At 42.1% G+C, this 72,089-nt stretch overlaps 1 long non-coding RNA gene across 1 annotated transcript; it reads left to right on the forward strand.

Moving 5' to 3' along the window:
* Window positions 1–5,609: 5,609 nt before the first annotated feature.
* On the forward strand, window positions 5,610–41,803 carry LOC142945859 (uncharacterized). The gene is made up of 7 exons (XR_012952948.1): window positions 5,610–5,766; window positions 40,672–40,973; window positions 41,044–41,110; window positions 41,224–41,265; window positions 41,351–41,425; window positions 41,535–41,654; window positions 41,761–41,803. It is a non-coding gene; the product is annotated as an uncharacterized LOC142945859 (long non-coding RNA).
* The last annotated feature ends 30,286 nt before the right edge of the window (window positions 41,804–72,089 follow it).

Below are 72,089 nucleotides of genomic sequence, written 5' to 3' on the forward strand. Positions count from 1 at the left end.
GACTGAAGTATGCACTCACCCAGCTCAACATCCATTTCCACCAGTCCGACAGAAAAGCAAACTCTTCAAACTGCTCACGGCCACTTGGCACTACACCTCCCTCAACCCCGCCCAGACAAGCCCGGTCACTCACACCAGCCCCTCTAGAGGGCCAGTTCGTATCGTGCCCCCTCCTTAGTCTCTCGGCACCAGGGATATCTCACCCTGCAGCCTCTTCCCCAATCTGCACTTCCAACCCACGCACACGCATCCTCTCATCCCAGCATCTTTTTCACTTCTCTCGCTCCTGCCTTTCCATTCAACACAACACAGGCTATCGATCCCGATAACTTCATGAACCTCGCCCAATTATCGAGCCATCCACACGCAATCCCCACATCTCCTGGGAATTGCTAAACAAGCTTGGTCGCTGCACTCAAACAGCCACTCCCCACCTGAGCAGACATCACCAGGCTCCACCTAATTCCCAGCCCGGACTACTCCACGAAGTACATAATAATCGATCACGCCACGTTCCCCATTCGCCTCGCAGGCGAAGAAGCCGGACACCAAAGGCAGACATCACCAGCACCTCCAAGTCCTTACCACCGATCCCAACTACCGGTACCTTTTCGTTTCCTTCGGAAGGACGTGTATTACTCCGCCATGCGTCTGTCCAAGAGCAGCCGGAAAATTTCTTACCTGAATCCGGACAAACGTCTTGTCACCGCAACCTCTCGGTGCATCTCTTAATTCTACTGTCTTAATCACCACGGCCATTATCGTGCTACCTACTGCCACCAACTGGCACGGAGAGTATTTAATTACGTAGCCAGCCACTATGTCGCAGGCCCAGACGCTCAACCGTGGCCTTCTTCAAACCCAGCACACGGTCTAAACACTTGGCTTTTCTCCACCAGATAAATAGAATCAATAGATTAAACAAAATCCTCCTTGCCACGCATCCCGTTAGTCCCCGCCGCCATTACAAACCTCCATGACCACGTCACACTTGACGAAGCACGTAAACCGAGCTAAACTGACACCAGTTCCTCTCGGCATCTCCAACTTCCACGACGAACACATCACTAAGCCGGAAGACATCCAGGTTTTCACAGACGCAGCAACCTCGATCAGCTTCGACGGCTTCTACAGTGACAATCGGTCCTCGGCCGCTTGAATTCTCATCCCCCACACCTTCCTCCACGATCTACGAAATGCTTTCCATAGTCATAGTAGCCATTATTTTGGGGCATGAACGGTCCATCAAGACCATTGCCATCCATTCGGAATATAGCGCCTAAACGGCTGCCCCTCACTTCGGACCTCATCACCTGTGGCATCCTCACCCCCAGCTCAGGTCGTCCATTTCCCTTCACGGACAAAGCATAAAAGTCCACGTTCTTGCCAGCTTCTTTCACTGCTCCAAGTTCACCGCCTTGGACTCCATCCATCCCGACATGCCACCTCGTTCGACATCACATCCATCCTCCCGACACGGTCGTCTATCACCTCAAATGCCGCAAGACCAACCAATACGGTCCACTTGAACCATCTACCGTTTCCGACCAGACTCGTACTCGAGTCCGTACGAACCCATCTGTGACTACTTAAGCCCAGATTTCAGCCAGCCGAATTCCCCGCAAGATCTCTGTTGCGGTCTCGGGCTCGCCACCACTTCCGTCATATCTTGGCCCGATCCAGAATACCCCCCTGAGTTTACTCGGCGCCACCTCCACCTTTTCAAGCCAAGGAATTTCCAACCACACCCTCAAGATACGCGATCGTCGGTCTTTTCCCGCGTACCTCAGGTAAGTTCGTACCAACCCGAACGACTCCAGAAACTGCCATCGGCATCAGTCTTTATGGAGCTATCTTTTGGGGACTCTGCTCTGCCAGAGCTTCCGAAGAGATGGCCCCCACCCTACAGTCTCCAGTCCCCCTGTTCCCGCCAGTTGCCAGACATCAACGGTCCCCCATCGATCGCCTAACCTCCTTTCTACAAACCCTCCTCGTTTCTTCTTCCTGACATCCCTTCATCCCTCGACCCCTTCATCCCTCGACCCCTACATCCCTTCATCCCTCGACCCCTTCATCCCTTCATCCCTCATCCCTTCATCCCTCTACCTCGACCCCTACCCCACATCCCTTCCTCCCTACCCCCACATCCTATCATCCCTCTACCCTACTCCCCTTCATCCCTCTACCCCTACCCTATATCTATTTCATCCCTCGATCCCTTCCGCTTCTTGAATCTAACAGTCTTTCCACTATGCAATAAACCTCTCGAAACTCATACTGTTATTGGCGTGTTCCTTGTTAGTGAAATGTAGTTTTATAAATGTAGTTCAGGAACGGGGCCACGCCCACAACACCGCTCATTTCCTCTGCACAGAGTATTTAAGCACAACGAACTCGTTCACTCCCTCTTCGACTCTCGTCTTCACATGACGTACGACAGATGCTCTAACTCAGCATAGTTCACAGTTCACTGATCAATGTGGCCAACACACAGTATCACTGTCAGCTCTCTGTGTATTTCAGTGAGTGACACTATTCACCCCATGTCTTCCACTGTGAGGAGTGAAAAGCTCAGCAGTGCTCATTGTCAGGATTTTTCAAAGAAGTCTCTTGTTCCAGCTGACCAGCAGGTCAATGATTTTTGAACACCTCGTCACCTTTGTGTGGAGGGACCACAGTTCCAGAAAGTAGGTCATTATTTCCTCGACGCTCCGTTCTGCACGCCGCTCCATCTCTTAAACATCATCATCCCACCAAAGCCGCAGCCGTCCCTGTGTACAATATGACTAAAGCATCTCAGATCAAGTGAAGGATGACAAAAGGCAGGAAAACAAGGAGGATGTTTCACACATACCAAGGGAGCTGCTTTGTTTATCTGTGTGGGCGTATTACTCCATGGTAGCTGAGGCATAGAAACAACACCAGGCCCAGTAAAGCACACAAGTTGTGCTTTATTCTTGACGAGCATCCTCCTCCTCGCTGTTTTTTTGAAATGTGTAATTAATGCGTGCAGAATTTGTTTACACATACGTTTATTTATCTGCTCTTCTGCCTCGTGTATTCGTTTTCATTCCCTCTGAATTGTCTGGAGGTTTGAATAATTGAAGTGATTTGTATTCTCTTAAAGGCGATAAAGGAAGGGCCCGGGGGAACGGCTGAGATTGAAAATACACAAGGCCCTAAAGTTTATCTCCAGCCGCCTCCTTAAACACCTCTTTTACTGTTTAAATATGTCTTATGAGTTTTTAATATGGAGGGGAACAAAGGGGAGAGAGTAAAGGATTGTAACTGACGTGTTTTTCAAGAGCCCAGATGATAAAAAGGAATAATAAACATTTGTTTTAAAAATAAATACAGTTTATCCTTGAACCCTAAATATAGACACTGCTATTTTTTTGATGTAGTAAGCTGTATATAGTTGACTGCCTGCAAGCCTCTCCCTAAATGTTGGCGGAGAAAGTATTATTCAAATGTTGCCCGGAGCCTCGGCAGCGTTTTGAAAGGTTAAACAGCACTTTAAACGTAGGCTGTCCAAATGTTAAAAGCACAAAATGATTGCTGGTGCAGCGTGCTTATGTAAGGCACAAAAAACAGACGAGTGCCCACACAAACAGGCGAGAGCTGGGAGTGTAGACAGTGATGTGTTCCAGGCTCTGACAAAGGTAATCACATTACACCTCCTGTGTAATCCTTGAGTAGAGACGTGTCTGAAGTATGGAGACTCATTTATACAGCAATAAACAACAGCTGCTTAACCAGTTTAAGATTTACTTTTCTCTTTTTATCGAGCAGTAGCTAGATATTTGTTAACCAACGCAACAGTTAGCTTGTCGTAGCAGCCCTGAAGGACCCGTACTGGGACTCAATCTCAGGTTAGTGGAGTGTTGTGGTGTTTTCTTGGAGGCCATTGCTTAATTTTTAGTTTAACAGAAGAAATTAGAGATAAGTAGCCAACTAGTGTAGAAATAATACTCATTTTATTCATACAGCACTTTCCAAGCTTTCCAAGCAGACAACCTACGGATTCTGCACATATAAGTCATATTCCGCTACAACAAAGCATCACCGAGATATGAGCCAACAAACACCAGCAACACAAATCGCTTTATCGATTATGATCAGAAAATGCACCTTACTTTTGGCATTTTGCAGGAGAAAAAGCAATAATCCCCCGCATTGTCACCGTTATATATGTTCAACGGATATCCTGTGTGTCACTCAAATCATTCCGTCAATTTCCGTGGCTTCAGGGGGACCAGGGGTGGGATTTCACTTTCAGCATATCAGATCGTATGCTTCACAGTTTACGGCACGTTGTTGATTGTGACTGGCTAACAGTGCTGTCAATCTTTTCCACGTTGGTATAGCTCAATTCTATTGGCTCTGACGCGTAGGAAGGAGGAGTCAATCACTGAAATCGACCAATGGGTGGCTAAGATACAGCCCTGAATACACACAAGGCGCTAAAAAAAAAACCTACACTCAGACAGGGCTCAGAGAGGTTTCTGGCTTTCAAAATAAAGCCAAACTGCTGTATTTGCATGTATTGAACATCATTAGTGATATACAAGTGAACTATATAGTTTTGTACATGAGAAAATTCAAATGGCACACATGGTGCCAAAATGAGCATTTTGGAGACCTCGCCTGAACTCTCTGTACTAAAACCGCTCTAATTTTGTTCTGCTTCACTTTATCAAAGTCAAACTTTGCAGAGAGACTGTTCACATATTGTGCTATGATTTGGGAGAGGTTTTGAACTGCAGCTGCATCATTTGTTTTAGGCGAATCTGAAAATGTTTAATTTTGCCTACTAGGCCTATTTTTAGCCCCCTGCTCGAAAATTGCAAACTCCTACTCTCTTGAGTAAACTACCCAAACTACAAGGTCTATTTTAATAATTTTGATGGTCTATACAGGTAACACTTGTGAGATGTGTAAATATTGTGTAAATATTGTGTATATGTTACTGGTTAAAAACTGCTATACTAATGGCACAGCTCAAGTTGAAAAAGTTTCAGATTCGCCTGAAAAAAAAGCACTTTCATTGATATTTCTTTGGAATTATTGCAGAATGAATCCTACAAACACTCCTGTGTCATAGCAAACAGGGTTGTGGTCTCTCTAAGCTCATTTGACTTAGATTGAGTGAAGCAGGCCAGCATAATAGGAGGTCAGAGAAATGAGCATTCGGCTTGAAATTCTGTACTCGCTCATGCTCTATTCTAATTTTATATACTATATAACTATATATTTCACTTTTTTTATCACTCATATTATTCAATACATCCAAATACAGATTCCTGACATCATCAGAGCTCTCAGCCATAGGATTTTCTCAGTCCCTGTGTGTGTGTGTCGCTTTATCTCAGCCTATCATCGGTCGATTTCAGTGAATAAGCCCTCCTTCGACGCGTCAGCGTCTCAGGAAGGCCTCTGTCGAATTTGGTATTGATTGACATAAGTTTCAGCCAATACAGTTGCAAAGAGTGCGGCGTCTCCCCGTGCGTAAAATTCCATTGGCCGAAAGTCTGACCGCTGGCCCGAGCTGGGTTGACCCCCCTTCCACAGGAACCGGCTCGGCATAAACAGGATGCGCTTCGCGGCCATGACGGTAGCTCTCAACCGGAGCATTTTCGATGTTTTTGTACTAATATTTCATAAAACCTGACCAAAAACCATGGATTTTTTCCGGTGAAGACCAGTGGCATTGGACCGTTGTACGGTCACAGCGTTGCGGTGCGTCTACGGAGAGAAGAGCCGATGGTATGTACGCTTTCTCTGCGTGATGCTAATGCTAAACGATGTACGGATTAGCCGGCTAGCTGCTAGCTTCGTGGTGAAAATATTGATTTGAGGCAGACATAACGCCGATTTCTGCCCAGGATTTCATGCTTTTATGCCACGTTTTTTAGATGCTTATATTAGTAGTCTATAGTTGTGTTTGGAGTGTGTAAAAAGTGACTTATATGATAGTGTTGCCCATACGTTGCTGTTTAATCCGGAAAAAAAACTGGACAGATCCACAATATTGACGAACAATATTTGCAGATGTCCTGAGCTCGTAGCCAGAAGGTAATTTGTGCTGTGTGCCATCTTTATTTACTCTTAACCAGTAACGTATACTGATATTTACACATCTGAACAAATCTCACAAGTCTTCCCTTTATTATAACACCAAACTTATTCAAATAGACCTTGTCGTTGTAGAGATACAGTCTTTTTAGTATGTGCATGCAATATTCGAGTAGAGGCCTAAAAAATAGGTCCGTTTTTAAAAGTGCTTTCCGTATTCAAAGATTTTACAGAATTTAAATTTAAGAATAAGAACAAGAGCACATGTCTCCAGCAGAACTGAACCCTCACATCAAATGGTGCAAAATAACTAAATCAATAATTTGAGTCACCAGTCGCTATGATCTGTAATATTCTTCTCACCTGAACATTACACTCATGAGTGTAGTGTCGAATCAGAGTCTCTGAACACCAACACAGGTCACTTATTATAGCTGATTAGGGATCTGCTCGGGTTGAAGATGGGCCGGAGCTTTGACGGGACTCTATTAGGTCACAAATCTTATTCTACCAATTAGAATGATGAAGGTGTAATTCTGTCTCGTCCTACAGGTTCAACAAAGCTCAGTTGAAACTCAGGAAGTTGTGACTCACTTAGTGTGTAGCGACCACACAGTCCTGAGAAGAGGTCTATTCCGCCTGATACACTGAGAACACCTGTGTGAGGGTTTGATAACACACTGAACAGGTGTGTCCACTTAATGTAACAAGTCTCTCCACGCCAACCACATCTCCAGGTGGGAGTAAACCTTTATAAAATAAAAGATTACTGTAGCAGTATGAACGAATCCGGCAACCGCTTTGTGCGCTCTGCCATCTAGTGGCTCCACCATTGCTGCGGCAGCAGGCTGTAGTGACTCAGTCTGTTAACGGTGTCAACTGGTGACTTTAATCCGAATGCGTCCGTGGTTGGTAACACAGATGTATTTACAATTGAATGAAGTAAAATGTAATTTGAAGGCTTTACGAGGTTTTTAATAGTTGTGAGCAACCATGACGCATTCTGCTGAGTCAGGACGTTTTTGATGTATATAGGTTCCTTATTTAAGTTGTAGAAACACAATCTAAGTGGTATAAAAAATGCTCTTCTTGTTCAAAGAAAATGAAAATTAAAAGAATTGAAAGTGATTTATTACCTCAGTAAACATTGTAAACATGAGTTTATGGTCTCAATCTCTAGTTTCAAGTCTTCTTCAATACAGCATGATGTTCATTTAGTAAATTATGGTCCATTTAGAGTCAAACAGACCATAAAGCAGGGTATGCTTCAGGGCGGGGCTACAGTGATTGGCACTTCTGGTGCAAAATCCAAGATGGCGACGATCAAATTGCTGAACTCGAGGCTTCAAAACTGTATTCCACAAACCAATGTGTGACTTCGTGACTATGACCACTTCTAATATACAGTCTATGGTAGGACCTTATAAGTGTTTACTTCTGCTTTTCGAACATATTATTTTTATTTATTTGTTCAATTTATTTTCATTGGTTATTCTTGTTTTGTTTCCTTCTAATTTTTTACATGTGTGGTGAAGCCTGACCGGAGTGGCTTCTGAAGTGGTAGGAGGCAGACACGAGACTTTGTTCCGATATCAAAAAGGTGTTTTATTTATAAAAGTGCCCTGCTACACGTGTAACCAAACATATATACAAACACACAAACATTTAACTGAATAAAACTCATCGTAAAGTAACATAATCACATGCACACAGCTACACACTGATCTTCATTCTCCCTGTTAAGTCAAAGTCATCTCCTTATATAGAGCCTCCTATCAGCAGGATCTAGCTCATACCATGAGTGCAGGTGACACCAATTACTGACACCACTAGTTAACAGACAAAAGCTATACCTTACAGCACCCCTTTAGATAGCCAACAATTGTATATGGTTTACAATTTGCTATACACTCACCACAATGTAAAACAGATCACAACTAACCTACAAATCTACATGTACATACTCTAATCCCCCCAATACTTGGTCTGACCCAATGACATCACGGATGACATCATCCAGTGTATAAATAGAGGAAATGGTTGGGTGCCTCCCCCTTTAGCCTCTGGAACACATGGTGGGTATGGTAAACAAACAATTGACAAGCATGGTCAGATTTATAGATGAATGTAATAGGGACAAATGGTGTGTTCTCACCCACTTTGTCACAACATGTTCAAAATGAAAATCCAATCTCTTTTGCTGACATGCCTGCTGCCACAACCGTCACAGTCATGCCATCACTTGCTGCTGCTGCCATTCAACATTTTAGAAGCCCCACCCCAGCAGCCACCTGTAGGCCCTGAGTCTACGTACTCCTCTCAGTTCTCATCATCATGATCACTCCCTGCTGTGCTGATCTTTGTGCTTCATGAGTGGAGTGACGAGGTCAGAGCAGAGATGCCAAATGTCAACACTGTACATAATCTACATCCCAATAGGAATATTTTCCACATGATTTCGCTCTCTAATTTGGAACTAAGTGGCCGAGCCTAAACCCCTAAAAACATCCCCAGAGGGTGGGCCTACGTACTTTACAAAACATATAGTGGAAGTGTAAACTGATGTTGAATCGTTTGTACAAGGAACCATAATCAAATACCAACGACACTGTAATGGCACATTTTACAACTTGATAATGATGAACATGAGTGTAATGGGAAAATATGTCATAGTCTAATGTGAAGGTTTAAGGAATGTAAGTCCTAAAAGAGCAGACACCAAACTGTAGTTTCAGCAGATGACTTTAATTAGTTTAGTATCCAGGTGTCTTGTTATCTGTTATCATTGGGCACTGTTTGTTTACTCTTCGTAAGACAGAGACACAGAGAGGCTTTGACTAACAGAGATCCTCTGTTTTAAATACTTTTGAAGTCATTTGTGACGCGTTATCTGAAGTTGTAAGGGCGTAAACCTTTGCATGCAGATAAGATGGGTGAGGGTAAAGAATGTCTGTTCTGTCTCTGCAAATGGTCATTTTTACGATGTCACAGTGACTTCAAAGGAAGCATCTGTTGTGAGTTTAAACTGATTAGTGTAAGGCAAACTGTGAACAAAAGGCTTTTATCTCCTGTAAACAGGAGATAAAACATCTTCCTGACTGTCTTAAATTATATACTAAGGCTCGAAGGATGACCTGCCTTTTGTTGTGTTCTTTGTGTATTCTTGTTAGCTAAGCAGATAACAGGAAGCTGTCTGAGTATAAATGTCCATGCATTCTGAGTGTAGGTAGAGCACTCTCCTAGATGACTGCGATGTGTCTGTGAGACTGTTCTCTTTGCTTGCAAGCAAATAAATTGACTTTACAAACCTTGATCGTTCATCAAAACTCTGTTTTACTTTATATTGATAGAAAACCTCAACTTTCTTCTCCCGACTAGTCATAAGAAATATTCCACAACATGAGTTACATGTTGGCTGTAAAATGTACAGTAATGTAAAATTCATTGAACATTGAATTCAAAGAGAATGTGGGAAAACTGCTAGTGCTTTGAGAACACAACAAAAACGCTGATGCAAGGCTGTATGCAAGGCATACATAAGGAGGATGCCAGAGCATTGTGACAATGAAGCATCTTCCATTGATTTTAGAGGCAACATTCCCTTTGGATGGCCGCCGTGCAGCCTGGCTGTAACCCTGCGGATACATCAGAGCCGGCTGTCTTCTTCTGCTCTCCTCTGTGAAGCTGATAAAGCACATTTGGTCCGAATAAAAGACAGAACTGGGACCATTGGGATGAGTAAGGTCGTTCCCTGTGTGCTCCCCCCTGGATAATCCTACCCACAATTCATAGCCTAATGGGACACGTAAAATATTATAGCACCATGATTTCTACAGTTTCTGGCAGCCACTGCTTCCCTCTTGTTTGGATCCTGTCTCTCCCTTGTCAATCGCCAATCAGGAACATAAAAAAGTTATATTTAGAATATTAAGAATATTTAGCCAATAAGCTGTCAGCGAATCGAATGCACAACAATTCTCGATGTCTCTCAACGCATGTTCTCAACTTTCTAAATCACTGCACTTGGCTACTTTTTCAAGAATGAATACGCAGTCAGATAAATCCGAACTATGGACGTCACGATTTGAAATTGTGATATCATGATTATTTTAAGAAACAATAACATGGTTTTGCTGTTTTCACGATTATTAGAAAGACTATTTCTAACATAATTTTCATCACTATTAGGTCATAATTTCCTCTCTAATATGTATTTTTGTGCTGTGAAAACATCTCTTTCAAACAACTGTATTTATTCACGTTTATCGCCGAAAACTTAATTCTACAAGATTACATTTGAACACATCATGTTTACGATATATCTTCATCCAATAGTCACGTTGCTGAAAGGGAAGAACGGCTGCTCTCATTGAACATCAACCACACCATCTTACCATCATTGGTCAGCATGCTGCTCACCAGCTTGTGTCATTGAACACCTCCGGGCAGATTTTTACTTAGAGACAGCATAGGGCTGAATCTGATTGGATAAAAGCTCTACTTAAAGCAAGCTGCGCTGGAAGCAGCGCTGCAGGCTGGAAGCAGAGCAACAGAGGAAGACAGTAGCTGTGCAATGAGAAAATAAGATAATGGGAAACATATTTAGAATACATGTAGTGTATTTATGAGAAATAATGAAATTATAAAATAGTTAAAACTTTTCTGTTGAGGCCAGCCCTGACGGCCCACCACTGGCATCTCTGTCGGCATCTCTGATCATTTCTGTTTCTTTTTTATCATCAGTGGTTTTATACATCAGGATATACCTGAACAAATTGTCAGGAAGCCTTACTACTCAAGTGGCAACACATATTGTTTTATCTCTTACTCGATACTCCAGACATTTAACCCTCCTCTTGTGATTTGATTGTAAAGTTTGTAAGTGACCTCAGGTCCAATATGGATATGAAACATTTGATGTTAGTACTACTTGACTCAACGGCAGCCTCTCATACAGTAGATCTCTATTCTTTTAGGGAGACTTCACAATCTGATGGGTTTCTTTGGTACAGTTTTTGATTGGTTCAAATCTCATCTTAAAGATAGAGAATGTTTTGTAAGTATGAAGGAATGTTCCTTTAAAAGTTATACAATGACTTTTGGTGTTGTTCAAGGTTCACTTCAAGGTCCTTCACTTCAAACTTTACATGCTGCCACTTGAAAACGTCACCAGGAGCCATGACACAGATTTCTATAGCTATGCTGATGACACAAAGATTTATATTATATATCTATATGTCAGAACTAAAACCCATGGTGAGGTATCCTTCTCTTACTGTGGTCCACGTCTCTGGATCAGCCTTCCTAAGGACCTGAGGGCAGCAGAGAATGTTGGCATTATATACTGGCTTTTCATTGAGCATTATTAATTATTAATTATCATTTTATTGACTTTAACTATTTAGTCTTTTTTCTAATTATGTATTGTACTACCACTCTTTAGTCGGGCTTTCTGAGTTTAATTTATTTCAAATCCTAATCCTAGGTGTTTCACCCTAAATTGATATTTATCTTCTGTTTTATTTTTTTTTTCTGTTAGTATTGAGTGTTATGAATTACACTGTCACTAATTGTTTTGGGTGTGGAGGGGGGGGTACTGTGGGAAGTGTGTTACATTTCATATGTATGAAAATGACTATACAAATCAAGTCTGACTGATGGATAGCCACTGCCGGGTTGCTATTTTGGCATCCGGTCAATTTCTTCACTTGCTGTGAGCAAATCTGGCAAGAATACACACTGATAATCTACAATAAACAATATAAATGATATATTATATGAAATAAAAGATCTCATTCTGTTGAAATATGCATCCCACGCTTTTGACTTCTCTCATCTCTCTCCCTGCTGTTCTCCTGGAGTTTCAATTCCCCCGGTTCCCCTCCGACATCATCAAATTTCAAAATCCATCCACCAAATTTATTAGAATTAGCCCTGTGTCACTGCTGTTTGTGATTGTGGTTTTTAAATGATGTACTTTTTCCACGTATTTCTCAGTTGTGTCCAGATAGACACACACACATACAAACACAAGCAGACAGAGATAAGTTCCATAGAAAACATTAGAGGAGCAGAATTGTTTGTTGATCGTCGCTGAGGTGGTGTGAAGATAACTGCTCAAGCAACAGTCCAGTGTGAACCTGGCGTTACTTGGTTTAAGTCACTGCATCTGCCAACAGGGTTAGAAACACCACAGCTGTATTTCAGACTACATGAAGGTTCTTTTAGCACATTAGTAATCGGAGCAGCTAATATTTATTGGTAGCGAGAGCGACAAGCCAGTAGACTGCTGGGTGCCGTCTCTCAGCTGCGTGCACACAGAGTTTCTGCTCGCTCCACCCTCAGTGAAACACAGAGATCAGAGCAGAGAAACTAGTGCAACAGTTAATTATAGTCACTAAACGTGAAGACTCACACTGGGCTGAAACCAAACCAAACTCCTGATTATGTTCGGTCACTGCAGCGGTGCTGAGTCGATCACAACGCATCTCAGAATGGAGACATTCCCACACCTCTATCTTCTACCACAGTGGTTTCATCAGCCTCAGTTTAATGTTGGAAACACACACACACACACACACACACACACACACACACACACTTGCAGACAAATGGAACGACACACACGCACGCGCTTGAACGATAGCTTACCTGCAGTGCAGCTTTTTATTGAGCAACACGGTTTCAGTCATCCTGGTTTCTAATGATGAGCACTCTATCTAAGAGAGGAATAAACAGACACCACAGATGGTGTTGACTAACTCTGCTGATGATGGTGTGTATTTCTGTGTGTATGTGCCCACACTCATAAGCCCTGATCTACAGTGATACAGTGTTTTTTTGCTGCTTTCATCTCAGATCCATCACAGTAAACAGGACAAATTAGACCCTCACATTTCACAGACTTTCACATTTCAGCTGTGTTTGTTTGATTTGCTTCACAGTGTTTTTCACTGGCACCGCTCCCAGCAGGCAGCCGGGGAGCAACAGGCACCTGGCACCACTTATGGAGTCTCTAAATGTATTTACAGCTAGCCCGCCAGTTGTTACAGTAATGTGGTTCTATTGTGTCGGACCCCGGGAGGTTCAGCGGCACATGTATCTCTTCTGATGCCTTTCTGTTACCGTAAAATGGAAAGGTGTGGAAATTAATAAAGTTACATTTTTACTGGAACTGCATCGATCAGTAAGGACTGTGTGTAGTCATGTGCCCTTTAACAAAACACTCATTGATGTCCATCCAATGTGGAGGTGCCCTTTAGTGAGACACTGAACCCCTAGTTGATCCCTGGGCGCTCTACAGCAGCCCACTGCTTCTGACGATTAGGATGTGTGAAATGCAAATGTTATATTTCATGTATGCAGATGACAATTGAAATAAAGTTTCTTACCATACGATTCAAATGGGTCTTGTTTTGTATTCATAGACGTTTGTTTTCCAGGCAGGATTTAGAAAATTGCCCAACCTGGCAACATTTCTTGGGCATTACATTTTCCGCCCCAGAATGCCGTGGTGTGTCAACCAATCAGGGACTACCGGGCAAATCCAAACATATTCCAAAGACACACACACACCATCGGGCTGGGAAAAATACGGCTCCGACAAACAGACAACAATTCACAAAAAAAAGTGAAATAGCAGGTTAGTATATGCAACATAATATATCAAGTAGACTTCACTTATTCATAGAGAATGGTGAATGTACTAGTTTCTTTCGCGCTGATTTCAATCTCTTCAATTGAAAATTGAAATTATTGTAATTGCGTTTGATCACCTCCAAAAAAGGAATATATTCAATAGTTATGTAAGAATTCTGAAAAGGGTGTATGCGAGGTCAAAGCACTAGCTCTAATTTACCCTATTCCCTTTGTGCCATGTTTGGTTTACTTCAGTTAACAATTCAAAATATCTTGTATGTTCAATTTTAAATAAACTTGCTGTTTTTAATCCTTTCAGAAGATATGTTTGATGTTAAGTTGTAGGCCTAGATATTACAATGTGTTAGTATAGCCTGTTGGCTAAAGTACTTCACTATCCACAGATATTTGATCTGATCGGCACCGTACATGTACTACATGAAAGAGAGGCTCTGTCGGAGGCCTTGAGAGAGATGGAGTGAGAAATGAGGAATTAATTTCCAAGGCACCAAATCATTAGCAGCAGGCTGTTCTTCATGAATTAATAAACACAACAACGTGTTGCAGTTTGAATTCAATTACAAACTAGGTCAATAGTGCATCCCAAATAATTAGACCTGCACAATAATAGATTATCAAATATTTCAGTGTAATTTAATCAAGAGCTCTTTGGCATGTCAGACGGAGGTTGATAAATGTCTCCACCTTTCTTTACACTTGCAATGTTGACAAAGGGGGTCAGGTGGGAGCTCATGATAATGTATCAAATGTCAGATAGGATTTAAACGGATCACATCGTAATTTGGGGCAGTTGAGTTTGTTTTTGTGGCTGATTTGTATCAGGTAATATATAGCCACAGAAAGACTAACAATTTGTTAGTTTGCTCACAAAACTTGCTGACCTCTCTATCCTGTCTGTGGCTCTCAGCCTTAAGCCTATTGGATCCTACTGAAGACATGGATCTTTACAAACACCTCACCAATGCATGGTTTATATTTAAGAAAAGGCTCAGTAGAACCACAGGACATTGTAGTTTTCATCACACGTCACTCAAACTGGAGGAAACCGTGCTTTTGTTGGGGACTATTTTCTACATGTGGTGCTCTAGTGACTATATTGTGGCAGCAGGACGGTGTTTCTGGAATCGAGACCAAATAAACTACAGTTTGTGTGTGAACAGGTCACACAGTGCAGCAGTGGGGCTCATGGAAGTGATTTAATGGAGCTCTATAGCACAGTGGATTGATGTATGTTAGGCTTCGATACACACATAATACTTGCTAGTAGGATTCATTTGATTTGGGTTTATGCTTCATGAAAGGAAATAAGATTTCACTTGATTTATCAAGGATTCAAGGATCATTTATTGTCATTATCCAACACAGGGACGCACAACTAAATGCAGTTGTGTTCCATTTGCAACACAAGAAAAACGTGACAAACATAAACAGTAGTTCATTCCTGTAGTGCATTGTTTTAATTTACATCAAGGAATGTAAAGAGCAGCAACAAAAACAATTCTCTGGGCAGATAATATGGCCGACATCTTTACATTAAAAACGTAACATGAGGAAAACATTGTCCATCAACTTCCACTATGTTTGAGCAGCAAGCACCATGATGTGAACACAGAGTCCACCTCCTCTGGTCCACCAGAGTCCTGCTCTCTCTCCTGCTGTCTGCCCATAAAGTGCAGCTTGATCCAGGATGCCACGATGGAGTCAGGTCTCTATGAAGATGTAGGCTTTTATTCCTGTGACCGCTCATCAGACAGCCAGCAGCATGCTGGGTAGTGGTAGTAGCCTCAGGTCCTAGCTGGGTTAGCTTAGCTTCCGGGCTCTCCTCCCTGTCTCCTCTGGGCCAGTTTGGTGGCGTTTGGTTCGGCAGGTCCGGCTGGTTGGTCGGCCGTGGAAGGTGATCGTCTCAAGGACCGCTGCACCTTTTCAGATGTTGAGTGTATTCAGTCATATGCCATAAGTGCTCCAGTAATAAACACAAAAAAACATAAAATGAAGACAAAAAATGTTACGAAATGCATGGGAGCTGCCAACCGCAGCATGTACATGCGCCTTGTTGCCATAGCTAAGAAAGTCCTTTAAGAAAGTGCTACCCGACTGTCGTCACTCCAAGAAAATGGTCCACAGTTCTGCAGCTCCTTCGTATGAGTCGACTGTTGAATGTGGTTGAACTTAATGATATTATCTGGATTCAGTGGCTGTAAAGGTGGGAGGACACATCCCCCTTGTCCTTAGTATAAAGCTCACCCGACTGTAGGTCCGGCTCAACAGTCTCAGTCAAAAGAGAAACTGAATTGGTGACAGATTGAAGGAGAAAACAGTGAGAGTGACATTGAGAGTGAGACAAAGGAAACACAATCGGCCTGTTTTTGAACCACAAGAAGGTAATAATGTAATCAGCCACACTCACATCGTGCTGGTTATTGTGAATTAGTGTGTGACAGTGTATGTGTGTGCGCATTTGCACGTTTCACTGTGTGTTTATGGGGGTTTGGTTAGCTCAGTAAGAATGGCAACTAAATAAGGCTCAATAAAACTGCTTGGCAAGTGCACATTTACCTGCTCTGCTTTGATAAATGCCACGGCTAGCTGCGGAAAATTGGCTGCAAACGACAGGGTGACTAATTCCCTTGCAAAATGTTGTAAGGGATTTTGTGTGCCTGTGCATGTGTGTTTATGTTTGTGTGTGGGTGTGTGTGTGCGTGAAGGACTTACAGGTTGTTTGAATGAAAATGAGAACTGTTCAATAATACATAAGGCTGTCTGCAGAACACGATTACCAAAGAATATGTTTTATGAAAGCCCCCATAAATGGTGGCGCTGGATATTTGCACGCCACCATATATTTTACAGATTTGACAAATTGCAGACAGGAGTCGATATTGCATTTGGGTTTCACGCTTGGCTGCTTAATGTATTCCCTCAATTCAGAAAACATTGAAAAGCGGCTTGGAGAAAATATTAGGCACATTTTTTTCATTACATTACATTATTCTGCTGGTTTGTAATCTATGACATCACTAAACATTATGAGTTCCCTTACAGCAGGATATGGATATGAAACTGCTGGTTAGCCTTCTTGCCTGGCATGTAAACCTGATACCCTCCTGTCCTGTTAATCCACACACCACTCTCATGTGCTCAGTTAAAACACCTTGCGTCTTTTTGTCTTTGAACCTGTAGTCACTGTACAGAACCGTATGTGTTGTGTGAATGTGCTAAGACAAGCATACCCAACAATGTGTGCAGGAAGAAGAGAACATGTCGTCAATACGAGTTAAAGTGAGGTCTTTGTTTGACAAACTAAGTTAGCAGACACTGAGTGCTGACAATATTCACAACTTGGATACATTATTTTGAAAAAATAAGTTGTTTATTTTGATCGGTGGACTAAAGGATTATAAATAATTGCGGACTGGACGCATATTCAGACTTAATGACCTCTTCAAAGGTAGTCACCACTTTTGAATGTATCTCTCTTGTTTACAATGCCGGTAAATCTTAATAAATAAAACTTTGGTGCTCATGGTTTCTGATAAATTGAATTGTGGAGCATGTCCTTATTGACAGATGTTACAGGGAGTCTAACTGAGACCTAAACATGTAGCAACCCCCAGCAAGTAAAAGGGATCGGCTTTCATTTGACGTTTTGTTCTCAGCCTTTGACAAAGATTGCTTTTAGTTGCATTTGACTCATTATAGGTTACGGATTTGTAGTTTTTTAAGAGAAATTTGAACCTCGTTCTTTTTAATTGTCTGATGATCTCTCTGAGGCTACAGTCACCTGTCACCATTTTTTGATGAATATAATTACAGTTCCATGCAGGGTTGTAGTCAAGACCAATGTAATCAAGTCCAAGACCAGGTCCAGTCGAGTCCAAGTCAAGAACGGTTGAGACCAAGTCAATACCGAGTCCAAGGCAGAGTCCTGTTGAAGACCATAATAGGCAATAGTGTCTAATGCTAATATATTGATTAAGGAGTTAGATGGACAGAACTATTATATCAATAAATAATATTGATCTATCTTCTAATATCATACCAATCTATTTATAGTTTGAGGACCATACTTGTTTTTTTCATGGTTCATGTTTGTAGAATCAGGCAACGTTCAGTACAACTGTTCCCAAATCAGCAGCCAGGAACAACTTGTTCTCATTAGCCAAGACAAGTGCCAGATTTCATAAAAGTCGTCTCGAGACCTCGAGACGTGTGATGAGTCTGACTGTAAAAAGAGTGGATTTACCTTGAACTGGCCTCAGTATTTGTCCCTAAATGCTTGTGTCAAAGCTTGTCAAAGCACAACAAGTTGCATGCTATAGACTCATTTAAAATGGTCAATACACTGAAGTTAATAAACAGGTTCTGGGTTTCATTAAAACACTTTGAATGAACTTTTAATGAAGAGTATGCTTGAAAGTGATTGTTATGATGTTGAAGCACTCTATACAGCCCAGAGGATAATCCTGCAAAAGTATTTGTATTTATTCATTAATTTTATTTTATGTAGAATAGTTAAAAGTGTAAAGAGTAAATAAACCTAAAGGATTCTACATGAGATAGCTTAGTGATGTCATTGTCATGACAACAGAGCCAGCAATGAAGTCAGAATTCAGGGTAAATCAACTCTTTCAGATCGTATATAGAGTCAGACTAATCACATCTCAACACTACAGTAACATTCACCCAAATAGCTTGAGAAGCCTTTATTTAAATAAATAATATCATGAATAGATGATGTAAGGAATCATTACATACAAATAATTCAGTGTTTGTGCCCATTGGCAGTTTATTCACGTTCAATTGTGGAAAATTGGCAGAAATGTGACTTTATCACAGTTATATATTATGTTCATTATTTATAATAATTGTTTGTTTCTTTAATTTAGCTCTCCTTAAATGAATCACTGGAGCAACTTCTACTTTGAAGGCGAGCGGTCTTTGTTTACAGCTCTTAACTTCCTTTACTCAATTTTTTCATTATTAAAGTTGGACAATGGAACCAGCTGATGTTTTGGTGCGTGGAATTGCATTGCACGTTCGTTCAATGATACAATAACACATGGAAAGAGTTAACCGTGTTTAGGCAGCATTGGCTATCGAACATCGAACTCACACTATCAGAATACATCTACATGAACACAAGCAGACCAATGACATGAGGTAATACTCCTAAACTACTATTGTTCATTATACAACGTGAACAATGGCAAATAATTATACTTTGTGCACGGACCCTTCTCAAAGGGAACTGCATTATCTCTGGGTTATATTTAAGTATTAATGTGTGGTTTTTGACTTCTATACCTAGAGTTCAAATGAAAAGTCCATCTACCTGTGACTGTTAATGCTTTCAGGGGCCTGCTACAGAGTGGCTGACTGTAAACTGCTTTAAAGAAAAGTAATGAAATTGAAGGCGTGCTTCTGTTTGTAGTGACTTAGCCTTGGGTATTAAATAGCTTTGGCTGAAGGAAGTTGCACGGACTCAAGGCTGCAGGTACCAGTGAGTTTATCCTTGAGCAATAGTCTGATCTGAGAGAACATTTATCAATGTACTGTTTCTCCCATGTCTCCTCTTTGGGCTCAAGGGAAGTATGTACTGCTGTCTGTGCTTTGGTTCATTTGTTTGTAGATTGATCCATAGTGTTTACATTTTCAGGTTTGGGGCAGAGATTTTAAAGGGTCAATCCAAAGGGTAAAAAAATATATATATACGTACAGTATATGTATATCTACATCTTTCCTATAGTGGTATCTAAACATGCAGATCGTCTTACATGTATGTGTCTGGGTTTTCAGATACCTGTGTCTGAGATTCTACTTCCGCTCGAATGCGATAAAGGTAAATGGAATATCTGCAGGAATTACAGCAAAGAAAAACGAAAGAAAAAAGTATAACTGCAATATCTTCATCGAGGATAATCAACACTGTAATCAGTTTCTTAGAACTACTTTCTTCAGAAGAAATAGACACTATGAAATATGTCAATATGATATGGTAATTTTGGTGAAGCCATCTGAGAGAATAATATGAGGATTGAACCTTAATTATAAAAACTCAGCTGATTATAGGTACGATTGAACTGATAAATGTTCTACGAAATCGTAAATAGGGATTATACGTTTGTTTATATATATGTTTATACAGGGATCAGCTGTATAAACATACATTCCTTTACTTTATATTGATATTAAGAGATGTGAACAGTTTGATTAAAACTGATTCATTTTGATTTAGGCAGAAGCAGTTTGTAACAAAACAGCCTTGGTTTAATAAAACTTTGTATGATTTATCACTGCTCGGTTTGCCATTTATTACTGAAGTTCCCTGACGCTCCCACTGAGTCATGTCAGCACTGTCAAAACTTTGGAAGCCAAAGTCGAGCCTCAAGAGGAGCACGGATTGCTCAGTGGTTTCTGAATGGCTTAGGGTTTACACACTAGTGAACATGTAAACTAATAACTGCACATCAGTGCAAACTGCTGCACATTAACAGTCAAATATCTAAACAGCTATTATATATAGTGATGGAATTTGCAACCCATATAGTTTCAATGCTGATAAATCTGACATTTCCTCAAATGCCATCTTCACAATTTCACTTTGTCCAATACCCATCAGCCTCAGCTGTAATTTGTGTTTAGTGCAAAATAGCTAATTTTAGTATTTTTGTCTACAATTTAAATCAACAGTGAACATGATTTAGCAGCTTAACACATGCTAGCATTGACACTGTCAGCATGTTAGCTCAGGCGACCGAAGTCCTCAACTCTGTTGCTGACATTTTAGGTGCTCTCACCTTCATTGTTACCACCAAATGAGGTGGTTTAGATAATCTGGATAAATTGTTGCCCTATGCCCCCTGTCTGCTCATCTTGATCTTCTTGTGTTTGTTGCTCTATGCTGGGATGTGTACAATGTGATCAGAAATAATAGAAACAAGAGAGGTGCACCTGCCTTACCTAGGCGTGGAAATCTGAAGGAACCATGGTAGAAACAAGAATCCAAACGGAATAATGTGTTGATCACTTGCGGCCTAAGAGGAGTGAGGAGTCAGAAGTCAATGATAATATAAAATAGTCAATAAAATAGGTCTAATAAATTATGAAGCACTGCAACCACGAGAGGCCCCTGAGTTTACAGTCAGAAATGAGCACCAACAGTATTATGGTGATGGGTCCAGTAGTATGAGAGATTAACTGCGGCTAGACAGCTAGCCCTACATGAACGCACGCAACTGAACGCATGATCTCCCCGCACGCTTACGGCTAGCAGAGATAATAAAGGCAGAGCCTACACAAATAATATTAATAACTTTATTTCTATAGCACAATTCAAAGCCCAAAGTGCTTAACAAAACAGCAGAACAACAATATCTCCGTAAAATCTAATTGCAAAAAAACACTGATACAATTTAAAGTTAACAGGAATTAAAAGCGAAATTAAATATTTTTTATTTTTTATTCATTAACAGAAAGTAGCCTCATCATATTTATTGTGGGACACTTTAGAAACGTCTAAAAGAGTGGCGGTTGTGTGAGAGTTCTAGGTGGAACCGAAAATAAAAGGCAGTCATCATTGATAAATGAAGGCACTAGATTATGTAACGTTATAAGTATAACGACTTTAAAATCAATTCTTAAAGTTACAGGTAGCTAGTGCAGTAGTGCAAGCAGAAGGGTAATGTGTTTTGTGAATTGGTAAAACTCCTGGCAGCAGTGTTCTGAATTACCTGTCATTTTTCTTAAGACTCCTTAGAGAGACCAGTGAAAAGAGAGTTGTAATAATGTAAGCGGACTGTAATAAAAGCACGTATTAGCATTTCAGTATCGTTCTGAGTTAAAATGATCTCATTTTAGCTACTTGACTTGGATGAAGATAATGCTGTTTTGTGCCCTTGTTAAAAATATAATCAGAGTCTAAAATAACTAACGTGTGTTAATTTGCTTGGACAGACTAGCAAACAGTGAATGTAGTCTCTTTGGGACATACCAATATAATATCTGTTCTGGCTTATTTCACCAAAGTTGCTTTTTAAAGGGATGTTCCTTTATATCTAGATTGAAAGAGGTCCTTATCAGCAGTGAGCGAGTGTTCTGTTGACAAGAGGGGGACTTTACTGGTGTCAGATATTTTGCTCCCTCAACTCCTTGGCTTCCGTTATAAGAAGACTGTCTTGTTTGGCACACATGCTATCTGCTGTTCACTGATCACCCCAACATGATTCCAGTGTATTTGGAGCAGGACAAGTGAAGTTGTTGCCAAGTACAAATACTTTTTGTCCACTTTTTCTGGTTTATTATCTCAGGAAGACTATGCAATTGGTCGCCTGTGTGCATGGCTCCGTTAGTGAGTAGGTCAGTGACTGACTGAGTGTGCACCACTGAGTCTGTCCACTCTCAATTGGCTGCAGCAAACTGCATAATATTGTGGGTGTCCAGCATTGGCTGTATGCTCAAGGACCTATTGTTGCAACGTTGTGAGCTTTTATTGCCTGTTTAATACTGCTATTGAATGCCTGCTGAATCCTCACTCACTGCTCTTAACCGACCCCTGGCCGGTAGGGGCCGCTAGTGATAACAGCTGAGTGCGTACCCATCCCCCAACTGCTACTCTGTGCCCACAGTAGGGGGGTAACACTTTGCTCACCTTTATTATTTGGATGGTGTGTTTGGCTAACTGCTAACAGCTAACAGCGGAAGGAACTACCAGTACACACACTGCTGTACCTCGATGTAACTCAGCCGTTGCTATAGAGGCAGATAGCTTGCTGAGTTTAATGTTGTTTTTAAGATTGTATGACGTATCTTATACGACGACTTCAAGCCGATTACCTGCATACACCGCTTGTAGTTTGAATTAAGTGTTCAGGCACACAATACAGCAATGGTCGTTGAAAACACACCTAGCCTTCTAGTTGCCTGTTTTTCTTTCTATTTTTTCTGCTGGTGTGACTTTCAGCCCTGACACCTCAGGAAGCCTTCAGCTGTTGGTGCTCTGCAGCAGTGTGTAGGGCAGCAGTGGAGCTGCTATGTTGGTCACACATGGCTGTGTTTCCTTGATGGGGTTTTATTGCCTCGAAAATGCCAAAGAACATGTCACAGCTAACCTTTTCGGTAAATGCATGTGTATGTGTGTGTTTGTGTGTGTGCACTTCCCAGTAGCTTTCCACAAAACAACAAGCTTTTTGTGCAGCTACCCTCGGGGAATTGAAGTCACACAGAGAGTAAACGAAGGCTGCTTTAGCTTCTGATGGTGAACTTTGGCCTCTCATCCAGGTCTACAAGAACATCTTTTGTGATTCATTACATTTTTTTTCTCAAACTGGTTTTATCCTCAGGAAATTAAGGCTTTTGTTCAAATTACACATCTTTATTTTTTGTGACATTTTCTTTGCGACAAAATACACACTCTTTCATCTATGAATGATGTTCTAATGCAATTTGATTGGAGAAGCAACAATTGAAGCCATTATAACAAAAACATAGGGAAATGAATTGAAGTAAGAACTGAATGCAGACATTAAGAGGGATCGGCAGGGGCCACGATGACACACACAAACACTCACGAATACACACACACAATGTGTGAAAAAACAGGAATGTTGTTATTTCTTCTTGTTAATGCTCCCAAGGCTGGTTTGTGTTATTTGTGGTGGTGATGAGTTGTCCTTGAGAGAGGTTCTCTGGACTTTAGTTTGTGTGGTCATTGAGTGGTGCACAAACATCACCATTATCCTACCTCGATATGGGTTTCAAATGGATTGTTGCATGTTGAAGTGAGAGGGATGGATTTAGGAAGAGGAAGGAGGTGGGGGATGAAAGGATGGAGGTTGTGGGATGAAGGGATGGAAGTGAGTCAGCTATGGAGTTTTTGTAAGCTGGGATGTGGGAGGCTCGGATGATAACCAAGGTGACCCTCCCATGAACTGCAATATATCTAGACAATGTCACCATCTTTTGTTAATGATTTCTACCACGGTGCTGCTGTCTGAATATATTGCGATGGTCTTTTTGGATCATTCGTGCCCCCAAAGAATGGCTGCTTTGACTATGTGATACATTTTGGAGATTGTGGAAGAAGGAGTGAGGGATGAGAATTCGGGTGGCCATTCGGCTGAGAATCAGTACCGGCGTAGAAGCCAATGGAGGAGGCTGCATCTGTGAATAGCTGGATGCCTTTCGGCTTGTCTTGGTCATCGTAAAAAGAGATGCCATTCCATGAGGAGAGGAACTGGTGCCACAATTGTAGCTCCATTTTGCATGCTTTGTTAAGTGTGAAGTGGTCATCGAGATTTGAAACGGAGGCAGCAACTGAAAGGAGGTATGAAAAAGAAAGATCAACTTTGGAGGATGATGCGGATGGCATAGTTGAAGTGGCCTAACAGCAAAAGTGGGAGAAGTAGAACTTTGGTGCATTTGAGTGACAGGAGGAAATCCAAAGCACACCAAAAGGGTGACAGTTGTCAGGGAGGATGGGAAGTATTGAAGGCGCCGGTGATGTCTGCCTTAGGCAAGCAAGCTCCTTGACCTGCCAGGCTGATGAGGGATGTGGTGTGATCAATTGTGATGTACTGTATGAAGTATTCCGGGCTGGGAATTAGGCTATTGATGCTTTGGACAGTAGAGCCGTGTGGGGATGGGAGGTCTATGATGTCTCTTTTTCCTGAAATATTTTCTAGTAGCTACGCCGATAAGACTGATTAGGAATATGGGGAAAGCTGGGCTAGTGACTGGGACAATCATGTATCAGTCTTTGACTTCCTGAGCCAGGAGTTTATCGACTGTGTCAGGCTAGGAGCTGGCTGATTGCAAATTTTGACATGTGTCGGAAGATTCTGGCTTAACCTGCAAGCCTGGGTGAAAGCCGTGTGTGAAACCATGTATGAGGAAGCTAATGAAATGGTGGTCTGGGTGGTTCTTTAAGGCAGAAGCTTGAGCATTGATGTTAATTGGGGTATTGAGATACTTAGGCTGTGCTTGGTTGGATTGTGGGGGCAGGTTGGTCTGGCGGATATCGATACCTAGAGGTGTTGCAACCTAGGTCATTGAAGTTATTACAGACCATCATCCCGCCCTGGTAGAGGACTGGTTTACCTCTCCTATCTACACCTTTGGGGATAATGCAGAAGGTGGTTGACTGGTCGATGGCTGGTTTAGGGGTGATGCATGGTGTGGGGACTACAGGAGGTAGGCTGCAGAAAACGGTGGGGCTTTGTTTACTAGGAGCTGGGGTAAAAGGCAGAGGGGCTGTGAGGGTGCATGTGGTGGAACAGGGAGAAAGATCAGGCAAATTTCACCATTGTGAGCTCATTAGAGCGGGTGGGGAGTGGCTGTTTGAGTTCAATGGGGTCGAGAGCGGTTAGCAATTCCCAAGGGATGTGGGGATAAGTCTGTGGACAGTTTGAAAAGATTTGCTTATTTAGGGGATATTGTATATTTAAAAAAAGTAGAAAATTCCTCAAAGGAGGATACCAATGCCCTCATGCACTTCCTCACTTAAACTTAATAATGTTATCATCTCCCCTAGCATGAATGACAGCCACCTTTTCCATGTATCTGTCAGGACCCAATAGCAACCACAGGACACAGAATCCTGTACAAACAGATTTATTTTCAACTGGACAGATATGTATGTGTGGCTGTGTGGTACCCGTGGTCCGACACAGGATGCAAGCCGGATCGACGGTGTGGTACCCGTGGACCGACACCGGAGGGCAGGCAGATCGACGGTGTGATTCCCGTGGATTGACACCGGAGGGCAGGCAGATCGACGGTGTGATGTCGCGTGGATCGACACCAGAGGCAGGCAGATTATCAGGTATTCTACACCCTCAGCAGAGAGGAGAGAGATTAGCACAGGAATCGTCAATGGGAATATACGGACGGCGGTAGCGGAATACCGAGGCAGAAGACGATACGGACTGACAACCCAGGTCTGCAGGACCAGGGTTGAACTACTGCCAAGATGTGATTAGTGGAACCCGGGTCTGGTGTGTCAGCTGCAAGAGGTGATCGGCTGGATTGTCTGCAGCCCCAATCAAGGATGTGGCCATGGGAGGTGTCTGGAGGCAGACAGAGGACAACACAGACACATGGACACAATAACAAACAGGGGAATGACAGAACACATGAGAGGAGAGGAGATCGGGGGAAACAGAGGTAAACACACAAAGGGTCAGACAGGGATTGTGACAGTATGCCACCATCAAGTTTCAGCTACTTCTGCCAGTTTGGTCTGTTGGACACGTTATTCAAATGAAATGGATCACCAGCTCCTAATGAAAAACCATCTTATTTGTCTTGTGATCCTGCATCGTTTCTGACGCTAATGTTGTGAACCACTGGTCAATACCACTTGTAGACAGCCAATAAAAATGAAACATTGTGGAGGTGAAGCGATAAGACCATAGTTAAGGTTTTAGATTTTTTTTTTTTTTATGTATTCAGCAAATTTTGAACAGCATACTGAAGCTGGTATCAGCCTATAAAATGACCACCATGTGTAATGTAAAGTCCTCCAGGAAAAAATAGAGCTCTGTTTAGCTTAAAAGTCATCTATTCACCATGCTCAACATGGATTCAGCCATTCATGAGCATGTGTTATTTGACTACTAGGTTGCCTTTGTCTGAGCCCAATGTCAATGCCAAGACCATGTACAGTATGGCCTTGTAGAGATCATCCATCAAGATTCTCCACCAGAGAATAGTCCAAGGACATATGGACAATAGAAATATAGACAATGAGAGATGAGTTTTGTTGTTTGTTTTCAAGTTTTGTGTAGGTTTGCACCTTTCTCAATGTAGTGATCTCATCCCTACTCAACATATTTTGCTGTTTGGGTATGTTGTAACATGTGCTTAACGCTGTGAAACCTTCACGATTTATGTTGTAACACATGGTTAGTGTTGTAAAACTGTCGCGGTTAATGTTATAACACATGGTTAGTGTTGTGAAACTGTCGCGGTTAATGTTATAACACATGGTTAGTGTTGTGAAACTGTCGTGGTTAAAGTTATAACACATGGTTAGTGTTGTGAAACTGTCGCGGTTAATGTTGTAACACATGGTTAGTGTTGTGAAACTGTCGCGGTTAATGTTATAACACGTGGTTAGTGTTGTGAAACTGTCGCGGTTAATTTGTAACACGTGGTTAGTGTTGTGAAACTGTCGCGGTTAATGTTGTAAATGGTTAGTGTTGTGAAACTGTCGTGGTTAGTGTTGTGAAACTGTCACGGTTAATGTTGTAACACATGGTTAGTGTTGTGAAACTGTCGCGGTTAACTTGTAACACGTGGTTAGCGTCATTGGTAGGTTTAGGCAACAAAACTACTTAGTATGAGTTAGAAAATAAATCATAAGGCCAACCATGATTTTTTAGCATCTGTAGTTCAAATTATGAAAACACATTTGTGACATAATGTAAGCTACAGACTCTATAGTCGTCATCAGTTTGAATAACAAATCTTTTTATTTTACACAGGACCAGAAGGCTGGTTACCTGATGTTGTCACACATGGTTAGTGTTGTGTAACAGTCACAGTTAATGTTGTAACATATGGTTAGTGTTGTGAATTAGCCACGGTTAATGTTGTAAAACGTGGTTTGCGTTGTGAAACGGTCACGGTTATATATAATAAACCATCTCTTATCAGCCAATACGCAGAACATTGGCCCTTAATCTTACCACTCCTGTAAAATTTGCCTAAAACGCCTATCCAAGGTGTACCCAAAGTAAACTGACAGCTCTTATTGAACCATTGGGAGTACATGTATGATTTTAGTCTCTATTGAACGGTAACACTCTGAAGTTTCTTCACAATCAGTCAGCATCACTGTAAGTGCTACTGGCATTGAGCTATAGAGTTTACAACACACTGAAAAAGAAGGTTTTTATTACCGCCTGGATTTGTTTTGGCCAACAGATGGCAGCAGTTATCTATGGCTGGCACTTATCAGCTTGAAAACACACACCTACGACAGCATGGGGTCATACCTGGTACAAGTTAGAATTTGATAACAATACGACAGAAAATTAATATTTTACACATGGTTTACTAAGAATGCGGAGGCTCACGTCATCACATCAAAATGCATATACTACGATAAACTACGTGTCTGAAATTCAAACTATAGTTTATTTATGTTGATGTATTGTTAACTGTATCATATAACCATTGTCAACTTTCACAGATTCTTGAAAATTCTCATGAACCAGACTTTGCTCTTGATAATCGGTGTCAGGTACTTGACTCACGGTTTTGAATTTCAGTTTTAAAAACTTTCCCAGGGGGCAATCTGATAAATCTGCTTATCCTTGTCTTTGTATTTCATTGGCTATATGGAGCCTGAGTTTGAACAGGATCTGTTTCCAATTGGCTCGAGCGTTACCCAAAGAAGAGAGGCGGGCATTGTCTTTGAAAGCGGACTCTCGTTGGCTGTTCCAGAATGTGACCGGGCTATAGAAGCTTCTATTGGGTCAAATGATGTCAATCTAACCGGCGGAATGCAGCCTCCATTTTGCGATGAAAATCTCCGCTCTGTTGACATGAAAAGTGAAATAATGACCGAATTATGATCGCGAGTTATCATATCTGCTGGCTAATTTGAAATGATGCAACAGCCCCCCGTGGGTCTTTATGGACGTACTAATGTGTTTTGGACTAAATATTTTACTGGATTCGATCGAGTGGACCCTTAGCGATCAAACAAGACCGTTTTTGCTGGACTAGCATACACGAGGGAGCCGTTATGAATCATAATCGGTGAGTCACGGCGATATTTTATCGGCTATTTTTGGAGTGCTTGTTTGACAGAGACGTTAACTGTACCTGCTGTTGTTATTGTATCTTGAAATGGTTTGCATAAATCGAATTACAAGAACCGTAGCTTTCTAATGAGATATCACATTAATACTCATCGTTACAGAGCAGTTGTTACAGAGCCCGCCCGCGGGCCGTCAGAGTGGTACCAGGGTAATTAAGCAAGAACCATTTGTAATTGTTCTTAAATGGCTTCTACGAATGATTTAAGAGAACTTGCTGCAATCAGTTTTTCACTTATGGTATGTATATTTCATGTCTTTGAGGCTATTTTGAGTTTAAAAATCCATTAAAAATAACACTTCATGATTATGTTGCTATCATCCTGTTTGACTTAGGTGAATATAATTATAATTGTGTTCTTACAGCCAAACAATATCACCATTCATGTAAACTGTCTATTGATGCTATAGTATAACATGCGTAGCCCTATATAGTGTTAATGGGGCGTTGCTTAACAAATATGCTTGTTACATGCAAAGTGTATTTTCAAAATAAACTTCCTTGTCCACATTAAGTCAGGCTTAGGCAAAAAAACTACTAAGTTCGGGTCAGGAAGAGATAGTTGTTGACGCTGCATAGCGTCGCACTGAACATGCGTGGGTATTTGGGAGTGAGAACGGGTTGTATGTGTCTACTGTATATATTTATAACCTATAGGAGCGTTTCTTTGAATGCTGATGCTGGTCCTGCTGGTGACTGTATGATGGAAGGAGAGGAAGGCCAGTAAATTCTCCCTAAGCGCTCATAAACAAGCAACACTGTCACATCAAATGAGTGAGTGAAGCCGCCATAACTCTGCCTGTCAGGCTCTTTAATGGGCTTCAGCCTGTGTAGGTTTGTGTGTGTGTGTGTGTGTGTGTGTGTGAGTGTGTGAGAATTTGTGTAGATGCTTCTCAACATCTGTGGATGCTTTGTCGATGGTGGTTCACCCAAACCATTATCACTAAGGTAAAGGGAAATGGGGAGGCCATTAGCTCTCATTAAACACCTGTGCTACTACAGTGCACTGTGTTCATGTACTGCTCATCCTGAATCACATCACACACCTCCACATGTCACCATGCTCTGCTCTACTGTACAGCTGAGCACCTGTTCACAGCTACTGGGCTTCTACAAGTCTGAACATCAGCGCTGAAACAGATGCCCACTGGCTTCTATGGAGTATATAAAGAGTTGATCGTATGTTCAGAACATTCTATTACACAATACAATACAGATACAATTAATTGTATCTCCCTACAACTGCATTATAGTGTGTTACAAACCATTTATTAATTGATGTTCATTCTTCACCTTGAGAACAACAGTTTTAAAAATATTCTCACCATGAGATCCATTCAGTAGATGCTCTGGATGTTTTGATCATATCTCATGGCTTTGATCAGCAGGTAGAGTTGCCCAGTTGTAAAAGAACTACAGCTCTTCAAATGAGGCGGCTTCAGAGCAGCTAATGCACCTTAAACATGTATTGATCATTTATAAACTGCTCATAAATTGTAAATAATGGGTTACAAAAGAGTGCCACCCAATGCCTTTGGATCAAAGCTGCACATAGTTTGTTTAAATATTTGTCAATTTTTGGTTCTCTTTCTTTTATAAGTGTAACCTTGTCTGGTTAGCATGGCCATATTATACTGCTGTGGGGCCACTGGGCCAAAATGTGTTGTAAGGGCCCCTGTTGGCCCCTATTATCCATGACAGGCATCATTTCCTCAGGTGCCCAGACACCAGCAAGTGCCAGTTTAAGCATTTGCATATATTGAACATTGTCTTAGTTTATGATTGTACATTTTCCACAATAGAACAATGTGATTGCCCATGATTAGTGTATCCTCTAACAAGCCCACCTATAATGCATCACAATGTATTCTCTCCGACCCCATCCTATATCCCACTACGCCATATGTGTACCAGGTGAACCTGGCAACCACATCACCAGAATTGCATTGGCCCCGATGCATGGGGAGGGTAGAGGGTGTACTTGACTGCAATCTGCACTGCCCCACAGGGTTCACCAAAATGGAGCTCCAAAGGTGTGAGAAGAGCATGTGTCCTCCATCTGCACTGAGTTTCAGTTTTCGGTCATTCAGCATACTAGCAGTTGTTGATGACAGATTCCATTGAGAGGAGTCATTATTGGTGTTAATCCAGTATAGCTTTGTGTGATTGAGAGCGTTGAGTCTCAGCCAACGAAACGAAAGAGGAATACAGCATTAACATGTGAGCACTTTGCATGATGAGCTTCCCATGCATTTAGAACATTAGTTTGGTATTGTACCTCAGGATTGTATGAGTAAATGCGAATCCCTCTAAGCTGTGGGCCCCTCTGGGTCCACTTACAGCAGATGAAGAAAAGCTGGTTTAATTGGGAGCAGAACTATGGATGCACAGCTGTTTTATTTTGCAAGTGCAGATGAAAGAGCGGCATGTGAACGGCACAGGGCCACAAAATGATCTTCACAACTGTGCATGCATGTGGGGATAAACCCAATCGTGACAGCTCTTAGAGGGCTACGCCTATATTTATAGAATTGGAGTTTCAATTCGTAACTTACGATTTAGGGCTTGTTGGTGTAAGTGCTTTGATACAGCCACCAGGTGGCCTCGAGCAGGCAGAGTTCCCTACAGTGCAAGTCAGCTGCTGTCTCGTGCTTAACACTCCGTGTGTGCAGCGCAGGACGGATAAACGATTGCTTCTGTCACCCCTCTTTGTATAGAGTTTGTCTTTCATAATGGGCAGAATGTTTCATTTCATTATATAAATGTAATTCATTTATTTTACACAGGAAAAGGTCAAGAACCATTTGCAATCCACAATTAATGGACGGTACACTATTAATTAAGGGAGCAGTGCAAGTCATATTTCAGAATGAAAGTCTTGTGTTAACAATTGAAGAGATTCTGTCCACAAAAAGATACTAGAGGGGCTTTTATTTTGAGATGGAAACAGGAAATGCTTAAATGCAAATAGTAATGCAACAAATAGTAATGTTGCTGGTATGATATAATATACTGTCAAAAGAGTTTGATGGTATTTTCACTGTATATTTTGAGGAAAAAAATGGACGAGACCTCGATTCTCTAGAAGAAACTCAGCTGACTCACAGCCGGGCTGCACCTGAGCCACACTGCTGATGCAGACGTTGTGGAAGCTCTAACCTGTCAACACGGGCGCAGCCTGTGGCACGAGACCCACAGGCCCGTAAGTAACTCAAGTCTGCCGTCTGCCAATGTGTGTTTCTAGTAGAGGTGCTTTTAAGTGCTTTACAAAGATGGAATTTCTAGTTTCCAGCATAACAAGACAAGAAAAGAAAAGACAAGGAAATGATCCCCGCATCTTTTGATCACAACTTGCTGTTATATTTCCAAAGATTATATTTAAACGACTTTTACGATTGTTAAAATACTTCATAAGAATAGAGTTGATTTACAGATTTGGAAACCTGAAGACGCCATGGTTTCAAACAGTACAACATGCATAGCTTCTATAAGTAGACCATGTTCCATCCCAACCTTTTACATCTACCTCACAGGTGGGGAACGGGCTTAACCTGTGCCTCCTCCGATTAGAACATTTTATGAATATTTAGGCTTATGTTTGAATTATTAAGACCAAGAAATATATATCGATTTTTAGGGCTTCAGGACATTAGACTTCATAAGGGGGAGTCCTGGTTTTTTAGTATTTTTTTATAAACAAGCTCTATTTTCATGCTTTTTGATGCACTCTGGCATCTTATTTACATTTAAAGTACATGAATGCAGAACTTTTACTTGTAATTTGTAACACTTAGTAGAGATATGAGTACTTCTTCCACCACTGTATATTAACATTAGCTTGTTGTTAAAAAGGTTTTCTTCTACTCACACACACATTACATTACATTACAGTCATTTAGCAGATGCTTTTATCCAAAGCGACTTACAATAAGTGTATTCAACATCGGTTTTCGAGAGAACAACTAGTCACCAGAAGTAATAAGTGCATGTCCTTTCCTCAAACAAGCATCTAAGAGCATAAACCAGAGCCAACGTACAGTGCAGAAACAAACGAATGCAATAAGTGCCACAAACTAATATAAAAACAATAAGTGCAATAAGCTAGTATGAATACAATAGATGCTAAGTAAGTGCTAAGCGGAAGGGTAGGCCTTCTTGAAGAGGTGAGTTTTCAGCCTGCGCCGAAAGATGGGCAGCGACTCTGCCGTCCTGACGTCAGCGGGGAGTTCATTCCATCACTGTGTGGCCAGGACAGAAAACAGCCGCGACCGGGTCGATCGGCCGCAGGGACCTCTGAGCGACGGGGCAACCAGTCGCCCCGAGGTAGCAGAGCCAAGTGGTCGGGCCGGGGTGTAGGGCTTGACCATGGCCTGGAGATAGGAAGGAGCTGTTCCTTTCACTGCCCTGTAGCCTAGCACCAGAGTCTTAAACTGGATGCGGGCTCTTACAGGTAGCCAGTGTAGAGAATGGAGAAGGCAAGTTGTGTGGGAGAACTTGGGGCGATTGAACACCAGGCGAGCTGCAGCTTTCTGGACAAGCTCCAGAGGTCTGATGGCCGACGCCGGGGCTCCGGCAAGTAGTGAGTTGCAGTAGTCCAGGCGGGAGATGACAAGAGCCTGGATTAGCACCTGCGCCGTCTCATCAGTGAGGAAGGGGTGAATCCTCCTGATGTTGTAGAGCAGGAATCTGCAGGAGCGTGTAACCGATGCAATGTTTGCTGAGAACGACAGTTGGTCATCCAGGGTCACACCCAGGTTTCTCGCAGTCCGAGTTGGCGTCACCACGGTATCATAAATGGTGATAGACAGGTCTCGGTGCAGGCAACCCTTCCCCGGGAGGAACAGTAGCTCGGTTTTGTCCAGGTTGAGCTTGAGGTGGTGTGTAGTCATCCACTTCGAGATGTCAGCCAAGCACGCAACGATGCGTGCCTCCACTTGAGTGTCCCCGGGGGGAAATGACAAGACCAGCTGGGTGTCATCGGCATAACAATGGTAGGAGAAGTCATGCGAGCGAATAACAGAACCCAGAGATGTTGTGTAGAGCGAGAAGAGAAGGGGGCCCAGGACTGAGCCTTGTGGAACCCCCGTAGTCAGCATGCGTGGTTCCGACACAGAGCCCCTCTATGACACCTGGTAGGATCGACCTGTCAGGTAGGATGCAAACAGGGAGAGTGCAGAGCCTGAAACGCCCATTCCCTCGAGGGTGGATAGGAGGATCTGGTGGTTAACAGTGTCAAACGCCACAGACAGGTCCAGGAGAATCAGGACAGAGGAGAGAGAGTTAGATCTCGCTGCGTGAAGCGACTCCATCACCGCAAGGAGGGCTGTCTCAGTCGAGTGACCCACTTTGAACCCGGACTGGTGAGGGTCCAAGAGGTTGTTTTGGTGGAGATAGGAGGATAGTTGAGTAAAGACAGCATGTTCAAGTGGTTTGGAAAGAAAGGGTAGAAGAGACACCGGTCTGAAGTTCTTCACATCAGAGGGGTCAAGTGATGGTTTCTTCAGAAGGGGGGTGACTCTAGCAGTCTTGAAAGCCGTGGAAAAGTATCCTGAAACAAGAGATGTGTTCATGAGGTGCGTGAAAAAAGGAAGGAGTTCAGTCGCAATAGACTGAAGAAGAGGGGAGGGGATCGGGTCAAGGGAGCACGTGGTGGGGCGGTCAGATGTAACAAGGTTGAGGACCTCGTTAGGGGAGAGGGGAGCAAGATAGGGTAAGATGGGGCATGGAGAGGGGAGGGAGAGCGGTGGGGGAAGAGCTGGAGAGAGGGAGAGTGTGGACAGGGAGAGAGTGGACAGGGGAGCTGAGAGAGGGAGGATCTGATATCGTTTACCTTCTTGTCAAAGAAGTTGGCGAAATCGTCAGGGAGAAGGGAGGAAGTAGGAGGAGGGGGTGGGGGTTGGAGGAGTGAAGAGAAAGTTTCGAAGAGTTTTTTAGGATTGGAAGCAGAGGTTAGGATTTTGGAGCGAAATAAAGCAGCTTTAGCAGTAGATAGAGTGGTGGAAAAAGTGGAAAGAAGAGCTTGGAAGTTAAGAAGGTCCCCCGGGAGTTTGCCTTTTCTCCATTTACGCTCAGCCTCTCTTAGGCTCCGTCTGTCATTACGCACTGAGTCCGACAGCCATGGGGCAGGTGGGGTTGGCCGTGCAGGCCTGGAGGTGAAGGGACAGAGGTTGTCCAAAGAAGAGGAAAGGGTGGAGAGGAGAAGATCAGTAGCAATATCAGGGGATAGGAGAGAGAAGGCTTCAGGGTCAGGGAGAGCAGAGGTAACAGAAGATGAAAGATCAGCCGGGGAGAGGGAGCGGAGATGACTACGGGTAGAAACCATGTGGGTAGGTGGTGGAAGTACGGGGGGAGAGGAGAGGGAGAGGGAGTAAGACATAAAATAGTGGTCAGAGAGCTGGAGGGGAATGACGGAGAGGTTAGCAGTAGAACAGTGTCTAGTGAAGATAAGATCCAGCTGGTTGCCGGCCTTGTGGGTAGGAGGAGAAGAGGCGGGGTAAAGGTCAAAAGAGGAGAGGAAGGAAAGAAGCGGTTCTAATTTATCAGTCTGGATGTTAAAGTCTCCGAGCAGGATGAGTGCGGAGCCATCATCATGGAAGTGTGAGACTACTGTGTCGAGATCTTCCAAGAACTCACCAAGAGGGCCTGGTGGGCGATACACAACAGCAATGGTGAGCTTGACTGGATAAGTGACAGTAACCGCATGAAATTCGAAAGAGGACGGGGAGAACTGAGGAACCGAGACAAGAGTGTATTTCCATTTTGGGGAAATTAGCAAGCCAGTACCACCACCCCGCCTCGCAGCTCTGGGAGTGTGAGAGAAAGAGTACACTTCTGACAGAGCTGCAGGTGTGGTGGTATTTTCTGGCGTGATCCAGGTCTCAGTTAGAGCAAGAAAGCTGAGAGAGAGCAAGGAAGCGTAGCCCGAGATAAACTCAGCTTTCGGCACTGCCGACTGGCAATTCCAGAGCCCCCCCGGTACCACTTGCTCAACATGAGCTGAGAGAGTAGGATAAATGAGGTTAGCGGGGTCACGGCACCTGGGAGTGGCCCAATGTCTACGTGACCACCGAGCAGAAGAGAGGACCGAAATTGGATGCAAACACATGGTTTGAACAATAAAAATGAGGTAACTACACGTTCGAGAAGTCTTAGCTTGACGAAGTCGGGCTTGAAAAAGTTGCCTTGTTGCCTTTGTTCGCCCTAGCCTTCGTCTGCCAGACGCTTGAAAGCTGACGCTTCCAGCCTACAGAAGTGCAGCAATCTACTGATTGTCTGCCAGGAGTGTAGGCTCCTCCCTTGCAATTAGCAAAGCTATTCAGCAGCTGAGACTAAATCACACCTCCTCAGACAGGCAGAAACTCAGTCCAATCACCACTGAGGCAAGCCTAAGTACAGCTATAAAGACAACTTAGTTAAAGCAAGAATAAAATACCTATCAGATTCTGGGTGAGTCAGAAGTTCAGTTCTTGCTCCAGAAGTTGAAAACAGACACACACACACACACAATTTTCAGATAAAGTTCATGCTGTGTAGCGCATGCATCCTTCACCTCTCCATCATCTGATGCTGCCTGTCTCTCTTTTTTCCATGGTGACATTATGTGCGTTCGGTTTTCATTGATAGTAAAATGAGTCATTCCAAACACTTTGTTTTTACATATCACAGCTCTTTAGCTCCACTAACATCATTCAGGGACAGAGGAGTGTATGCCGGGGCCACGGAAGAGAGGCAAATGGGCTGTTGCTCAAGCAATTTGAATCCGGCCTTGTGCACATTCCTGGTTTCATAATATGAACGAAAATTTGACATTTAGAGGATTTACAACAACTTCCGGTATAGATGTCTATGTAAGTCTGAGCATTGAGGAAATGAACAGATACTTATTGCCTGATGCTTGAATTGTTAAAAACATTTTTTTTGTTTTTTGTTTCTTTGTTTAAAAGAATAAATGTTGTAGCTTCTGCTGCCTTTGGACTACAGCAGCACACCATATGATCCACACAAGGAGCTACAATTAGAAAACAAGAGAAAATAGAGGAATCCAATCAAATCCAATTTTTTGCAGTCTCTCAGTAGCTTCCCATCCTGCACTGCCAACACATTTAGTAAAACCCCAAATCCTTTTTTACTCACATGAATGAGTGAGTGAGGGTGTAGAGGTGTTTCTTTGAACATTAAATCTTTGGTACTCAGCGCCCTTAGAAAAACATAGCAAAGGGACTCTACAGCAAAAATGAGAGGAGCTGGGGAGAGGGAGGGCCAACTTGAAACAGGCAGAAGTGAGTTTTCAAATAAGACAACTAAAGTAGAGTTTAAGGCAGGAGGCAAAGAACACACGGCGTGTGTATGTGTGTGTGTGTGTATGTAAGAAGAGGAAGCAGAGGAGTCGACAACCTTGATCTAAAGGGAAGAACACATCCTCCACTTCCTGAAAGGCAGGGAGTTCCACAGCAGAACAAAACGCTCAATGGCAAACGTCTTCAAATGGTCTCAATAATTCATTTGTCTGTGAGGCACTTCTGAAGATACGGCTCCTTTGAAGTGGTGGAGGCACAGAAGGTCCGACCACTGCAACACACACACACACACACACACACACACACACACACACACACACACACACACACACACACACAGTCACAAACAAGTAACACAGTAAGAACACTAAATCGCTGTACAAGCCCACACATGCACAGAGGTGTTTGTACCTGACATACGACAGTTTACATGCTCCTGTTTCACACCTCTATCTCTAGCCCACTGACACACACACACACACACACTCACACACACACGCACACACTCACACACACATAGACGTCTGGCACACAAAATAATATATGTTAGGGGTTAAAAGTAGATCTACCTGTATCTATTGATGTATGGATGTATATTACACTGAGGAAGTAGAAAGGTAGGTAGGTAGGTAAGTAGGTATGAAGGTAGCTAGTTAAGTAGGTAGGTAGGTAGGTGGGTAGTTAGGTAGGTAGGTAGGTAGGTAGGTAGTTAAGTAGGTAGGTAGGTAGGTAGGTAGGTAGATAGGTAAGTAAGTAGGTAGGTAGGTAGGTAGGTAGGTATAAGTATGTAGGTAAGTAGGTAGGTTGGTAAGTAGGTATGTATAAGTAGGTAGGTAAGTAGGTAGGTATAAGTAGGTAGGTAGGTATAAGTAAGTAGGTAGGTAGGTAGTTAAGATGGCTGACACTTTCCAATTGTGTAGTTGGGTTAATTTGGTCTTGACCAAGGGGAAAAAGATACATTGTTGCATTTCAATTCTGGTCCGGTTCCTATTCACACAGACTTTTTACAAATGAACCAAGAGGACAACTTGTTTATTGGACGGTTTTGGTGATTGTCACTTTGCATCATCAGGACCCACGAGGGGAAATCCAGTTCCAGTGTCTGACAGACGTTTATGCAGCACTGTATTGCTTCTGTTGTGTATATTTATGAAGAAATAACTGATTATGAGCATTATTAGTATTACTAGACTACAAATGACCTGCATCTTATGAGTAATGACTAACAGGTAGAGAGAGGACTGTACAAAGCCCCTTTACGCTCTCCCAGATGACTGATGTGAAGGTGGAGGAGCGCAGAGACACGTGCATTAGGCGTCTGTACAGTAATGATCCAGAAAGATTATTGTAGGATTACTGTTACACATTCTTTAATGGGTTTCATGAACTGAGTCGGATACAAGCGCAGCAGTTTTAGCAGCTTTTTACCTGTTATTCAAGGGAAATACCTGCGCTTACCAAATGATTTGCATAAATAGGGTATGTACATGGCCTCGTAATGATCAAATTGTAGATGGATTCCTGAACTGACAGAAGATGGATCTATTTAAAGTTTAGCTTTTTGAAATCATGCCAAAATCCCATATCTGCTTTCACACCACAAACAAACTCACCAGAGTCCGCTTAGAAGCAGACCAAGACCCACGCTTTTAGGCGATCTTGGTTCGGTTGTGTCTGGATCAGGGTTCAATTCACAGCTTTCACACCAGCCCAAAAAAACTAACTGACCTAACAGCCCTGAGTTTGTTTTCATCAGACCAAACTGGTTAGGTGTTTACGCTTTGATTTAACCATTTTCTTTCAAATGTGAACACTCCTCACACTCAGCTGGTCCGCAGGGAATTATCCAGGCCAATCTGTGCCGACCCCAGTAAATAGAAGTACACTTTAAGCTACAGTTGGTAGCTTTAATACAAATAACTGTCATATCTTCTGTCCCTATATCCTGACAGTCGTACATGAGACAAATATTCTGTCTCCTCTGCCTCCTTGTAGTGCTCCTCAAAGCATTTACAAAATTCCACCTGCCCGAAGAAAACCACAAATCAGAGCAGAGGTCTTTAACACAAGGCGGTGTTTCTGCATCGCCTCAAATGTTTTCAGTGACAGTTTGAGCTGATGAACGTGTATCTTTATAAAAGTTATATTTAATGTTATATAACTGATATTGTTTAAAAAAGACAAACAATAGTACATGTTCATTATATTGAAGAATAAGCTGCATTCTTTTCAATGGTTTACATAATAATTTGACGGTATGTCGAGCATTTGAGTGTAACTTTGACACCATGCCTGAAAAGAGAACCAAAACTCAAAAATACATTTGTTTCTTCATGTCTCACAGAACAAATAAACTCCTTCAGTTTTCCCTTAATAGTTGTTCTCTCTCTTTGTTTCAACAGCTTACACTTTGTAGTTCAGCTTACATGAAAACATTTCCTGATATTGTACCAGTCATGTGAATGCTTGGACTTGTAAGGATAACTTTTTTGACTGCTGACTTAACATAACTCAGATCTCTAAGATTTCTGAACTGACATTTTATGGTCAACCGTGTTCATGTTTGTGAGTAAGCTCAGGTTTACTGCAATGAGTTGCCGAAGCAAAGTTATTTTCAGCTTTAACAACTTAAAATTAATGAGTAACTTCACTTGAAAATTGTGAGGCAATAGGTTTCCTCATTTGTTTTAAGTAAAGTCAACTTTTTACAATTTACAGTGTATAAAGACAAAATTAAGATACAAAATATTAAATTGCAAAAAATAAATGTTTTCCACAGTGTAGGATTCCGGGGGATATATTGTTAGAAATGGAATATATGCATAATTACGCCGGAGTTCTCGAGCACCGAAAACGGAGGAGTTTGAAAACGATGACGCCCACACCCACGTTCGCTACTTGATTGGTTCTTAGCAGTCATGACGTGTCCTTCCCTGATTCGTCACACACCTATCACGTGACCGTTTCCTACCAGGGCCCCGTTCCTCGTACGTCGTTCAGCTAAGTCGATCAAATGTCCTATTAGCCAGCTGAAATCAACCCGATCATTGAAAGCAGGCTATGTCGGTTTCTCCAAGGCTGATCCGCTCTCAAACAATCTCGTTAATTCGACCAGACGATCAGGATGAGGATAATTGCGCGTGCCCATCCTACTTCAAAAGGGGGAAGCGTCGATCACCGAAACCATGATTTTCTAACAGTACAATGGCAAATAAACTCAAAGAAAGAGCCTCTTTTTACTCCGCTGACGAGCAGGAGATGATTATGACCTCATATGAGGATTTCAAGACCGTGATCATGGCAAAATCTAACACCGCCACCGCTGCGAGGGCAAGACAAGAAGCATGGCAAAAGATCGCAGACAAGTTAAATGCATAAGTGTTGGGAAAATGTATAGGCTCATTTTAAGTGCCTCATCACCCCAATCAATCAGATTATATGTCGTTAAATGTGCCTGCTTTCAGAATAATTAGATAAAAACAAGCCCAAAGAGTATCTAATTGATACGAATTAATAAGAGGATATATGTACTGTATGCCCTTATGTATCATGTAGCCTACTATATATGTGTATATACATGTAGGTGTAGATTACCATATAGAACTAGGAGTTTGAATGTGTGTGTGTGAATCTGTGTAGGGCGGATCAGTATGTATGGATGTATTATTCATAATCAGAAATTCAATCAATTGAAGCAGTGAAAAGAAATAGTGTGTGATTCTCTCTATTCTTATCATGAGTCCACCTTAATCATTTTCTACAATAATGATATGCTATGGTGTACATATAATTTTGAGTGCTTTCAACCCCCATGTAGTTGCAACCCAGCCATCAACAGGACATGGGAGCAAGCACAAAAACATTATTCAGAATGGTGAGTCAATCCAATATGTGCCATGGGAATGTATTGAACAGCTTGTCAGTGTCATATCCTTCATATTTTAGCAAACAAAAAGAGGGCTGATATGGTCAAGACGGGGGGAGGACCTAAGACTGCAGATTTTACCACTGCTGAGGAGCTGGTACTCCAGCACAATAGGGGTAGGCCCATAATGGAGGGCATAGCTGGGGGCAGCTCCTCTGAGGTGGGCAGTACTGTGAGGAGGCCTTATCTCAAAGGTAGGTGCACTTCATTCTATGAGTTCCCTTCATAATTAGTCATTTGGTTAACCATCGTCACATTTTGCAGTGGCTGGACCTTCAGTCACATTGCTGCACCACTCATAGTGTTGATCGGAGGAGAAGAGCCCACTGATGTAAGTTGATATTGCTGCATCATTGTGTAATGATTCTATACATGTTCATTGTGTGTGTCTTTTAAAACCAAAGACAATTTTCCAAAGTATAATAATTCCTAATTCACTAACAGGACGCCAACGAGGAGACTGTGTCGGCGTTCTCCAGTGATGTGGTAAAAGCAAATTGTGGAAACTAATACTCCTATCCAACTCACTCCTTGTGAGTGGTATTTTGACTACATCAATGCATTCCTTTAGGCAAATCCTGCTGGACCACGGCCTGAGCCGCAGGAGCCTGGCCCCTCTCACTCTGCTGGAACTGGGGATGGGGATGTGAGTTCTCATTTAATACCCTCACATTGTGATGGGAGGTCTGAGTTTAGTTGGCATCTGACCACCACACTGAACAAAGTTATAAATGGTTTTCTTGTCTTTTGTTCAGGGTGACCATGAAGATGTGCGGACGCTGTACAAGCGGTACTTACGTACCGAGATAGCGTACCGCCAGCTGAAAATGCGAAAGCTCCACAAGGAGATCGCGTTACTCGATCAGCAGCTGGATGTAAGTGTAACCATGTAAAGCAAAGCTTTGCCTAAAGTATTTGTGAGCTTTGGCATGAATTGTAACTGAACTGAAATTCTTCTTTCTTGTGCACCTTCATTTACAGGCTGACCAATAGACTCCAACCAAATAAAGACTTTCTTCTACAACATGGATCTCTTAAATTATTCTTGAACATGTTCCTCTATTCAGAATCAGAATAATTTTTATTGCCAAGTATACTGTCATATACAGGACATTGACTTAGTGATTTGGGAGCATGGGACATAGACAACCATATAAATGAAACATGCAAACATAAAGAGAAAAACATGGTTTGAGTCCAACATTACCCAAAGTAATCTGAACACCTAACTAAAATGATGGTGGGCAATTCTGTCCCTTGCAGCCGGTCCGGTCTGCTCATCCAAGTGGACTGGCTCTAGGTCATCCTCAGGATGGTCCATGACAACTGGGACCCTCTCCTTCCTGATTGTAGCCACATTATGGAGCACTGCACATGCCACAGTGATGTCACATGCCCTGTCTGGTGCCACCCGCAGCCCCCGCAGACATGTGAATCTGGCCTTCAGTTGGCCGAAGGTCATTTCAATCCGGGCTCTCGTTCAAGCAAGAGCCCCGTTGAAATGGGCTTGAGGGCCTGGTGCTGGGTCTACATAGGGGGTCATGAGGTAGGGCTTGCAGGCATAACCCCTGTCTCCAATTAGGAGTCCATCGTAGTGACCTAGTATATATGTACAATGATAGATCACCTCTACATAAAATAAGCAATTTCTGAATGACATGAGATTTGCTATACCTTGCTCGAAGCTGTGGCACAGTGTAGACTCTCGGAATATTCTGGAGTCGTGGACGGAGCCCGGCCACTTGGCCACAACATGTGTTATGAGGCAGGTGGAGTCACAGATCATCTATGATGAATTGCGGTCAAGTCATGGGTATTGTACAGTACATGGGTAGCCTACAGCAGGCAATTGCAAGGTCCATGACCCCTATTGTCAAAGACATATGATTGTTTTTATAGCAATGCAATTTGAGGAAAAATATGTGATAAGTACCTGCACATTAATGCTGTGAAAGCCTTTTCGATTGACGAAATCTGCCTCGTTTGGGCCAGAGGGCGATTTGATGGGGATCTGCGTGCAGTCCACTGCGCCAATGACGTTGGGAAACTCTGCATAATGATAAGCTCCGTAATGAATAGTGATAGGAATGCATTTTCATTAAATGGTGAAATATTGAATAACTCAATTACCTGCAATTCCATAAAAGCCCTCTTTGATTGAATTTACTCGGACATGGCCAGGGAATGTAATGAACACATCCATAAGTTTCTTCAGCGCCAATGAAACTTTACGAACAGCACGGCATGCAGCGGCTTTCCCGATGTTCTCCGCATCACCGACACTGTACAAAAATGTACCACACGCAAAAAAGCGCAAGGCTATGCATACAGTCTGTGAGACAGTCAATGCTCGGCTGCGGCGTGTGGTGTTCGCAATGTATGGCTCGAGAAGGTCTGTAAATAAATGATTCCTTGTCGGCAGAATCGATAGCGCTCATATAGGAAGTCATCATGATGCTATAAAACATTAATCTAACTAATATCGCTCCTTGATCAATGGGATCTCTGAGGAAGGGAGCTGCCATTTTTTTCCGGGGGAGTGGCAAGCTTATCCAGCTACCTTCAGTTAGCCTGCGCTGGAGCAGGTTCAAGCTTATGGATCTGTTGCCATGGTGATTTTGCCAAACTTGCTTCATGGAACCGAAAAGCCTGATCTACGTCATCTTATCCTGAAAAATATCCGGCTAAGTCAGTTAGCCACGTACGAGGAACGGGGCCCAGGTTAATTCAACATGGACAACTGATTACAGGCATTGCTGACCTTGTTGTCTTTACTAGCAGCTGTTGTGCTGTTAAAGTCTGCATTATTACAGAGGAAGCAGCTGTTATTGGAGCAATTAGCGAGCGGCGTGTCCAGCGGTGTTATCAGACCTACGTACCGGCCGTCTGAAGTCACGGTTAGTGGCTTTAGGGAGGGTGATGGACACAAAACGGAGGACTTTCCTGTCCTTATTAATGCTTATTTTGTTCTGCACAACTATTATGAAGTCCGCAGATGAAATATAAAGGAACAAAACAGTAATTGCTCTCCAGTAGGACAGATAGCTAAGCCACCAGCAGAGCTACGAGTGAGAACAACAACAACGAAACCGAGAGGGAACGAGTGAGAGACGTGTGTTGACCACATTTATGGACCCATAATCTAGTAAACCTTTATGTGTAAGTGTTGATTTTAAAGTAAATGTGATGTGTTAGAGAGAGATAGAGCAAGACCCGCAGCGCTGTAACTAACTAAAGTCTGAAAAATAAAACTTCTAAAACTTTCTACTAAATGTGTCTGTTTGAGTTTATAGAGAAAGATTTTAGAGAAGATCTTAAGTATCAAGACGACATCGGCACCCACGCGCATGCCCAGTGTACGTGAATAGTCACGTGATATTGGTTTTCAGGTGTTTTATACTGGACGGAGATCATCTCGAAAACGATGCTGAAGCGCCGTGTGGACGGAGATCATTTTTAACGGAGTAGTGTGGACATGGCCTGAGTCCTATCTACAAAGGGAGCAGGTCTTCTGGCTCTAGATAGAGACTTTCATCTTTTATGTAACCTGAAGGTCACTGTTAACAACAACTGACAACGTAATTTGTCATGAAAAACAATCATTTGTTGAAATCAATGTCAATCAGGTTATGTTTTTCTTTTACCTAAACACAACACTCTGGCCTAAATATATCTTTTGTTAAATATATTTGTGCAAACGTTAATCCTATCATTGTGTAATGATGCAGTTCAAAGTCGTTCTTGTGCCAGTGTGAGAAAATCAAACCGGAAGAAACAAAGCAAACACGGATGTAGAGAAAAGGCTGCTGCTTGCTGCAAGCGAATTCATTATTTGACGGTATTGTCTGTGAACCGATGGGAGAGTAACATAGAGTTGTAGGATGAGAAGGATGTGCAGGTACAGTAGATGCAGTGAATCCCTGCTCGCTGCTTTGACTCAAACTAGGGTGTATTCGCCGTTCTCTCCTCAGTGTCTCTATCTGTCAAACTCTTCATGTAAATGAGCTCTCTATATACTCTCTATATTGTCTCTATCGTCTGCTCTCAGTCCCAGAACAAGGTGGGATTCCTCCACCAGGATTCAAGCTGCTTCACTTGTCAGCAAACAGACGGGATCATTGCTTTGTACTGGAGCCCTGTTATCTCTGGCTGTGTGATAAGGAACTCCACAGAGTTTCTCTATCTGGAGGAAGAAGAAAGACGACCCCGAGGTAAACCCAGATTATGACAAGAATTTATCATTGCCATCGCACCTATTTACATTGTTTGTTCCTTCTCACACACACTTGCAGGAAGACAAACATGTGCACTCTGCTTTGGCTCACGTGTCCACACTAGACAGGCTGATATATCATCGTATTTACCATAGAGACAGTTCTTCAGATATTTTAATGTTAAGAAATAAAACATATTTATTCTTCTTCAAATGAAAAGTTGAATGTATGGGCATCGCATCATAAACAGGGTTTTGTTGCAGTGGTCCTACTTGGTTTTGTATGACCAGAGGAGCCAGAGGACTGGCCAACGGTACCTCCTGCCGGGGTCAGGCCTGTGTTCCTTCAGCATCATCCTTGGCCATGTTATCACTCTTGAACTTTTTGAGATATTGTGTTTATTCAATAACAGACAGACATTCTTGCCAGTAGCCTACTCATAGCCTTCGTCTGTTGGGTTGGTTAGGTTTAGGCATTAGGAGTGAGATTGGTTAGGGTTAGGGTCAGAATATCAGGGAACGGCAATAAGAGTCGGGTGGGAAAAAATGATTGCGGCCAGGAAGGTTGTGACGTCAAAGATGACATCATTCCGCATAATAATTATTGTTGTGCATTTCACAATGCTTTATTCTTTCTCACTGATAGAATAAGGCTAATATACTGTCATGCACCCATAATAATACACCTGCAGCACATTAACCTAACGGAATACGCACAAAATGATAGTCAGATATATCATGCTGAAGATTAAGCAGTAATATTATGAATCTATTAATTTACACATTCACACAGTCATTTGTGCATGTGTCATTTTAAACTGTGTAGCTTTCAGTCTGGATTATGACTATAACTTCTTCGTATTTTCGTAATATTCTAAAGATCTAAAGATCCACCTACTGAGAGCAGGTCAGTTGTTCAGCATCAGTTACCATGGTGACTCATAACCCAGACCCTGAAGTTACCTCACTAACCCCAAATCCTGCTTCATAATACTGGGTCCTGGCCTTGAAAAGTCTCAAAAAACTTTGTGTTTATTTCATTTCTGATTGTCTGACATCATTACAGAGGTTGGAGCTGCTTTGTAGAAAACTCCTGGGTCTACTTCTTAGACCCCTTTTCACAGCAGTCCTTTGGACGTGTCGTAGCAGGGTAAACACAGGTGTAATGGATCAAATGAATCATGGTCCCATTCTAGTTAGCGTCGCAGTCATTCCAGTGAGCCAGATTGCACAACACCATCATTAATGTATTAATCACACCTGTGTTTACCCTGCAATGACATGCCAACATGGCTGCTATTACATCAAGGGACACATGATTTTAGGTTATTTTCAAAGCACTTAACTGAGAGTGATTTCAATGAAACATTTGTTTTTTGATGAAGATTCTCTATCCGTAAATTATTACTTTCATTATAATAATTTAAAAAAATAACAAACACAATAATAAAAATATTCCAGATTTCATTGTAGAATTTGAATTGTTGCTCTATAACATGCACAGATTATAAACATATACAAATATGTACATGCACACACACCAAAAAGCAGATCCAGAAGAAGCAGGGGATCCATGTTAGACTAACACACCTTTACTCTCAATAGAGGCAACAGAGACTATCTCCAAATGTCAGCTAGATTTTTCCCAACAGGGTAGCATTGCTATCTGTCCGCCCCCCCCCCCCCCCCCCCATTATTATCCTCCTCTTTCCCACAATCCTCAGGGGCCTTGGCCTGACCACCTCACAGGGCTTTCTATGTTAGAGGAATGTCGGACAAAAAAGAGTGACCTTCTGCTTCTCTCTTGGCTCAGCGTAACGGCAATCAGAATGAGGAACAAGAGCTTCTTTTTTACAACTTCAAAGCCGTGACTGTTACGTATAGGAGGCCTCTTGAAACGCTGATACCCGACGCAGGGAAACAACTTCAGCACCTGTGTCTCTTTGAAGATAAATATGCTTTTATTCCGACACCGTCAACTCTGCGCGTCCCCTGATTCCAAACCTTTAAAGCAGGTAATCTTGATTCCAGATCCGTCTTTATTCAACGTTATCGGACATGAGATGAGGATCAAGACTGAGGAAAAGTGAAAATAGAATGAGAGGAAGGAGCTACAGTGAAAAACAATTCTCAAACTCTGCATCTCATTCTGATATTTTCCCTGGAATATCAAGACATCTCAGTAATTTCCCTGAAATATTCAGCTCCCTCAGTGCAGTTATTGATGTATCGCGAGGTCTGTTTTCATTGTAGCCTGGAGTAAAAGCACAGCACCCTCTCACTCATACCCTCAGCGGATTTATCACAGAGATACGGCAGGCTTTTGAAAAGACTGTAAATCATGGCGGAGCTTTTCCAATATCCTGTGTCTCATGCAGAGCAGGGGAGCTGAGCGTAATCATCGAGTTTGTGGAGAAGTTGAAGGATGATTAGGATGTTAAAGGCTTTCTTTCAGATCAGCGCATGCAGTTCATTTAGTGCAGGCTTTGCTGGGGAGAGCTTAACTCAGACACATGAACTTCTCACACACACACACAAGCTGATTGGACAAGGAAAGAGTTGGGCTGGGTAAGAGCACCATCAGTCCCCGCTATGCACTAATGGCTCCTCCAGCAGACTGACGTTACGCAGCCTAATTACTGAGAGGAAGGGGGGAACTACACAACTAGCCACCACAGCTGATGAAGTTGAAAAGCACCCACCAGGTTGTGTCCATTTTAGTCCACAGCAGACATCGAGAGGGTCCTCTCCCCAGTTTGTCCCTTTCATCATGCAATTATCCCTATTGCTGTCATTTTCAGGCTTGCTAGCAGCATAGCTACAAGGAAGGCCAAGCCACCACAATGTGCTGTAAATTAGAGATTAACACAGTGAGTGTAAATCATGTTTCCTACATTAAATGATCTCTCAGTGTCTTTCATCTGTAGGGTAAGTTACGTAGCATCTTTGTCTTTCTGTTTTAGTACGATAAAACATTATGAGGTGATTCACATCAAAATCATTGGTTTTGGATGTTATATTTATTCTCTCATAAAATTATTATAATTTGCCTTGAGGCCTTTACACACCAGGGGCACTTTTGGGGGCCTAGCAATCAGCCCGCTCCAAACGAGCGATGCACTAATGGGCTTATATTGTGAAATAACCAAAACTCTTTTAACACCAGCATGACATCTTGTGTCCATGTAGGACCTCATTATTCATAGTAAGAAGCAGATTGAGACAATATGTTTCTAGGGCCTTAATGTAAAGTAAATTGACTTTACCTGTAATATTACTTGTAGAATTATATATATATGTAAAAAAAATAAAAGATTTGTAAAACAAAGTTCCTAAACTTTGATGGCTGCTATGGGCCTTCATCAGTGTGGTTTCACAACAAACACGAAGCAAACTTTTTGCACAGCGCGACCAAATACCAAGTCAATGCAAAGACACAAATATGGACTTGCGTCGGGCGATGGGAATGGAGACGAAGCACAATGCATCATACTGTAAAAACTGGGGTGCAGTTGATAACTAAAAGTTACACAAGTTAGCATAGCCATGTGTTATAAGCTACTAGTTAGCTAAAGCACTTGCAAAGATGATACTACATGGCTTGCTGATGTATCCACATACATACAATAACCATAACACAAGTTGCATTCTGTCAAAATCCTTTAGTTTAACCGACAGAAGTGTAGTTAGGATCCCACAGTTTTCCCATTCTTTCTGCTGATGCCTCACTTTTGTACTTTATCCTGTTGGTTGTGCATCCCTTCATGCAGCAGCTTTTAGGCATGTGACTGTTGTTTTCTAGCAGACGGAAGTGACAAGGAGGCACCTACACACAATACAAATCCATGGAGAGCGATGATTTTTTTCTCCTCTGGTGTGGGCGGGATTTAAATGCACAAAGCAGTATGGAGAGTTGTTGGATCGAAAATGCAGGAAAAAAATACCATAGCCATCTGTGGTCAAACAGAGCTCCAAGATAGGACTTCATATTGTCACAGAGACCAAACCAAACTACATGTATAAACAATGTCACCACTGTATTTATGCTGAATTTAGAGAACGTTATTTTGAGTGTCGATTGGAGCAGCTACAATGTTAGCATAGCAGAGAACAAGCATTCTTAAACTTGTTTGCTTGTCTTCTTGCAGACAGAACTGACAAAGCATGATTTCAGACTTTTTACAAATCAACATCATTATGTAGTTATTTTTGCATCCTGTTTTATTCATTTATTGCAATTAAATCACAGTAAAATCAGTTTAGTTTGGGTTCATTCCACTGTAATAAACCAGATAATTCAGTGGTGTGAAGTGGTGGACATAGTGAACACAGTGAAACGCCTCCTGATGATGTTATGAACCCAGCCACGACGGCGTTTGGTTGTCCAACGTCTTTGGGACTTGACAGGCACAAAGTAGCAACAGTGGTTATTTTGAACATGATTGATGATGGATATGAATAGAGGAAATAATCGTTATGGGTATCAAAGAGGATCTGAACCACCTGTTGGTATCTACATGGAGGTAAGCCCCTCCTCCTCCCTGGCACATGTATGTAAGTGGAAGGGTAATAATCAAATATCTTAAATAGCTGTGTACTATCCTTATTAACAATCAGACATTCTGAGAGCTGACCAATAGACGTTGGTAATGAACATATGTCAGATCACAGGGGATGTGAAACCTTGGATGCTCGATTTTTGACAGGCAAATGTTTTGATTGAAGCAGGACATTAATGTGACGCCCTCCTATTTTTACTCTTTTGTGAGTAATTAGACCAAATGCACTGTCATTCCTCATTGACAGGGAGATCATGTAATTGAGCTGTAGAAGCTTCCAATATGTAACTCCCCAATACTCAGCTGACAGCGCTGGCAACATAATTAGAAAGTAATTTGACAATTTTCAGGTGTGAGAGTCGATACGAGAGATGGACTGTGTTTCACTATGAGCGGAAGCTTTGCGAAAGGAAAACAATACACTTATGGTGTATGAGCTGTGCTCGTTTAGCCCAGTATCTTCAGGAATATTTCACATTTCTGAACCAAATGATTTTTATCCTCTGCCAGTGTAACCCCCCTGCAGCTGTCGCTGTAGAGACAGTGCAGAATAGACAGACAATCGGGGAATTATCAAGTCTAATCCAGGTTCGATGAGGAGACTGGTTAATAGGTCACTCGTCTGACTGCTGCACAGACAAGAAATATCCACCCCGAATTACACGAACAACGGTTTTAACAAAGGTTTAATTAGAACACAATATAATAATCAATACTACAACAATTTGACAATTCCACACATCAAAAAGTGTCCAAGCAGGTAATATGAAAATCAAAAACCTCTGAGATCTCAGGAAAAAATTTAATTAAAAAAATGATAAAAGAAAGAGTTGAGTTCTCAAATGTCCTCCCGCCTCCCTGTGCACAAACAATGTCCAGCGAAATGGACTCCAGGTGAACTGTGATGTCCGATTGAGAGGAGAATTCCCTCAGGTGAAGGTAGACGGTAAGATGAATGGAGATGGGGTGAGTGGTGGCAGGCAGGACGGTGGATGGACGACACCTCTGGTTCCAACGAAGAAGCTATACAAAGAACCAGCCTATGCACATGTGCAGAACAATAGTTCATTACTAATCCAATTTACTCAACTGGGCCTGCAACCCGCATGGCTGTAAACATCACACACAATATGGTGTTCTATCAGACGGATACAAATAGATACAAAAAATGCTAAAATGGCTAAATCGCTAAAACTAAGGGCAAAACGTGGGCAGACGTTATTATACCTGGGTGGCCCCACCGAAGTAAAGTCTATGTGTGGGAAACACTGCATACGCAGCAGCACTGACCAATACACCCCCCTCCATCCCACGTCCTTGCTGCTTACAACCTTGATGTGTCCAAGTTTTTTCTAGTTGTAGATTAAGGGAAAAAATAAGAAAACATTTGTGCGGCCCAATTGTGTGATTCTACTACTGATCAGATGTCAAGGGCCTAACAGCAGCTTCCCATAGGTGACAACAGGATGATGGTGCTCAAATAAGGTCTGGACCTTTTTGCCCATTAGATAATGCACACCACACTGTAGAGGCCCTGCAGTGTGAGGAGGACTTATAAATGAAGCCTTTATACGTGGGCATTTCCCTGTGGACGGAGGCAATGGGAGGCTTATAGTATGTCCACCAAAGAAAATTAAATCCCTCTCCAGACAACAGCTCCCAGTGGGCGTCATGGCATCTGGAGATACTGCTGCTCTGCTACAACATAGACAAAGGAGGAGGAGGGAAGAGAGGTCCCCTGAGTTAAGGATGGTTTCAATTTTAGAGAGCCGTGATTTCAGCCAACAGCCTGAAGCTTTCAGTCAAAATGACAAGGCTGTGTTTGTGTGCACGTATCAGAGAGCACCACACACACACACACACACACACACATACAGTCAAGAGAGCCATTTAATCAATCTCCTTGCCTGGGCCTCAAGCCTGCACACTCATATACATCAGGTGTGGCGTGTGCATACTTCATATCGCCCACTGAGATAGATTTATCATCGGAGGTGAGGCCATGCTTCATATTCCTCTCCAGCCATCGATCGGCCAGAATCCTGCTGCCCCGCACTTCCACTGGGAGCCACTCCATTTGGAGATGGAAGTCAGGAGCTTGTCACCCTGATGCTCTGAGAGATCAGGAGGCATTTTCTATGGGCGCTCTCAAACCTTCTGCGCTCACTAGCTGCTGTGATGGATTAACTGGATTTGATTGGTTTCTCAGACCGAGACATGCAACTTCTTCAGCAGTCTGTTTTCTATTTGTTTGTTTCTTAATATTCTGTAGAATTTGAATTCTTTGTATTTAAAAGATGCTATTTGTTTAAGCAAAATGATTTCTTCTTTCAAAATACCATTGTTCAATTCAGTGAACTGATGGGTTTTGCTGCTACAGTCTTCCTTGAAGCTATGATTCAATCGGCCGGCTGTCAGCTGGATACAGCTGGGGAGTATGACTTACGTGTCCTGCATGAACTAACGCGATGCTTCACGAATTGGATAAACTAAACAACATGTCAAGTCAAAGTACGTTGCATAATGGTTATCTCAAACCACTGCTCTTAATGTGACATTAAGACTGCTGGCCCAGTCCACTGTAAACAGATAGTAAGGATGTATGCATTGAAACACTTTTGACATTTGATTGTTATCATGCCGCGTATTTAAATCAGTTATCAAACCAGTATCTTAACTAGTGCAAAGACATGAACATCAGCAGTCCATCAAAAACCGTTTACAGGCAAAGAGTGTCATTCAGTGAGGTTGTGAATGACAAGTTGATTATCTTTTTGCATGAAGATCCTGTGTTGACATCCACCAGCTTTGTCCCTTATTAGTGTGTGTGTGTGTGTGTGTGTGTGTGTGTGTGTGTGCTGTGTGTGTGTGTGTGTGTGTGTGCTGTGTATGTGTCGAGCTCGCTCTCTGCTGTTTAGGAGACTCCTTTGGATTCATCTCTTAAGTTTTAATTAGTCTCTTCCTTTGCAGAGAAGAGTTCCCACAAGTGACCATATGGGCACTAGAATTTAATTTGGACAAATTGCAAGCATGTACGGCATCTCAAGTGTTAGGGATGCCGCGCTGTTCAGTGCTGCAGCGAAAAAAAGGCTGTTGTATTTTTATACATGAATGTGTTTGGTACAGACTTGAGTGTGTCACATTGAGAGTGTAACCACAGCCATAGACACCAATATCAAGGAACGATTTCATGTCAAGTCATCTTCATCTGACACATCCAATTAGTCAAAGGGCTTCCAATTATCCCAAATACATCATTATGACTCTCAGAATGATGAGTGTAAAAGAGAGTAAAATACCTCATGTATATGACCAGAAAAAATGAAATATCCAATCAAAAAGATGATTAATACTTTGGTTTATGACCAAATAACCTCAAAACTAGTGACATCCTCCATGAAGACTGGAACTCAACACATATTGTTATACACACTGAACAGGCCTGAATAATAAATATGTACAGATGTCATTGCATGTAAGACTCGTGTAACTTCATGCAATCTGATTCAGTCCCTAAAAAGATAGTGCAAGATAAATGTAATATTTGTTATGTCACTGAAGCTTGGGCATTAGTGACACAAAGAGGTGCCGACTTTGACAGATCATTTATTTATTTAGTTCCAGAAAGGATTCCACCTGAAGGCTACATGATTTCAGAGCTGACAAGCTCAACATGAATGGGCCTTTTCAGATGGAGGGGACCAGTATAAGCTGTTTGCACTGGTTAAGCCCTGAGCACAGTGATGTGGCAAACCCGTCAAGTCAGTCGGATGTGAATTACTTAAGAAACATTGATTTTCTCTCGCCTCTTTGCTCATCGACAGGGGATATTTTGGGTTTTAGCTTATGAGTTGGTGTTATAGAGCTACAGGCGGCTTTGGAAAGGCGTTTGCTATTTTCATGTATCCTAAGCCCTCCCTATGTGTCCTAGAGCATCTGTTCCCGCATCACTATAGAGCCTCTTCCCTTGACAGTAATCAAACGTCTGTGTCCATGAATACAAATTCCCGCCTCAGAGATCCTGAGACAACATGTGTGTTTTATGTGTGTTCCAATCCTCTGCAGAGGAGAAATAAAGCTCAAACTGTAATGGTTCTGGGGCAGAGCAGAGATAGACAGGAGACCAGGTGAGGTAGAAGGCAAGGTCTTATAGGCACCAATCAGTCATACACAGGAAGTCCGTCTGTACATTAGACAATAACATTAAACAATCAACAACAATCAACACAGTGTAATAAATAGAAACATATTCAAATTTACAATAGCATATAAAATAATATAAACTAATGTGCACAGACAAACAGATAACAGTACTTTAAACAAGTGTAATGTAAGTGTATGTAAAAGTGACAAGTGTATTTAAATATGAAGGGATGTGCAGGGGAGTGACTGGTAGGTAATTGTCCTGGGGATGACAGAGTCAGTGGGGGTCCCGGGCTCTGTTAATGAGCCCGACTGCGGATGGGAAGAAACTGTTCATGTGTCGTGAGGTCTTGGTCCTGATGGACCGCAGCCTCCTTCCAGATGGAAGGGGCATGAACAGTTTGTGTCCAGGGTGAGAGGGGTCGGCTACAATCTTTATTGCTCGCTTCAGGGTCCTTGAAGCGAACAGGTCCTGGAGGGACGGCAGATTGCAGCCAATCACCCTCTCGGCAGAGTGAATGTTGGGCTGCAGCCTGCCCTTGTCCTTGGCTGTGGCTGCAGCACCAGACTGTGGTGGAGGAGCAGAGGATGGACTCAATGATGGCTGTGTAGAAGTGCATCATCATTGTCTTTGGCAGGTTGAATTTCTTCAGCTGCCTCAGGAAGTACATCCTCTACTGAGCCTTCTTTGTGATGGAGCTGATGTTAAGCTCCCACTTGAGGTCCTGGGTTATGATGGAGTCCAGGAAGCGGAAGGACTCCACCGCGTCGACGAGGGAGTCACACACGGTGATAGGGGCAGGTGGTGCTGCATTCTTCTGAAAATCCACAACCATCTCCACTGGCTTTAGAGCGTTGAGCTTTTAGTTGTTCAGACCGCACCAGGTCACCAGATGGTCAGTCTCCCACCTGTAGGCGGACTCATCCCCACCAGAGATGAGTCCAATGAGGGTGGTGTCATCTGCGAACTTCAGGAGCTTGACGGACTGGTGACTGGAGGTGCAGCTGTTGGTGTACAGGGAGAAGAGCAGAGGGGAAAGAATGCAGCCTTGGGGGGAACCGGTGCTGATGGTCCGAGAGGCTGAGACATGCTTTCCCAGCTTCACGCGCTGCTTCCTGTCAGACAGGAAGTCTGTGATCCACTTTCAGGTGGAGTCGGGCACGTGCAGCTGGGAGAGCTTGTCATGCAGCAGAGACAGGATGATGGTGTTGAAGGCAGAGCTGAAGTCCACAAACAGGATCCTGGCGTAGGTTCCTGGGGTGTCGAGATGCTGGAGGATGAAATGAAGGGCCAAGTTGACTGCGTCGTCTACAGACCTGTTGGCTCTGTAGGGGAAACTGCAGGTGGTCCAGGAGTGGGTCGGTGAGGGTTTTAAGGTGGGACAGGACAAGGCGCTCAAAAGACTTCATGACCACAGAGGTCAGGGCGACGGGCCTGTAGTCATTGAGTCCTGTGATCCTTGGTTTTTTGGGGACGGGGATGATGGTGGAGACCTTGAAGCAGGCTGGTACATGGCATGTCTCCAGGGAGGTGTTGAAGATGTCTGTAAACAAGGCAAAGTCACAAACCATAGAAACTAACACCAGAGAATAATGCTGGAAGACGATGAACACACAGGGTAGAACAAAGACAATCTGGCACCGGAACAGGGAAAGCATGGGAGTATATGTGTGTGGGGTTGGCAGAGGAAAAAACAGGGGCAGGTGATTGACACACTCAGGAGACACACACATGGGACTAACGGGGTGTTACACAAATGCTCAAAGTCACACTGTGTTCAGCCACCTAGTGAAGACTGGATTGGGGAGCAGTTGTGTTACCAGGTAACCAGTAGAGCTAGACTGATAAATCAGCATTTCCAATATCGTTGGCTGATTTTTAATTATCATAATACACATTTGTAAGATATGAAATAAACTTTAGATAGGAAGGAATTACAGTACAGGAATGAGCATTTTAGGAATTTAGAAACAGTGTCGTCTTCATCATAGTTTGCCCATCAGAGAGCACTGACAGGTTGGATTACTGCAGTATGTTCTGCTCAGAACATGTGCCTATCAAACCTTTCTCATAATTACCACGTTCAGACAGTTTCTTTAGTATCAGAAGTAATCCAGAGTTCATGGTCAGAGTTCATGGTCAGTGCAAACAGGAACTGCAGATGATGCATCGTGACTTTCACGGCGCTCATTTACCAAACTGTTAACAAATACTGAGAAAAAGGGTGGTTTCCATGGCAACAATATACGTCCATGAGCGTAGAAATCGATTATTGACTTTGGCAACAGTAACAAAAAAAAAACTTAAATTAAGGTAAACTTACCAGCTTTCTTTCTAGAGCCTTTATGGTCTTCATCAGAGAATGGAGTTATTGGTCCAGTCACAAGATCAACATGTCGTATCAGTCATTAAGACAGTGAAGATGGAGACTATTAGACCGTCATTTGACAAGATTATTTTTATAAAAATCCACTTCATCTTATTCTAGAGCTTTCGAGGAAGATATAGGACTTTGTTATAGGGTCGTGTCTAGATGGCACCTCCTTCAACAGTCAGACTAGGATGCAAAGCCAGCTCCTCAGGCCTGTTCTGATGCGGCCCAGTGGTTAAGTTAGAGCATGGTTGGATCTTATATCTACTCTGGCTACAGGCAGTCTGCCTTGGGAGTACACACCAAAAACAAGGACACAGGGATTGGGGGAGAGAAGTCCCTGCAAAGGTTTCCCCAAATGATACCAGGCAGTTCAAAACAAAACGAGTGGCAGAGCAAATATTCCATATCCCAGCCCGAGCCTTTAGCTTCAGGCAACAGCATCACTGAGATCTGGAGAACTGAAGAGATTTATCGATTTGGACGTTCCTTAAAGGTTACACCATCTCACATCTGCCTTCCCTGCAGACAAACAGAAAGAGAGGCAGAGAGAGACTTCCAGGAGGGCTCGCCAAAAAGCAGCGCAGCCAGGACTATTTTGGAGGTATTTTTTAATTTCATGCACGACAGGTCTCATATTGTCACACACTCGCACACACACGCACACACACACACACACACACACACACACACACACACACACTACCCTTTCCCCCTTCTTCCCATCTCCAGGGTTTGAATTAAAATGTTGCTGCATCCTGAGCCATCCGGATGGGACCGAGGAACGGAAACAATGTTCATTTTGTACCTTTCCTTTATGAGCGAGGCAGTTTGCCTTTATGCAAGTAATTTATTCTGCAGTGCTGATGCAGCTGAGTGATAGGATGCAGCTCGTACACAAAAATTACAAGTCTTTTGAAACCCGGGCCTCACAATTTATATACGTATTAAATGTCATTGGTCACCTATAAATGCTGCATCCTGTCCTAATTATGTGAAGGTAATAACCTTCTCTAAGTTATGGTCTCTCCTGAGTTGTATTCTCAGAAGCCTCCGGGTGAGAGAAAAGCTGACGGATATGTGTGAGGATATGCGGCATGCTGCAGAGCCAGGGACAGGGGGGAGGAGGGAGCTGTGTGTCAAATGTGATTACAGGGAAAGAAATAGGTAATTAAGTGTAGCGATTTTGGCTGGAAATTCAAGTCGAACCTTTTAACCTGGAGTGCTGCCAGATCGCCCTCGATTCACTCGCCAGGCAATTGAGCAGGCAGGATCAGGAGGTCACAGGGGGCTCCGGCGGGGGATGAGAAGTCGGACTATGGGAAGCATGTTTGACCCCTGACTCCGGTGAGTTAACAGCCTTGAGTTGCTTTCCCAGGTTCATTCTCACAAATGGAGGAAAGTGGAGATGACGTCTCGCAGAGAAAGCTTGTGTGGTAGAAAGCTCTGTCACCGAATCCTTGCAGAGCTCATTAAGAGACTTAATTAGTCCAATATGGCTACACTGATTGCTCCACACAGCGTAGAGCTCCAGTTTCACTGTGCTTATCAAAGCCAGCACAAGGCCCCTGACAGGTACGCGTTTCTCCCTTCAGGTGCTCTCTCTGTTTGCCTGTCAAGCCGGTGCTAAAGGACCTCCCTCCTCTTTCTGCCGATCAAATTTCGCTCAAGGACCCCCTTCAACTGTGCCTGTCAAATTTGATTTTTGAATGTCACTCCAGCGCCCTGGGTTAAACATTTTATTAACCAATCCAAGATCCCAACAATCTGCTTGTCACATGAAGCCACAAAACTGGCGCGTCGTTCCCCTCTATCTCCTCCTCTGCCTGCCGTGAAAACAGATAGCATGGCTTGTGCATGTGCAAACACAGTCACAGTGCTGTAACGGGCACTAGTCCCACTGCTCATCTTGCCCCGGCGTTCTGTGTGCAGGTCAATCTCAGGCCGCCTCCCACTGGCTTCCCTCCAGCTGTATTCTGCCGCTTGATACTGCTGCTTTGTAATAAAGCAGCCAAACCGCAGTGTGAGCCCTCGCAGCCGCAGCGTTGGCTTCGAGGGTAATTGCGCTGGAGTCTCAGAACGCTCCAATTCCCTTAATTATTAACGAGTGTTATTGTAAATTATGGATTATTAGCCCCCCTCCACGACACAGAGCAGCCGGGGCGCCGCCTTGTGATACCGGCAAATAGCAGGAACAGGTGAGGAAAAAGAAATACGGACAGAGGGAGCTAGATGTGGACAAAAACTACACCTTATTGAAGGGGATGTGTGGAGAAGCAGGGGTAAAAAGGAAAGACGGTTCTAAAGAGGAGCCAAGGCCGCCCCGACTCTATTTAATCACTCAGCTGCTGGGTCTGCACCGCCTATCCCAACAGCTGAGCTCGCTGCAAAAATTACTTGCAAATCACTTGTGTGGTTTTTCATTTCGATGCAGTTAAGATGAGAGGGACTTATCAGAATGGGATGACATGCCTGCTCGTGTGTGTGTTTTGTGTTTGTGTTTATTTTCCTGCCAACACCCCTTTCATCTTGTGATTTGGAGATTTTTGGGGGGGGGGTGGGCGGATGTGGGACTAATTGAGTGGGTCAATTGCAACGCGAGATGGCATGCAGCACGCAAAGCCCTCATCATTAAATCATTACAATGCATTGAATATGGATTTGTGTCATTTATTTCACAAGAGGAAGGAGGCTTGCCGAGATGCTAATTGAATACAGTTCACGCTGATTGCAAATAGTCCATAAAGAGAAATAACTGCTTTGTTGGGGTGTGTCTGCATGCTTGTTAATTGAGTTATAAGTCTTGCATCTTATCAGTAGTTGCATGTTTATTTGAGCATCTTCACATTTTCTTTGACTGAATTTGGTTAAAAATCTTTTTCATAGGCCGAGACCATCTGCGTGCACAAATCCATTCATCACTTGGTTCTCTGTCCATTTTGAGCATTTTGTCAAAAGCCCAGGGGAGATATCTGATCAAGTCTTTGTTTGAATCTCCTTACAGCAAGACCATCTCATCAATATCACCCTAACCTCTCAGTTTGGAGTTTTACAGACTCTGAAGCCAAATTGCATGCTTTTATTTCCTCATGTTTATACTATTAACTTTGCAGAATGTGACTCCTGACACACCAAGAAGAGGGAATATATGGAGCCATTTTTAATGTCCATAGCTTGCCCCTAAATTATATATCTGAGTGGCTCTTCCCTTTTCATGCTGCACACAGTCTGAGGTTCTGCTGGCAGTTAATATGTCAAAGGCCTTCACACATGACATGGAAAATCAAAAAGCTTGTGTGCGAGTTTTATATATCTGGAGCTTTTATTGTGTAGGGTTAGAACATAGTGGTTGGGATTACTGTGCCTCCGTGTTTCATAAAAATAGAAGCAACTCAACTTGTTCCACATGTGATTGGTTGATGCCTTTATTTGCTCTGAGAAAGCTCAGAATTTTTATTTTAAAATATTTTAAAAAGTCACTTTTTGCAGTATAATATTGACATTCTGTCAGAGTACTCATGATAAACATAATGCATCATAACCCCAGAGTATAGACGCAGCCAAATGACGGAGCATCGTTGTTAAGGCTGTCTTACATGGGAATGCCTTTATTTAATCATGTTCACTTCTATTGTATTTAAGTCAATTCATCTTGTGAATAACCTTATTCATATATGTATCTGCTCATGACGCATGTTGTAACTGATGAATAGAATTGCATATGTAACTGTATTCTTTTTTTTATCATATATTTCTTGGTTTTCTTTAGCCCTTTTTCCTCGTTTGTTTTATTGCTACTTAATCAAAAATGTTATGTTCACATAGTTTCTCTTAATGTGTCATTGATTTTATTTTTGCCTTTTGTATTGGTCTTATAATAATGATAGCTATTATTTAGTTATTGCAGTTTTCTCTGTGCAATAGAACATAAGCAGGCTGGTTGGCTTCAGGCTTCAGCACGACAAAAGATTCTATAGCAGATTAACATCTCTGCAGCCTTCCTCCTCTAATAAGATGTACGAAGTCAGACTGGTTCAGAGAAGAGACAGAACCAGGAATGGAAATATGGAAAAAGAAAGTATTAAATATGTTGAGGGAGCTGAAGGGAAGATAATAATCAGCTTGGAACACAGGTACAGACTACTAATTTTCCAGACGAGATTAGGAATTAGAAATGATATTAGTCACGCAGGAAGCCCAAGACGTAGCACTCATTTTCCACATCCGCATCAATCTCTGAGCCTTTGTCTCCCAGCCTCATTAGAAGCACGGTTTTATATCGTATTACATCAGCTGCTTATTGGTGAGAATCAAAGGCAAATCTGTACCACTGCTTTCTCTTTCATGTTTGTCCCTTTAGTCCCACTTCTCCTTTTCTATCCCCCTCCCTCCCCGCTGTCTCTCCAAAGGATGGTAAGAATTTTAATGACAGCTGAGAGGATTTCAGAGATTTAATAGGAAATTGCAACTGTCACTCAAAGCATCTGGGATTATTTGGCAGAAAAAAACAGGGTGAGGAGTAAGATACAGAGTGGAGACGGAAAAATCCTAGTTTTGTTTAAACAAAGAAATGAACTGGTTTTTGCCTTCAATAGCCATGCAGGCTTGACTAGAGGAGGCAGCCATTCACACACACACACACACATGCAGCACACACGGGAGCTCTACAGCCGGTAGATTCAGTAGATTACAGTGTTTCCGACGAAGCAAAGCTGTTCTCTCTCACATTCACCAGCTTCCGTTGGGAGATGTGTTTATATTATACGTATAATGTTCATTATTTCAAGCCTCCCAGTAGACAGCTACACTTCTGTTTAAATGTTACAGTTACTGGATGAGGACTGGATCGAGCCCGACAGCCGGTACGTCCTGTTCATTAGGCCGAACAGCCAACCTCCCGTGGAGAGTTATGTTTACCGTCAGCGCGGCAACAAGCACACATACTGTGATTATTACCATGGAGACCCATGCTATGGGCCGACTAGCACAACGGCACACAGTGGAAATTGCTACTGAAAATGATGCTAAACAAGAGTCATGGGTACAATCATTCCCTAAAAATGCAACATGTTGTGGTGAGTCCCATTTGAAGAGAGGGGTGTTGGTGTATGTGAAGATAGTCAGCTGGGAGTCAGTATCTGTGCACATGTCAGCCACTGGACTGTTGGAGGGTCATTTGTGTTTGCATGAGAGAAGCATGCAGCCAGGCTCACACACAGAGTGCTACTGCCACCTACTGGACCGATGCAGAACAGAGACACCCACACAGTTTAGTGTTCTCTGTGTGGCAGCATGTGTGTGTCAACCTAATGAAAGAGAAAGTGAACAGTGGTGAAAATATCTGATATACGTTTACTGCTTTTTCTATCTTATGAACAACTATAGAGCTCATTCATTGTTTCTGCAGTAGCATATGACTGAATGCAGTAAGGAGTTCACTTATGGCTGACATTGGCAGGAGGAGGAGGAAGAGGGGAAAGAGTGGGTAGGAAATGCCTGTTCTTTGTGTTCCAGTAACCAACACTGCATGGACCGGTACCATCACTCATCACAGGTTTACCTGACATCAAATCCACATTCAGTTCATACGTAGATGCACAAAGAATAGCACATAAAAGCAGCCAGCATGTATGAAACATGGAAACGACCAGCTCATGTTTCATTCATTATTGATGGAGATGAAGTCAGGAGTTTACCTTTCATTCAGTATAAATGTTATAGAAGTTCAAACCATGACTAAATGATGAGAGGAGGCCTGATTGTCAGTTTTAGAGAGTTAGATTGTCAGTTTGACGCATACGGAGGTCTTAAAAGGTAAGATTATTAAAATATTGCAATTCCACACTGAGTGAAAACTCCATGTTTTTTGAGAGTTTCATCATTCTCACATTGAAATATTCTACATGTCTTGTGCCTTTCTTTAGACATAGTTCCCCAAAATTCAGCATGACATATTTGGTATTGTTAGCTATTTTGGGATCTCCAATACAATAAAAAATAAAGTTATGTCGGTTTTAATAATGTATGGTTGCACAGCATGAGTCTAAAGATTGACCCCCCCCAGTGAGCTGCTAGTTGTTTTCTTTTTGATTGGATAGTCCATCTGTGATTGAATCATGTACATTATGTGTTGTCTATGCAGAGTACCAGACATCATCACCTTTTATTATCTCTGCCTGATGAAGATCCTGTGACCTTAACAACGGTCTATGTTTTAAAATGATTAATACAGTATATCTGACGAAATAAACGTTGTGCGCTGCCTAAGAGTGTCTGTAGATGGTTTTAATCACCAGGTTCTCTGGATTTACTGCATGTGAAAATGCATATTTGGTGATTTGACATCATGGACCAAACGTTGTTCTTTCATCATCGGCCTACTGCAAACAGTTTAAGGCAGTACACAAGGAGGAAAGAGGTACCATCACCAACTCAAAGATCATCAAGAGGACTTCAGCAGAAGTGAGATATCACATGGTGCTAATGGAATTTGATTGACAGGTGAAGTGCAGAGCACAAAGACACTGCTCAGCAACAAAGATGGAGAGAATTAAACATCTAATTAGTGCAGCTTTATTTGAAGAGGAATTGCTACTTTGGGGAATGCAATACAATAATTAATAATAGACAAGTTAATTGTCCAATTAAAACATTCTGACATTACATTGTTAGGGATTACAAATGGTTTATGGTGCTGGCATGACTCAATGATTAATAAAATATTCAAACTATAAAAAATAATCTAACAATTGATTATGAATCTGATGTTGAGGTCATTTTTTAAATTTCTTTAAATTGATGATTTTACAGCTTTTCTCAGTTTTATCATTATTGTAAACTGAATATATTTAAGTTTTGTTTGGTTGAACAAATAACATTATTTAAATTAGCTACTTATAGTTTGCAGACCTCGTTTTATTTATTCATATGTGTTTGTAAATATATATTTATGTGTAAATGTGTGTGTATGGTATCATATGCTATCCTTTGTTCTTTTTATTTCTGCCTTCATTGCACAACATGAGCAACAATAGCCAACAATCTAACATTAAGTATTACAACTACACAGAAAAATTGAACTTTCTACAAAACGTGGTGTGTGTTGTCAAATCTAAGAGCCAATCAGCTCTCTGATCTGACGATAGCCAGGCTGTATTTTATAATCTCTGTCAGATGAGCATAACTGTGTTCATGACAACTTATATATTTACTATTCATTTACTTCACTATGTAGCATAATGGGACAAGACACACATTTATATTGTAGGCTTTCAATATTTTATTGTGTGAAGCATTACAAATGCTGGTATGAAAGGTAAGAGATTGAGCGATATACAGGTGCTGGTCATATAATTAGAATATCATCAAAAGGATTTTCCTTAGTTGTCAGTTATAATCATCAAAATTAAAAGGAATAAACATTTGAAATATATCAGTCTGTGTGTAATGAATGAATATAATAGACAAGTTTCACTTTTTGAATGGAATTAGTGAAATAAATCAACTTTTGATGATATTCTAATTATATGACCAGCACCTGTATGTATATATATATATATAGTGCCACGCCGCATTGCTGCAGTAATTCAGTAATTCATATTAGTGCTGGGCAACGATTACAATTTTTAATCTCGATTAATCGCATTGTTATGCACAAAGTTCAATAATGATTTCAAAAGTAGTGTATTGCGTACTTTTATTTTAAAAGTACTGCTATATGAACAAAAGTGCAATAATATTTGGTTTGCAAACACTTTAAACAAATAAGGTTATTTTTAACAGCAGTATTCTCTTTACACAGTAGCAGTTATAATACAGTTACAATGATTCTGATAATAGATATTCAGCCGGTGTTCACAACTTTATCTTCATGTGTGTAATAGATGCAATTTGAAATATACACCTTGAAACTGCAAACCTATCTACGTCATGTTTTTATGTTTGTTTTTTAATGTTAAATTCTTAGTAGCGATAACTAAATGATATGATTATTATAAAAAACTGCGTTAAAACGCGATAAAATAATTGTCGGCGTTAATTAATTAATGCGTTAACGCGATATTAATGCGTTAACTTGCCCAGCACTAATATATAGATATGATATCCACACAAACACGGTCTTGTCTATCTGCTAAATGCAGCAAATTAGTGCTGAATGCAAGAGAATGTTATCGGTATAATAAAATGATGACAGAAGATGTTTGCACTCGTAAACATCATGTCAGGAGTATAGCAGTTGAATTTAATGTAGCCTACGTTCAAGATAAAAACAGAAGTAACGTTAATATCACGGTGAACATCATTATGGTACGATGGTATTGTGTTCATGGTGAAGAAGCAACATGTGTCACCTAGTGCAAAAGTCTTGTTCATTGATGTGCTTTTTAAATTGTTTTTTTCGACGACAATGGAGCTCAATGAGGAAGACGATATATCAGAGTTTAATTCACAATACTTACTAGAATACTTTCATGGTAGTTCAAGATAAGCAGGAGAGCAGCAGGGGAAACATGACACTAAGGGGTTGCATTCATATATTTATATAGGTCAATCAAAAATATTGCTATAATCTGCCATAAACTCTCATTAGTCATCATATTGGCATACTTGTGCCGTAGTTTAGAAGAAGGTAGGCAAGATGTGCCTAGATTTGTGTTGTTTCATAAAGTTAAACTGTAAAGGAGTTGACTGAAGGTAGCATATATATACTGTATACAAACCAGAATACATCATCATCATCATGCCCCTTCAGGAGGGAAGCAGGCATTATTAGTGACCACAAGGACAAAAGAAAGGAGAACTAAGGGAGGTTAAGGGTCAAAAAGGTAAAGAGAGAAAAAAGAAAAAGAATTGAACAGGTTTTATGTGGAGAAGAAAGAACAAGCAGCCTTCCAGGTCATGCCGTTGCATAAACTGTACAGAACTCCTGCATCTGCTTTCTTTGTTCTCCACACCATAATGCAAACTCTTTCAGCACCAGATCCCCTGCAGAAACACTGGCATGCATGTGCTTTTGAACACACACACACACACACGCACACAAAGGCTCACGTATGCATTTTACTTCAAATTCCAGCCATTTAGCCTGAGTACCACTCCTGCAGAGTACCTGTGTTGCCATAGCAACCGCATCCCAGCATGGGCGAGGATAGATGGACGAGAGGGAGAGAGAAGGATGGAGTGAGTTGGAGAAGTTGAGCTGACTTGAGGATTGAAAGCATTAAATGCAGAGAGAAAGAGTGAGATAGAGTGAGAGAGTAGCAGGAGAGTGAAAGTCTGAGACTGAGTGAGAGTGGTGAGGAGGGCGAGGGAGGAACAACCATTAGTGGGCAGAGAGAAACAAGCAGACGAAACACACAGAGAGACAAAAGGGTTCAATACAGAAAAATAACTCATGCTACTTCTTCATGGTTTACTGTGTTTTTGGGTTAACATGGTGACATCATCAGTCCGTCCTTCAGACATGACAGCTGAAGCTGTCTGTGTTGGGCTGAGCCGGCGCTTTCTGTCTAAACCAGATGGACGTTATTACCTTTACTTCCTTTACAGAAACCAAACTAATAGAATGTTTGGGGGCTTCTCATCAGCTGCTGAAGTTAAAGTTGAAAAATAAAACAAAGGGATTTGTCACATCTAACAAAATCGTCCATAAACATAAAAAAACAGTTTGCAGCAACATTTTTTAACCTAATTATTGTACACTTAAATAATAATAACAGAGTCAAAGTCAACCACTGCCCTGGGTGAGCAGAGTGTAGCCTCACCGTAGTCTCACTACAATGATTTAAACCACTCCAGAGTGCCAACACAGTGCTTCACAGGACTCTTACATTTATGACTATTGAGTCGCCAGAAATAAACGAGGAAGAGTCAGGACTACCTGATGGAGACTGGAGGACTGACAGAGGCTCCACATGTCACTGGCCTGGCATGGCAATAGTGAGATGTAGCCCAATGCCAGGTACTCTGTCGCTCCATCTCACCGGCTCCCTGAGGGGAGGGGGGTGACTGGGAGTGACCAGACTGAGGGTCCTGGTGAATTTCGTCGGACTTTGGGTTGGCGATTGAGCTGCAACTTAAGTCACACCACCCGGGGCACAGGCATGAACAATATAAAGAAATAGTTACGATATCTCTGACCACAACCCTGACAATAATCTGATTACGACTGATTCCACAATCCAATTCTGACATAAGAGACATTTCTGATCCCAACAAAACCAATGCATACACCCGGATCAAAATTTGAAAACAACAATATTTCTGGTTTCCTTTAAACAAGATACACAATACACTGAGCAATTAACCCTTCAAGTAATCTTCCTCTGCATGACTTTTGGTCTCTACAGGCAGGCTGCACTGCACTGCTTCCACTAATGTCTAGTACATAATGAGATGCCTCCAACTGTATTCAGCCCATAATTCTTTAACCCACAATTCGCACCACTATACCAATTTGTCCAATGTTGTTGGTCAGTGAAGAATGAGGCAAGCAGTAATGGATTTCATATGCATAGAACTGTATTCTATCTGATATTAGACCCTGCTTGGAAGATTACACTATTCGAGTATGATGATGAGATCACTGCTGTGGCAGGAGGTTTAATAGCAAGGGGAGAGGTTACACAGAGAGTCGATTAAATAAAGGACAGGAAATGAGTATATAGTTTTCATTGGTTCCCGCCAATAACCACTGGTGCAATAAGGCCATTCTGTTGATCCTCTAATGCAGTGGTTCTCAACTGGTCTGGCTGCGGGACCCACCATCACCCCTTAATGACAAGCCTCGACCCAAATCGAGGAAAATGTTCAACTTCTCAAATGTATTTAATGAAAAGATGGTTCCGTTTGAACCTGAGCTGAAAATGTCCTCTGCAGTCGTAGTAGTAGTGAGCTCTCTTGTGCAGAGAAATTGTTCCTGTCAGTCCCCGTCCCACACATATTTCACGTAAACGAGTAAAACTGCTTTGTTTGTTATGTCTGTAGATTCGTCCATTTGTAATACAGAATCACCACTTGCCTTAATTCGAGCTGTGGTCTGTTGTTTGATGTCATCAGACATGTCTTCAATTCGTCTTCTTATAGTGTCATTTGACAGAAGTACAGTTTTCAGTTTATCCGCTGCAACTTTTGTCCTCAATATAAGAAAATCCATATCTCATGTAGTCGGTGTCGTACTTGCGTTTCGCTCAATTAGCATGAAAACAAACTTTGTGGGTGTTGTTCTATGCTGGGAAATGGCGGGTGTCTATTAGCATGACAAGGCATTAACGGCAAATACTGTTAAGGAGTGTGAATAGATGGCACTCCGCTGCATAAAAAATCCCCTTCAAAATAAAAGCACAGGAAGTTTTGTTTTTTTCAGGCAAAGGCCCACGACCCACTGAAAACGGGTCCGCGACCCACCAGTTGAGAATCACTGCTCTAATGGGGTTGTGTGCAGTTGGCCTTCATAAAGTTGCTCTTACTGTTATGTCTTCCAGCTGGACTGGCTGGACCGCAGTGAAATGGCAGTCATGGGGAAATGAACCCCTCTGTGCTGCTCAGGAAATTTGATTTCTAACCCTGAGACAGCATATTATTTTTTGATTATGTTCATATTTGTGTTGATATCATCTGTCTTCATAGAAGGAGGGGAGAGATCCCTCTTGAAGTGTGTGTGTATGTGTAAATCACATATCCATAGAAAGAGAAGAAGATGATGTAGGGGCATTTTAACTGCTGCTCTCTTCAGCCAGGTGCAATGCAGGAATTATACTTCTACAAAGATCTCTGTGAATTAATGCAAAGAAAGGTTATGTTATAGGTAAAAAAAAAAGACAGAAAGCAAAGTCTCAATATTTAATTCATGCCCTTCCTGACGCAACCCATCCATTTATAGTGCTTGAGGGGGTATACATGTTTTGGAGGTGGGAGGAAACCCACGCAAACACTGTGAGAACATCCAAACTCCACACAGACAGACCCAGACCGGGGATCAATCCTGGGACCTTCTGGCTGTGAGGGACAGTGCTCATATAAATATACAATGTAAATAAATATTACATGTCTGAAAAGGAGTAGTTAGAAGTATACACTTGTATGATCTTACCCCTTCCTCATAACTTAAACAATTAACATAATCATGTATTATATATACAACTAGTATTAGCTATTAATAATAACTTAGGTTGGAGAGGTTTGCAGAAGAACTGACACACACACGTAACTGAATTTCAATAATGCATTGTGGGGGGGTCATTCTGTTTGAAGTGTTCAAGAAACATTCGCACTTTAAATAATTCCATAGTTGTGAAGGGATGCAGCCTTTGTTGCATAAAGATCCATAGGCAAGTGACTCAGAGCTCAAAATTACATCATCAGGGGCTGGTATTTCAAATGGATCTCACTTGATTGGACTGGTTGGATTGGATTAAGGGAACCTGTTTCCAAAGTTTAACATCAACACGTCCAACATATGTTTTGTTTAGTCACACAGCAGGCAAGCAGAAGCAACAGGAATGAAGGTTTCTAACAGGTTTTAATTGTGCATTTTAATTGTTTAATTACGCAACATCACCAACAAACAAGTACATAATTGGCCACCAACAAAAACCTTTCACAATGTGGCCTCTGAATAAACTATTCTCACAAGTTCAACAGAAATTAGCCTGTTATCATGAGTTGAAAATGAAACAAGCTTCTTCTCCATCAGCCGTCTCTTATTTGTCTTCTCCTCGCTTGAACCGGAAGTTGTTCTGCACCGTCATCTTGACGGCCGTCCCAAAGCTCTCATTTCTGCTCAGAGGAGCGAGGAGAGAGGATTGATCTCTGAGGAGTCAAGAGGAAGGATACACGAGAGCAGCCTTCACAGAAATCGTGCAGCACACATATTAATGAGACTTCTGATCTTTGAACTAACCTCACTCGCGGTGACTGATCTAACCACAACACTATTACAGCAGCATGGAACACAAAAGTAATTTCTAAACACTACGAACAGAACTCGGCGGTCCGTAAACATACACAATATAATAATATTGTTGTATTATTAATATGGCAATATGAATCAAACAGGTGTTGGTTTATTCATTTTAGAGATGCTTTTGTCGGTTTGTGCTAATTAACTCTTCATCTATAGACTTCATTTCTATTGTGGAATTATGGAAATGTTAATAAAAGTAACTGTGTTGGCAGGTGGTGGGGGCTATTGTTAGTGTGTGAATACAGCGGCATATAGGCTATTCAGAGCTTCCTGCTAGAATTCTCCCTGTGTTAAGGCGATAAACCTACTTGGTCAGGTTTAGAACTTGAATGCGATCATAAACTGACTTTTTAGTTGTCTTAATGTGGTTATTGACATTCAGGTCTGAGTTCACGACTTCACTAGACCTCTAGCTTGGTTTTAACATTGCCGATTGAGGCAGAACTTCATCCTTATCTACAAAAAACAGCTACAGCAGCTTTGTTTTTGTTTAACTGAAGGAAATTCTGGCACATCCAATCATTTTTGTTCAATGCATTTACTCAGTGCTTGTATTGGACCATTGTCCCCTGGTGATATGATAATGTCAATTTGGGTTTCATCTGCATAATTATGGCAACTTGTTTTGTTGTTTTCCATAATCTGAGTCAGTGGAAGTATGTAGATGTAAAACAGAAGAGGCCCCAGAATGGAGCCTAGGGGTACTCCGTATGTCATATTTGTCTCAGATGTTACCTGTATTACTCATAGACACAAAGTAGTCTCTGTCCTTTAATAAGTAGGAGTCAAACCAGTTTAGTACTGTGCCAGAAAGTCCCATGTTAGACTAGTAATACTTTGACTGAAATTCTGCCACCGTCTGTTAAGTGGTTGTCATTGAAGAACGCAATCTCAGAGCAGTGATGAGGTGAAAAACCTGACTGGAAGACATACAATCAGTTGTTTAGTGCCAACAAGTTGTTCAGCTTTTGAAAAACAGCCTTTTCAATGGTTTTACTTAAAAGCGAGAGGTTTGATATGAGTCTGTAATTGTTCATTAGTGACCTGTCTAGATTGTTGTTTTTTAAAAGTGGCCTTAGAGAAGAGACGTGTTTACAATTGTGTGTGTGTGTGTGTACGTGTGAAGGAGTGAGCCCGGGGCTTTTGTCAGGATGCTGCATAATGAAGATACAAACGCTGCTGCTTCAATCATACACACATGACGAGAGGACAACAAAGTAGAGGAGTAGAGAGCAAGAGCCATATGAATAATGTAGAGAGCAGGACAGAGGGAGGGAGGTGTGGGGGGGCTGACTGATGGCTGGATGGGTATTCTCATTGACAGTGTGTTTAGTGCTTGTTGCCTGTGGCTTCATTAAGAGAGACAGCAAGGCCAGAGAGCAGGACTGCCGTGGAATAAAGCAGCAGTTAACCCTTCACTGTTGTCTGACTGGCAGATATGTAAAACATCTACTGACAGCTCCCAATAAAGACAATTACAAGGTAATTATAGCTGATGGAGTAAGACATTATGGCATTGAAATGACTGTTGATAAGTGAAAGGAGTGCTTTCAACACCTGTTTGGTGCAGCACAGATGAACCCACCTGGTCTGGTTCGTGTAGGCTGGTGTGAAGGCCATTATTCAAACAACTGCACCATGGGGGTATTGACATGCTTCCGGTTCAATCAGGAGAGACGTCATTAGAATGAACAATAATTTACTACACATGCATAACAAATGAATAGTGCAAAGTCATTGGCGATTGGAGTCCATCCTGAAGGAGAGGGGTAGTGATGCTGAGGTCAGATAAAGCAGTGGTGGTGAAGGGAGTTGCTGCAATCACCTGATGAGTGAGGAGCATGACTGTGATGACTGGGGTGGAGGAGGGTCGCATCCGATTGTGCTGCAAAGATAACTGACAGCAGCAGAGAGGAGAACATTTTTGGCTCAAGGAAACCCTGCAGAATCTGGTTGGTTAACTTAAGGTGAACGCTAACAATCAGCTGATAGAGGAGTCACAGGGAGAGAGACAGAGATTATGAATGAAAAGAAGATTAAAGTCTTCTTGACTAAACTTCCGCTTTCCTCTGGAGTGCTTTGATTGTGGCTCATACACAAACCAGACCAACTCCATGATATTAGATATGATTTGAGTGTGAATTCAAACACCAGGAAGTAGGTTCCTACTCTAAAGTGAATTTTGCAATTATGCGAGAGGATTGATGATGATGTTCCGATGCTTTTTCACAATTTCGTAATATTTGGGTTCTGTGTGAAAGTATTCATGACAAAAACAGTTGAAAATATATATTGACATGCACATTATTCGCAGAAAAAGAATCACCCTGTGGTGTGTAATGGCCTGAATTGTGATCAATTGCAAAGCAAGGAGTCCTATCTTAAGAGTGATTTACAAAACTTCTCAGCGCGACTTTGAGCAAGGAAGGTGTTGGGAACGAAAAGGAGCGTGTTTGAGTTATCAGCATGTAAGAAAACTAAATTATTGACATCAATAGAGTTATTAATGTCAGTAAGTAATTAGTATTCACTCACAATGTCAATAGTCAAAGTACTATTACACATTCAGAGTGAAAGTGAAGGTGTTGAGTACGAGCAAAGACCACATATCAGCTATTATCACAATACACATGCACAAAGTAATCACAGACAGCTGCTCTTTAGAGTATAACAGTTTATTAAGTTCCAATAATAATGATCTAGTCAACTAATATCCAAAACTAACAACAAATACTATACGTTTATGAGCACGCTATCTAAAATCAACAAAATGTGGTAAGAGGAAGTGTGTGTGAGTGTGTGCATGCATGTAGTGTGTGTGTGTGTGTGCATGCATGTAGTGTGTGTGTGTGGGGGGAGAGAGAGGCGAGAGCAACGTATGATGTCGCGAGACTCTAAAATGGCGAGTATAAAGATCTCGTTATCTACACATGTCTGAAGCAGTTAGCTCACCTAGAGCTACATTAGCTTAACGCTATATGTGTGTGTGTGTGTGTGTGTGTGTGTGTGTGTGTGTGTGTGTGTGTTAGTAAAAGAAGAGAGAAAGCAAACAAAACAAA

This window comes from Anarhichas minor, unplaced genomic scaffold (genome assembly GCF_050575085.1).
Source record: "Anarhichas minor isolate MPS153535 unplaced genomic scaffold, ASM5057508v1 ptg000008l, whole genome shotgun sequence".
In the NCBI taxonomy this organism is placed as follows: domain Eukaryota; kingdom Metazoa; phylum Chordata; class Actinopteri; order Perciformes; family Anarhichadidae; genus Anarhichas; species Anarhichas minor.